This window comes from Odocoileus virginianus, chromosome 6 (genome assembly GCF_023699985.2).
Source record: "Odocoileus virginianus isolate 20LAN1187 ecotype Illinois chromosome 6, Ovbor_1.2, whole genome shotgun sequence".
NCBI classification, from domain to species: Eukaryota; Metazoa; Chordata; class Mammalia; order Artiodactyla; family Cervidae; genus Odocoileus; species Odocoileus virginianus.
Window position 1 is genome coordinate 47,903,079 of NC_069679.1, and position 60,948 is coordinate 47,964,026.

At 38.4% G+C, this 60,948-nt stretch overlaps 2 long non-coding RNA genes, 1 other non-coding gene and 2 pseudogenes across 3 annotated transcripts; 1 reads left to right on the forward strand and 4 right to left on the reverse strand.

Annotated features, from left to right (window-relative positions):
* Positions 1–21,775: 21,775 nt before the first annotated feature.
* Positions 21,776–21,882, forward strand: LOC139035832 (U6 spliceosomal RNA). Its single transcript, XR_011488536.1, has one exon. It is a non-coding gene; the product is annotated as a U6 spliceosomal RNA (small nuclear RNA).
* A 3,180-nt stretch (positions 21,883–25,062) lies between these two features.
* LOC139035507 (uncharacterized) lies at positions 25,063–45,580 on the reverse strand. Its single transcript, XR_011488084.1, has 3 exons — positions 45,392–45,580; positions 43,509–43,600; positions 25,063–25,703 (listed from the first exon to the last, which is right to left on the reverse strand). It is a non-coding gene; the product is annotated as an uncharacterized lncRNA (long non-coding RNA).
* LOC110133548 (large ribosomal subunit protein eL32-like) lies at positions 28,412–29,176 on the reverse strand (annotated as a pseudogene).
* On the reverse strand, positions 29,716–33,478 carry LOC139035505 (uncharacterized). Its single transcript, XR_011488083.1, has 2 exons — positions 33,261–33,478; positions 29,716–32,762 (listed from the first exon to the last, which is right to left on the reverse strand). It is a non-coding gene; the product is annotated as an uncharacterized lncRNA (long non-coding RNA).
* LOC110131281 (dnaJ homolog subfamily A member 1 pseudogene) lies at positions 38,195–39,613 on the reverse strand (annotated as a pseudogene).
* Positions 45,581–60,948: the final 15,368 nt, after the last annotated feature.

Below are 60,948 nucleotides of genomic sequence, written 5' to 3' on the forward strand. Positions count from 1 at the left end.
TGTTGGTGATGCCATCCAACTATGTCATCCTCTGTCGCCCCCCTCCTGCTCTTAATCTTTCCCAACATCAATATCTTTTCCAGTGAATAGACTCTTTGCATCAGGTGGCCAAAGTATTGGAGCTTCAGCTTCAGCATCAGTTCTTCCAGTGAATATTCAGGGTTGATTTCCTTTATGATTGACTGGTTTGATCTCCGTGCTCTCCAAGGGACTCTCGAGAGTCTTCTCCAGCACCACAGTGTGAAAGTATCAGTTCTTTGGCACTCAACCTTCCTTATGATCCAACTCTCATATCCGTACATGTCTACTAGAAAAACCATAGCTTTGACTGTACAGGCCTTTGTCAGCAAAGTGATATGTCTCTGCTTTTTAATATGCTGTCTAGATTGGCTCCCAGTTAAAAGATAAATATCCCCCTAAATGGGTACCATGTTTTCTAGGGACCATTCTCATTTTTGGCTATTCTATACTTGACCCCAGTGTCTAAGACCCCAGAACTATAAACAGGAACTGAAATGGATGCATCACTGCTTTAGCCCTGAAGGTGAACATGGGGTTAAATAGGACCTAGGGAGGCCCTGGGAATGACAAGTTCCCCCTTTCCTGGCAAGATTGCACAACAACCTTCCTGACTCTTCCTGATACTACTGGGTATTATCTACTCAAAAGATCAAGTCACAATACTTTATGAAATTTCCCTTAGGAAGAAAATCTTGATTTTCCACTCTATGATACTTCCTTTTCATTTTGTTTTATTTTTTTCCCTTTCCCCAGATAGAAGCTTTGTTTCCTGTCTCTTCTCTTTGCTGAGAACTAGACCTTCTACCTATCAGACCAGTTGATCAACCAAAATCTATGTATATGGTCCTCTGCTGGAGGAATGTAAAAATTCAAGGAGTTGGAAACCTTTAAAGGGCAAACTTGCAGGGAAGGAAGAAAAAGTTTCCTCCCAGAAGCTTAGTAAAGCTTAACTCACAATTCAGGCTGCCCTCCCACTCCATGGTTCTTGATTGCATATTTAGAATCGCCTGAGAAGATTTTCACTTCCAGACAAGGGAGTCAGACTACCTGGTGTTGATGAACCCAGGATGGTTATTTTTTAATCACTCTCCAAGTGATTCCAGTGTGCAGACAAGGTTAATAATCCCAGCCTTACATATAAGAATATAAATTCACATGCATACTATGATTGTCTCTTGAGTAAGCAGACGTCAGTGTTCAACTGAAGAAACAGTAATTCTCTTTGCTTCTCACCATATTAAAAAACTCCCCAAACCAACACTGCTCAGCGTGGCACCAGGGGACTGACAGCACACTCCTGACAGCCACATGTGAGGTCCCTGTGAGTCATGAACAGGTTTTTTTCGTCAGTCCTATTTTCTTCCCACAAGCGGGCACAGGAGCAGCTGTCTACGTTGTAATAAACGTAGTGGATTTAGGAAACAAAAGGTGTGGATTCTAACCTCACTCTGCCCCTAACTAGTTGTGATGCCTGAGGCAGGGCTTTTAACACTTCTAAGACTTTATTAAACGGCATCATTTAACTATCTGGCCTATCTACTTCACAGACTTGTATGAAGCTTAAATGAAATGTCAAAATGATGCATTTTTGCAGTGTTTACAAAGGAATACCATGTACTCATTGCAAAAATGAGATAACTCTATACAACAAACATGGGATGATGTTAATGATATATTGTTAGGTGAATAAACTAAATTGCAGCACAGTATGCAGGGTATGATCTCATCTAAAAAATACATAAGGAGATGTTTGTTAGTGCATAAATAATATCTAGAAGGATACATTCCAATTTGTTAACACCAGGATTGACTGGGGAGACTTTTATTTTTCATTTGTACAGTTTGGTAATATTTGAGTAGTTTAATGATAAACATATATCATTTCCATAATTTTAAAATACATACTAAAGTGCAAATCAAAGGGGAAAAGATGTGGTCAGGGTATTACATCCTAAAGTTAGTAAAGAGTCAGAGAAAATGTAATTGCCTTAAAGTCGTTCTGATGCCTGCACCCAGAAAAAGCAAGCACCGAAGTGAGGAATAGTCCAAATGTGTTTAGTTCTCACTGTCTATTATCAACAACCTTAAGAATTCACAAAAATAAGAGTTGGCAGAGTTGAAAACAGTCAAGGGCTCTGGCTTCCAGAAAGAAGGAAAGAATAGTTTCTGGAAATTGCAAACCACAAAGCTTCAGACTGATCAGTAAAAGTCTAGAATGGATTATTAAACCGTTGGTTTGTGAACATTTGAAAAGGGCATGTGGTGATTATCAGCAGCCTACATGGATTCACTAAGAACAAACCATGACAAAATAACTCATTTTCTTTTTGGTAGAGTAACTAGATTAGTAGAATATCACAGATTTCAGCAAAGTTTTCACATATATTTGGACATTGTATCCAACAGAGAACCAGATGCATGAAAGAGAATAGGTCATCTCAGGATGTCATAAAGCATGGAAGCAGGACTAACATGGCATTTTCAGAGTCAGAAACTGACTGGCTTGGCTAAGGCTTTGGTGAGTAAGATAAGCTAGGTGGAGGTGGGATCACAGAGGATACGAAACCAGGAAAGGAATTTATATGCTTCGTATGGTAGAGAAGGAATCAGTCTGCTTCTGCCTGAAAGCATCAGAAACCAGCTCTTGCAAACTTCAAGAGAGGGGTTTACTGGAAAGATACCAGGAGTGCCTAGAATCAATGCGATGGCTAGAAAACAGAATTTGGAAACATTAGAATGCAAGTGGCCTCCAAGGGCTAAAAAGCAGGAAATAGAAGAGTGGTCTTAAAGCAGACTAAAAGTAGGCTTCCCTTGTGGCTCAGCTGGTAAAGAATCTGCCTGCAATGCAGTAGATCTGCGTTCGATCCCTGGGTTGAGAAGATCCCTTGGAGAAGGGAAAGGCTACCCGCTCCACTATCCTGGCCTGGAGAATTCCATGGGCTTTTAGTCCGTGGGGTCGCAAAGAGTCAACACGACAGAGCGACTTTCACTTTCACTTTCTTAAAGTAAGCCAGAGCTACTTGCTAGTGTGAATGAATACACAGCCTTGTTTGATCTCTTTGTCACATTGCTATGGATTCAAACAGAGGGATAGACTGGTCTGAAGCCCCAGTATGTAACTTAGGTCACATACCCTTCTCATAGCTGAAGAAGGTGAGTTCTAGATTAACAGTTTTTCCAAATTATAGCTACTGGGAAGAGATAATTCCTCAAAGGGAGTTGAGGTGTGAAAGAGAAATAAATGCAGAGCAGCCAAAAGACAACATATTGGCACCACCGGGGGTTTTAAGCAAGGTAGCAATATGATGAAAACAGTGCTACAGAGAGATTTGGCAATTTGCAAATGGACTAGAGGGATGAAAACCTAAAGGTGATGGGTGGAGAGTGAATAGGTGAAGCACTGAGAATTTTTAAGGTAGTGAAATACTCTTGCATGATACCATAATAATGAATACATGTCATTATGTGCTCATCCAAACCTATAAAATGTACACCAACAAGAGTGAACCCTAATGTAAACTATGGACTTTCAGTGATTATGATGTGTCAATGTAGGTTCATTAATTGTAAAAAACATACCACTCTGGTAGGAGATGCTGATAATAGGGGAGGCTATGCATATGTTGGGCAGAGGGTATATGGGAAATCTCTTACCTTCCTCTCAACTTTGCTGTGAACCTAAAACTACTCTTTAAAAAAAAAATAGTCTTAAAAGAACCTAATGACAGATGGTGAGTTCTCCAGGTGTAGAGTGTCGCAATGAGAAAAAGACAGCACTGATAATCAAGGTAAAAGCAGCAAGTCTTGTTAACCGCTGAGACATTAAGGAAAAGGAGAGGAGAGAATCAAAGATGACTATAAATGTTCCTCCCAGAGACTGAAGGAATGATGGTGATAGAAGCAAGAAAACTTAGAAAGAGCAGTATCTAGGTTGGAGGTGAAGATTACGCTCATGGTGTTAAGTTTAGCTAATAGTAAAAATGTGCAGTGGGAGGTGAGAAGATTAAGTAGTACAAGAGAATCTTGTTGGAGATATAGATGTAGGAAGATTTGGCATAGAGAAGACTATTGAAGCAGATAAGGCTGTCTTAGGGAATAAAGTGGTGAGCAGGAATGGTGAAAACTCTCCTCCAAATTACATGAAAAAAAAAAGAGAATTTCCCAAAAAGAATCAGTAGAAGAGGTTTGGGGAATTTAGAATGAGGACTTTCATATTGTGAACTTTTTTTTTTAACCATTAGCCGTATTACATTTTTCCATTTTTATTCCTGATCCATTTTCTCCCCTCTACCCCAGACGTCCACTCTCATCATATGTCCTTAAATATGTATACATTCCTGTAAAATGTGTGGGGGTTTGTAGAATTGTGCGTCTGAATGTAAATAAATGGTATTGTGCTGTTGAACTCATGTTATTTTTTCTCTCACTACATCATGTTGCTGTAAGCACAAAAACTGACATGTAATGAAGTATAAAATATGCACCAAATATTAAAGACTCATGCAAAAGTAATGTAAAGCATCTCCTTGGTTATATGTTGAAATGAAAGTATTTTAGATAAAACTGTTTTAAACAAAATATATTGTCAAAATTAATTTTACCTGTTCATTTTTACTTTTCATAATATGGCTATTGGAAAAACTAAAATTTCGTAAGTGGCTCACATTTGTGGCTCATATTGCTACTGGGCATACTGTTATAAAGATAAATTCTTAGTTGGTTTCAAACATTGGAAATATTGTCTTTCACTTTGTGCTCCATCTTAAGTTTGTTTATGGTGTCTTTTAAGAAACCCATCCATTTTCCACCAGACTACTACACTCTACAACTCTGGGAGAAGCATTCACATGCTAGGTAAATGGTCCCCTGGAGTTGTGCAGTGAATAACATATACAGCCATACGCAGCCCTGATTTTTTTTTTTTTTTTGCCTTGTGGATTGCACTTTGTGTATCTTGTTTAAAAAGTCCTTCCCCACAACCAGATCATGCTGATATTTTCCTGGTAATATCTTTACAGTTAAAAAAGAAAAACAGGATGATTTGTACCATAAAGAAGCCATCAAGAGAGAGTGGATTTTGTGGCATCATAAAGATGACTATAGCAGAAATCACTTATATTAGATTTCATAATTTGACAGCAATGATATCTTTCTAATTCTGTTTTGGATAGGCAAATGTTAAAATTTGAATTTCAAAGAGCATGTTAACAGATGATGAGGAAGGAAAACCACAAGCATGCTGAATGACAGGCTGATTCCAGTTTTTAGTCTAAATATCCACTGAAGTTAATTCTCACGATAGGTAGATAACTTTGATATAGACCATTAAAAAAACTGGCAGTAACTGCGAATCCTAAGATAATGTTTGGATTTATACTTATGTCACTCTGAAACACCATTTTTGCGCATCACTTGATTCCCCTGGCAAGTCACAGGTCTCCATTCCCTATCAGATCAAATCCAATTGCTCAAATCTGTCAGTGGACACCTGTAAACTTACCTCATTCAGTTTCCCATTTCTCTTATCTCCCCAGCAGATTGTATATTCCACATAGATAGGTATCTTATCTTATACCTCCTCACCAATATCCTGGGAGATGTCATGATTAAAAAATGCAGCACCAGGCATTTAGGACACCCTATTTCCTGGTGGCTCAGAGGTTAAAGCGTCTGCCTGCAATGTGGGAGACCTGGGTTCGACCCCTAGGTCAGAAAGATCCCCTAGAGAAGGAAATGGCAACCCACTCCAATATTCTTGCTGGAGAATCTCATGGATGGAGGAGCCTGGTAGGCTACAGTCCACGGGGTCGCAAAGAGTCGGACACGACTGCGCGACCTCACTCACTCACTCATTTCTTAAGTCAGCTAAAATTTACTCAATTATTTGAGTGCTCTATGCTCTATGCTTTGCATGAAATGGCTAAAATTCACTTGAGCAACTATTTTCACCTTGAATTAACTCACCTGACCTCATACAAAGAAAAATACTAATGGCAGAAGCAAGTAGAAAATAACATGTTCAAAATGAGATAGCAAATGATAAGGTATTTAAAAGTTGAGGTCAACCTCAGAACTGCTAATATGCCCATTACAACCACAGAAATATAGGTTTACAGCAGTAAGTATTGTAGTTTTCTTCAAACCCTTTAATTCAAGAAAGAAGTTGAAAGTTTACAAAAAGTCAAACGTAATGAGGATAGGCTCACCTTGGATCAGGTTTAGGACATTTAGAGATTGACGTCATTTATTCTTGATTAATACTGGGAATTCTATCTCACTTTAGGTATTAACACTTACTAGAATTTAAAACAGTTAAGTCCAAATTAAAAGCTGACCCTTCTTTTTTTCTCAGCCTCTAGCTATATGCTTAATTATGACTGTGTAAATGTATAATTTTCATTTTTAAGAGTTTGTGATACTCATAGTACAAGTCTGGGCATTATGTTAAGAAAAAAAATGTTTTTGATCCATCTGATGACAGCTATAACTTCAGTGTTTACTGGAAAAATTTGCAGAAGCAAGAATTTGTCTTTCAACATTATATTTGACATTGAATAGAAATGCATTTCCCAAGGCAAAATGGAAAGTTACACACTTTTTAAAGTTCAGCTATGATTTTTCCCAAATTCAGTGCTTATATAGGTCCACTCTTCCTTCTGTATTCATTCTCCTTGCAAAGCACATTCTTCCGTAGTTCTTTCATCCAGTATCTATGGATATGGGACTTCCCTAATGGTCCAGTGATTAGGAGTCCATGCTTCCATTGCAAGAGGTGAGCATTTAATCCCTGGGGTTCAGGAAACTAAGGTCCCATATGCTGTGTGGTACAGCCAAAATTTTTTAAAGAAAGGATCTATGGATAACAAACTCTCTTAGTGTTTGTACATATGAAAAAGTCTTTTGTGCTTATTCTTCAGTGGCAGTCATGGTATAGACATTAAATTTGACAATTATAAAAAATGAAATTATACAGTCACACAATCATATTGAAATCTCAGCACATTGAAGGTATTATTCTACTGTTTTCTAGCATTTATTTGCTGATGAGCAATCTGATTGTTTTTCCTCTCTAGTCAATCTCCTTTCAGTTTTAGGTTACACACATTTTTATGTTTGTTTCTTGATTTGGGCCATCCAAATTTAGGGTAACTCTCACTCTGAGCAGTACTCCGGTCTCCATCGCTTGCATGTCATCTTGTTTCAATTCATGGCGAGTTGGATTACGTTTGCAAGAACTCTGGGCCCTTGGGCTTTCCCGGTCCTCCCTTGGGCAGTGTAGTAGTTTCACAGCTCCCTGCAGGTGCAGGACCAGCAGCCTCAGCTTCCATGCCTAGATATGCCCAACCCAAAGGCATAGGTCAGTCTGGTCCCTCCCCTGGGCAGCAAAGTGTCAACTCCTTCTCCTTGCTCTGTCTATAGATTTCTGGAGAATATTTTCCCCCAATTTTGAACTTGGGTATATATTTCTTCAATTATTATTTAACCCAGCATTCTGTGTGTGGAATAGGGTAAAATGTTTCTATTTCAGTTCACTATCTTGGCTGAATTCCTCCACATTACTTCTTTCACTTTGGTTCAGACAATCTTGAGAAACCAGAGAGTTGATCCAGAAGCAGATATTAACTGGTGCTTTCTATCTGTTTGCCCTTCCATGCTGGAAGTTCTTAGTTAACTATCAAAACCACTGAAACAAAATTGAGTTTTTTTTTTCAGAGTAGGCAACTTAAGGACCACAGTGAAATCTAAAGTGACAACTATATGATGGTAGAAGCATATGAAAGCGTTGGTTTGGCAGTTACACAGGAGTTCAAGTGGAAAATGGATCTGGGGACACAAAAATTTCTGAGCTCCATAAATTCATTTTAATAATTCCTGTTAGTTAAGCCCAAATCGGAAGGGAATAAAATCCAATCCTCACATTAAAATCAATGCAATGAATAGTCATTGCTTTTCTGAAGCACTGATGATAGTCTAGTCCAAGCAGAAGCCTGTCAATCTCATATTGTGGTCTATATTTAATAAAGTCTTTGTTTCCAAGTGCACAAATACTAGAATTCCGTCTAAGATTTACACATTACTGACTCAAATATCATGAACTTGTAGCTTTGAAGTTTTGTCTGCTAGTCCATAGGGCATGTGGACATGGGGGTCTACACAAAAGTTCACCAAAATTTTCTCAACAATATTTTGGATATAAACCAAAGAAACACAAACTAAGAAGGCTTTGAGATACCATTTTATATCTATAAAATTAACTTAAACACAAAATCAGTACTTAAGACTAGAGTAAATTCCATATTCAAATCTTACTGATAAAACCCTACAATACTTTTGGAAAGTAACATAGCAACATAGGAAGCAAAACCCATATGTTTACTTCTTGAAACCATTAAGACCACTTCTGGGAGTTTATACTATGGAAAATAATTTAACCAAAGATTAAAATTATAAGCATGATATACATGAAATTTAGAAAGATGGTAAAGATAACCCTATATGCAAAACAGAAAAAGAGACACAGATGTACAGAACAGACTTTTGGACTCTGTGGGAGAAGGCGAGGGTGGGATGTTTTGAGAGAACAGCATCGAAACATTTATATTATCAAGGGTGAAACAGATCACCAGCCCAGGTTGGATGCATGAGACAAGTGCTCGGGGCTGGTGCATTGGGAAGACCCAGAGGGATGGGGTGGGGAGGTGGGTGGGGAGGGAGGTGGTAGGGGGGATCGGGATGGGGAATACATGTAACTCCATGGCTGATTCATGTCAATGTATGGCAAAAACCAACTACAATATTGTAAAGTAATTAGCCCCCAATGAATAAAAATAAATGGTAAAAAACAAAAAATTACAAGCATGAAGCTGTGTATATAGAATAGTGAAAAACCAGAAACAAATGGTAAGTTATGCTCTTCTAAGTTTCAAGTCATGTTAAATAGTGGTAATTTATTGAAAGATAATAGCATGGCTTGTAACAACATCACAGTTCCAGAACTGCAAAGTCTTAAAGTATAAGACATTAAATTGTATTGTCATCAGAAAGCAATATTAACATTTCAATCCCAACTTTGGTACTCTGCTTTTAAGGAGATTTAGATACTCTTAACTTTGCTTCTACTATTTCTACTACTACCAAACTATTTCTCTTATGTCTCAAGCTCAAATGCCCTCAAAAAGAGTATCTGATAGGTTTGGCCATTCAGTATGTAATATTGAGGTGAGGGGGTCTTTGTTCAGCAGAGCTTGTATACAAGACTATATCAGAGATCTCTGACCAGGATCCAATGTCCATAGTCCTAGTCCAATTAATAGTAGCAAGGACAGCAAGTTTGTACCATATGCTTTTTTTCTTTAATCTTGAAGTTACATTATTTTTGCAACCTTAAAGACAAAATTAAAAGTTTTTTAATGAGTAGTATTTAGTTATGCACTTAATACAAGTTGCACTTAAGTGTTCATTTTTTAAATAAAACAAGACCATATTTGGTTTATCATGATTCTTATTTGCAGAGAGACTTATGAAATAAGAAAAGGTCATAGCCCAGCAGGGAGAGATTTCATTATGTAACAATTATTGTGATTTTATAGTAAGAAAAGATAATATATTTATTTCTCATTTCTTTTTTTTTTTATTTCTCATTTCATAGGTCTTAATCTGTTCCTAATAATAGGCTGCTGCAAAAGTAATTGTGGTTTTGCATTGCTGAACTTTGTTATTTGATATTGAAATACATTCTTAAATAAATGTGGTTATGTTATATACCAGGCTTCATTTTAATACACATTTCTCACTTTATGGGTTTTTTTTTGGCTAATGACTTATTATTTGCTGTTTATTTATGTATTTTAAACTATAGAAATTATATGAAACAAAAAGCAAATTTGAGCATTTTTTTTAATTCAAGTTCAAAATGGATAGTAAAACAGCAGAGACAATTCAAAACATCAACAAAGCATTTGGCCCTGCTAATGAATGTACAGTGCAGTGGTGGTTCAAGAAGTTTTGAAAAGGAGAGGAGAGCCTTGAGGAGCATAGTGGCCAGCCATCAGAAGTTGACAACAACCAATTGAGAGCCATCTGTGAAGCTGATCCTTTTACAACTACACAAGAAGTTGCTGAAGAACTCAGTGGTGACTATTCTATAGTGATTCAGCATTTGGAGCAAATTGGAAAGGTGAAATAGCTTGATAAGTGGGTGCTTCATGAGCTGACCACAAATCAAAAAAATCATTTTGAACTACTGTCTTCTCTTATTCCATGCAATAACAATGAGCCATTTCTCAATCAGATTGTGATGTGCGATAAAAAGTGGATTTTGTATGACAACCAGTGACAACTGGCTCAACAGTTGGACCAAAAAGAAAGCTCCAAAGCACTTCCCAAAGCCAAACTTGCATTGAAAAAAGGTTGGTCACTGGTGGTCTGCTGCCTGTCTCATCCACTATAGCCTTCCAAATCCTGGCAAAGCCATTGCATCTAGGGGTGGGGTGGGGAGGGAGACGGGAGGGAGTTTCGCAAGGGAGGGGATATATGTATACCTATGGCTGATTCATGTTGAGGTTTGACAGAAAACAGCAAAATTCTGTAAAGCAATTATCCTTCAATAAAAAAATAAATAAATTTTAAAAAATTACATCTGAGAAGTATGCAGAGCAAATCAATGAGATGCACCAAAAACTGCAATGCCTGCAGCCAGCATTGGTCAACAGAAAGGGCCCAATTCTTCTCCACAACAACGCCCCACTACAAGTTACACAACCAATGCTTCGAAAGTTGAACAAATTGGGCTACAAAGTTTTGTTTCATCCACCATTTCACCTGATCTCTGGCCAGTCAACTACCACTTCTTCAAGCATCTCAACAACTTTTTACAGGGAAAATGCTTCCACAACCAGCAGGAAGCAGAAAATGCTTTTCAAGAGTTCGACAAATCCCGAAGCACAGATTTTTACAGTACAGGAATAAATCAACTTACCTCATTGGCAAAAATGTGTTGATTGTAATGGTGTCTATTTTGATTAATAAAGATGTGATTGAGCCCAGTTATAATGATTTAAAATTCACAGTCCAAAAACACAATTGCTTTTTTATCAATCTAGTATAAATTCTCAAACTACAGCTACAGGAAAAGACAAACACTTGTCAGATAGGAAGAAAGACTGCCAAGAGAGAATTACCCAAACAGTATCAGAGCAAAACACGTCTAGAAAAGAGTTCCCATGTTATGCATGGGCAAGACGAAAGAAAACACATAACAGCTATGCAAGTATACTCATTAAAAAAAAAAGCTCCCTAAAGCAAACAAACAAAAAACCCCCAGTAACAAGGAAAGTAACATGGGAAACCAAATGCAATATGGAAAATGTAACTCAAAGTATAAGAAAAATGTAAGAGTTCTTTTTGCTGGCATGTTTATTACAAAATTAATACCTATCATAAAATGATAAAATAACAAAATGAGCTTTGTAAAAGAGAGATCATAGAATTTAGGAAATAAATTAACACAGTTTTAGTCAGGATCCAATCAGGAGCCAAAAACCATACCAGCTATTTTAACCATGATAATTAAAGAACTGTTGACTAAGTACTGAAGAACTGAAAAGGGAAAAAGAGAACACTAGGATTACAGATAGGTAAAGATAGATGTAGACATAGATATAGACATATTGCAAGACGGAGCTTCCACTCTTATGGCTGGGGAACAAAGGGAAGAGGTTAGGGTAATTAAAACTTGGAAGCTTTGAGGAAACCCAAGAAACTGAGCACCAGACTTGTGAGAAGGGAGCATTGTTTAGCTGATTCTAATGTCTCTTAGTTCAGAAGAGGAGTTCAACAAAACCATGACCCAAACATCTAAGGAAGGGATGTTGACCAGCTGGTGCTAAGGTCTTTGAGGAACTGCAATGAGGCTAGATCTGCAAGGTTAAACAATGACTGTAAGTGGGACTCCGTAACTATGCTTCTCCTGGATCTAAGCAACACTGCCCTAGTGAAGAAGTAAGGCCAGGGTGCCACTGAAAAGAGCAGGAAAACAACCAGAAAGGAGGAAATCCATTCTCCAGTCTTTAAGTCTCTTTCTGACACTCCCTATTATAAGCACCTAATAGAGGGAAATTGGCAAAGTAGAAATGTGGTTTGCATGTTCCCAGCTCCAGCATCACAAATCAGGAGTATTAAAGGGTGGTATGGAGGGGAGAGGGACTTCCCATATGGCCTAGTGGTAAAGAATTCACCTGCCAATGTAGGAGACTCAGGTTTAATCCCTGGGTCGGGAAGATCCCCCTGGAGAAGGAAATGGCAACCCATGCCAGTATTCTTGCCTGGGAAATCCTGTGGCCAGAGGAGTCCAGTGGGCTACAGTCCATGGGGTTGCAAAGAGTCAGATACAACTTAGTGACTGAGCACAGCATAGCATGGAGGTGAAAGATGATATTTATTAACTGGCACAAGAGCCAAAACAGTATCTTTATAGAATTAATAAATAAATTTGGAATGGCAAGAAATAGGTCTAAGGACAGGGTCAGTCAGGATCCAGTCAGGAGCCACAAACCACCCTAGCTATTTTAACCAAGAGAGTTAAAGAATTGTTAACTCTATATCCAGTGCTATACCACAGTGCTTGGCCCACAGCACACGTCCAATAAATGTGGAAAGAACGAATGAATGAATGCTCACTGCCACCAATGACCCAACTCACATAGGTTTTGTTAAGGTACAGTAAATCTAACACTGAATTGTTTGAATTGCTTTTCTACTGTTTTTTTTTTTTTTTTTTTTTTTGAGAATGGCTTCTCCAGTATCTTTACTTGTTTTTAGCAGTCATTCTTTACATTTTGCAGTGATTAACTTGGCAAGACTTCCTTCCGTGTTCATCCTGTAGCCCTGTGTAATAGGAACAGTCAAAAGAGAAAAAAACAAAAACAAATTTGGTGTCTTTTCAAAAAATTGAAAGGTGAAAATCCACTAAGACTTTACATATAAATGTTAGAACTCAGCAGTGTTGGCTTTTAGATGTTATACAGCATTGTTTTGGTTTTGAGTATATTCAATATGGTATTACAATATAGTTCCAACAGAGAGGAGTTAAATATACACATTATTAAAAGAATCTATAGCAATCAAAGATTTCATTGATTTAATGGCAGTGGACATTATGGGCAGCAGATAGCCATCAGTTTTAGCCTGATCCTGATTAGTCAAAACAGACCATATCTGAAACTTAGAACCATCATCCTCTGTGTTAAGGGAGACATGGAAAAAATGAAATGGACAGACTCTGACAATAACATGATGGGCTCACATTCTACATCATCAGTCATGACTCTTCTTGATCTTATAGAATGCATTTCAAAATTTCTTCTGTGGTATTCTTTACCCTAATTCTAATATAATTCAATCCTCTTTTGTTCTTTCCTACAGTGTGATCTACATCATTTATTACTACTATCAATGGTACCTCCTTCTTATTCTGTGTAACATTAGTGTGTCTCGCAAGACAAACAATAAGCAATCAGGGCTTCTTTTATGGATTTTTTTAATGTGTATTTTTAGTGTGGGTGCATTTTTTTTTATCATTTTGATGCATTCCTTCTGTTCAGGTTCAAGATCGGACTTCAATGGAGTGTATAAACTGTCACAGTTAAAGCAGAGATTCATTGTTTCACCATGGTAACTTCTCACAGTATAGACTCTATTGAGTGCTGGGATCTGTTTCTCAACATGTTCAGAAGGATACCAAATCAGAAGTTATAGTTTTCATACTGGCCATAATTTTATACTGGAATTCATATAATCCTATTGACTTTGCACATGGAACAAACAAATGTAAATCAATCTTACTAATATTCTTTTATTTTAAAGTTCTGTGGAAAATATGACCTGAACTCGGATATTTTGACATAGCAGAATATGTGCATCAAAAAGAGTCATCATGCTCAAATATGCAGTTGCACATTAGCAACTGATAACTGAGAGAGAGAGAGAAAGCTAGTAAGAGAAGAAGTGGGGGTGGGAGGAAGAAATACACGGCTACTTTTAACACCTCCTCCTCCTCCCACAATTACCAGATAAAAACATCATTTCTGCTGTGACCATCACTGCTACTTAGCCATGGAATTCCTTGAAGGATAGGATAGATGGACAGTCAGTTGAGCCTACTCTGTTCCCCAGCTTCCCAGATCTTGGAGGGGGAGGTGACAGCTTAGGTTCACCTAAGGACACCCAGGCTTAGAGCTTCAAGGTAAAGAGAGCATAAACGCATCTAGAACCACTGTCCACTCCCCTCTGACACGTTTTCTTTCCCTTATCCTCTCCTGTTCTTATGCTCTTTCTAGAAAAACTTCTAAAAATTTATCTGACCCTTGGAGATCTGGGTGTTGGCAAGCTGAGATATTTAGTATTTCGTGGTTATTTCTCTCTGAATTCTAGGTGGCAGGGATTCATGTTACTGGAACCACATCTCAAGGTTGCCCAGTGTTGCACCACTGGTGAAGGATACACACTATCATGATGATTTACTATTGATTTTTCTGACACTCCCAGACCACCTGATGGTACATCAATCACTTGCTGTCTGAGGGTCACTGTTCCAGAATGTTTGTGATCAACTACAGTTCACATTTGAGGTGAGGGCAAGAACTCCATCATGTTCACTGCTTGTATCCCAAATACCTAGAACTGAACCTGGAACTTATTCAGTGCCCAATAAATAGTATTTCTTCTCTCTTAGCTTTATTGTTTCACTAGTGGAATTTAATTGGTGTGTCCAAATCTGGGGACTCAGTGATAAAGAATCTGCCTGCAATGCAGGAGCAGCAGGAGACACAGGTTCAACCCCTGGATCAGGAAGATACCCTGGAAGAGGAAATGGCAACCCATTCCAATATTCTTGCCTGGATAATCCCATGAACAGAGGAGCCTGATGGGCTACAGTCCATGGGGTCGCAAACAATCGGACACGACTGAGTGATTGAGCATATGCAAATTTAGTTTGAGAGTTCCTTGAAAGCTAGGACTATGGAAAGCTATCTTCCAGAGAATTCATAACTTTTACATTTTATATAAAATCCATTGAATGCTAGTTATTGAACAAAATACAATGAGAATTTTTAAAATGTTTCTGTACTACAAATAATTTTTAATAGTTTTAGCAAGAAATATGTAGTGTTAAAAATATTGACATGAGACAACTAAATGGTGGCTCTTCAAAAAATTAAATATGAAACAACCATGCATGCATACTCAGTCACGTCCAATTCTTTGAGACCCCCTGGACTGTAGCTTTCCAGGCTCTTCTGTCCATGGGATTTCCCAGCCAAGAATACTGGAGTGGGTTGCCATTTCCTCCTCCAGGGGATCTCCCAAACTCACAGATTCAATCCACTTCTGCATCCCCTCCATTGGCAGGTGAATTCTTTACCACTGAGCCGTCTGGGAAGCATAAAAAAAGACCCGTATGATCCAGCAATTTCACTTCTGGATATATACCCAAAAGAACTGAAAGCAGAGGCATGAATAGATATTTGTATATCAACATTCATAGTCGCATTATCCACAACAGCCAAAAGGTGAAAATAACTCAAATGTCAATCAACAGATGAATGGATTTTTTAAAATGTGATAATACAGACAATGGAATATTATTCAACTTTAAAAAGAAATTAATTTCCAACACATATTTTAATGTGATCAACCTTGAAAACACTGTGCTAAGTGAAATAAGCCAGGTACAAAAAGATGAATAATGTATGATTTCACTTAAATGAGGTACCTAGAAATAGTCAAATTTAGAGAGACAGAAAGTAGAACCATGGTTGCCAGGGACTGAGGGAACAGAAATGTGAGGAGTTCTTATTTAATGAGTACCAAATTTCAGTTTGGGAAGATGAGAACATTTTGTTTATGGATGGTGGTAATTGTTCACAATAATGTAAATGTATTTAATACCATTGAACTACATACTTAAAAATAGATGTGTTATATAATATATATTTACCACAATAAAAAAATAAAAGCTTCTGACAAAAATTCTTAAAGAATATTGGTCATTTAAAGCATCTGATATTGTTTTAGCTCTTTATTTTGTAGCTTTGAACTATGAACAACCCATTTTTCCAGTTGAGGAGTTCTTAACATGTGATTTGGGGACACTTGGAGGTCTCCAATACCTTTCCAGGAAACTCATAAAGTCAAAATTATGTTCATAGTAATACATAGATGCTATTAGTGTTTTTTAACCTTCATTCTCTCATGAGTAAATATTGGAGTTCTGCAGAGGTCACATGACATATGTTATCACAAAAGATCGAATTCAGAAGTAGAAACATGAATTTAACTCTATCTTATTAAGTCAGACATTAGAGAGATTTTTTATACATGAAATAATGCCATTTTTCTCATGAAATTATTTTGTTTTGAAAAATATATTTATTTTCATAAAATAATTATATTAATATGTAATAAAATTATTAATTGTTTCATTTGCTAAGTCATTTCTGATTGTTTGCAACCTCGTGGACTGCAGCATGCCAGGCTTCCCTGTCCTTCACTCTCTCCTAGAGTTTGCTCAAACTCATGTCCATTGAGTCAGTGATGCCATCCAACCATCTCATCCTCTGTCACCCCCTTCTCCTCCTCCCTTCAGTCTTCCAAAGCATCAGGGTTTTTTCCAGTGAGTCACCTCTTTGCATCATGTGGCCAAAGTATTGGAGCTTCAGCTTCAGCAACAGTCCTTCCAATGAATATTCAGGGTTGATTTCCTTTAGGGTTGACTGGTTTGATCTCTATAAGTATTTTTAAATTTTCTCCACTTTAATTTCTTACACAGAAAATAGAGATTGATAAAATACACATGAACAAAAGTTCTTTAGGGTTCTCAATATTTTTAAGAGTGTAAGTGTCCCAAGATGCAAAAGTTTGAGAACTGCTGGTCTAGTCTATAGGGTGATCAGACTAAAGCCATTAAGATGCCAGCAAACTGACATTTGTCTCCTAAAATTTTATCCATTACCTCAAGTTAATTAGGCTAATCTCCAACTTCTTCTAAATTCAGATAATCCAAACTGTCCATGAACATAAATTGTTCTTTCAAATATAGGCTAAGTAATACTACTTTCCGGTAAATAATTCTGAATCTGCAAACTTCTGGGCCTGACCTCATTGCTAGTGGATCAAAATTCATGCCTGCACATAGAGGATGGCAATTGAATACTCTAACACAAATTAGGGGTTTGGAAGATGTGTACTCTTTAATTGTGCACCTTATCTATTTTGTGGTTACTTAAGTATAACCCACTAACTACAGAGCTCTTAGTCTACTTAGACATGCAATTTAAAATTCATTATCCAGCAGTATAATTCGCAAAGACTGGATAAAGACTAGTTATGCAACAGTGACATCAGAAATACAGTCGCCGTTTAGGAAAGGTCACTCAGTCTTCTCTTAGTCTGTATAACCATGTTTTGCTTTCCAAAAGATCCTCAAGAAAAGATGTTTCTGATAAATGCTGAGTGAAAATAAATCTCTTAATTCTTTTGCTTTGCAGGAAATCAGGTCTTATCAAATCACCTACAGGCATAGTGGTTAAAAACTTAAATTTGGGTGGTAGACAAATATGCATTCCAGTCTCAGCTCAGATACTTAACAGCTGTGTGACCTCAGGCAAATTGCTTATCATCTTTTAATCTTCCTTTACCTATCAGTAAAATAGAGATACTAATACCTTTACTCCAGAAATGGTATGGACCTAACAGAAGCAGAAGATATTAAGAAGAGGTGGCAAGAATACACAGAAGAACCATACAAAAAAGATCTTCACAACCCAGATAATCATGATGGTGTGATCACTCACCTAGAGCCAGATACCCTGGAATGTGAAGTCAAGTGGGTCTCAGGAATCATCACTATGAACAAAGCTAGTGGAGGTGATAGAATTCCAGTTGAGCTATTTCAAATCCTGAAAGATGATGCTATGAACGTGTTGCACTCAATATGCCAGCAAATTTGAAAAACTCAGCAGTGGCCACAGGACTGGAAAATGTCAGTTTTCATTCCAATCCCAAAGAAAGTCAATGCCAAAGAATGTTCAACTACCACACAGTTGTACTAATCTCACATGCTAGCAAATTAATGCTCAAAATTCTCCAAGCCAGGCTTCAACAGTACATGAACCATGAACTTCCAGATGTTCAAGCTGGATCTAGAAAAGGCAGAGGAACCAGAGATCAAATTGCCAATGTCTGCTGGATCATCAAAAAAGCAAGAGAATTCCAGAAAAACATCTACTTCTGCTTTATTGACTATGCCAAAGCCTTTGACTGTGTGTATCACAACAAACTGTGAAAAATTCTTCAAGAGATGGGAATACCAGACCACCTGACCTGCCTCTTGAGAAATCTGTATGAAGGTCAAGAAGCAACAGTTAGAACTACACATGGAACAACAGACTGGTTCCAAATCGGGAAAGGAGAACACTAAGGCTATATATTGTCACCCTGCTTATTTAACTTATACGTGGAGTACATCATGAGAAATGCTGGCCTGGATGAAGCACAAGCTGGGATCAAAATTGCTGGGAGAAATATTAATAACCTCAGATATGCCGATGACACCACCCTTATGGCAGAAAGTGAAGAACTAAAGAGCCTCTTGATGAAAGTGAAAGAGGAGAGTGAAAAAGTTGGCTTAAAGCTCAACATTCAGAAAACTAAGATCATGGCATCTGGTTCCATCACTTCATGGCAAATAGATGGGGAAACAGTGGAAAGAGTGACACACTTTATTTTGGGGTGCAAAGTTGACTATAGCCATGAAGTTAAAAGACTCTTGCTCCTTGGAAGAAAAGTTATGACCAACCTAGACAACTTATTAAAAAGCAGAGATGTTACTTTGCCAACAAAGGTCCATCTAGTCAAAGCTACGGTTTTTCCAGTAGTCACGTGTGGATGTGAGAGTTGGACTATAAAGAAAGCTGAATGCCGAATAACTGATGCTTTTGAACTGTAATGTTGGAGAAGACTCTTGAGAGTCCCTTGTACAGCAAGGAGATCCAACCAATCCATCCTAAAGGAAATCAGTCCTGGATGTTCATTGGAAGGACTGTTGTTAAAGCTAAAACTCCAATATTTTGGCCACCTGATGCAAAGAACTGACTCATTTGAAAAGACCCTGATGCTGGAAAAGATTGAAGGCGGGAGGAGAAGGGGATGACAGAGGATGAGATGGTTGGATAGCATCACCGACGTGATGGACATGAGTTTGAGTAGGTTCCGGGAGTTGGTGATGGACAGGGAAGACTGGTGTGCTGCAGTTCATAGGATCTCAAAGAGTAGGACAGGACTGGGAGACTGAACTGAACTGAACTGAATACGTTTATTCAATAGATTAAGCAAGAATTAAATTAAGTAATGGGTAAAAGGGCCTTTCCAGGTGGAACTAGTGGTAAAGAACTGGCCTGCCAATGCAGAAGACCTTAAGAGTCAAGGGTTCGATCCCTGGGTTGGGAAGATCCCCTGGAGAAGGGCATGGCAACCCTTTCCAGTATCCTTGCCTGGAGAATCCCATGGACAGAGAAGCCTGATGGGCCACAGTCCCTAGGGTCACAAAGAGTCGGACACTGAAACAACTCAGTGTGCGCACACACACAATGGGTAAAAAGCAATTAGCTCAGTGCTGGAAACATATTAAGCATCTGATCAATATTAGCTACTATTTAAAATACTATTATCGGCCTCCATCACATGACTGAGCTATTTCTCATTAGAAATAAGAGACAGAAAGACTAAAGGCCTTGTTGTTATAATTTTCCCTCTTTTCTTAGGAAATGCCGAGACTGACAACACTAAGAACTATTGAAAGGGAATAGCAGGCACTCTTCTGTCCATCCTCTGAAAGGATAGTCAGGCAAGAGGATTAAGCCAAGTCATGTCTCGTGTAGCCCCAGTTCATCGATTCTAAAATGAACATTTATTTCATATAATAACACCTCTGAAATAGGGGTATGTCTTACATTGTTTGATTGACGGGATGTTTTTTCTTAATGCTAAATAAAGCAATGGTAAATCTTACAATTCATGGCATCTTAAATCCAATGAAATTGAGTTATTGACCTTTCGACTCAAAAATACAAATAGCACCCAAATAATCTCCCAAAATACACACTTTATTACTGTACTTATCATGGTATCTTATGATTCCCTCTCCCCAGCCCTCACATGCCTACCATCTGGCACATGGACGTCACTTTGGGTGAGTCAGTGCTCGCATGGACTTGATCTGACCATAACCACTCCTCATATGAGTCTCTGAAAAAAATGTAGCCAAGGGAAGTCTATTTCCCTTTTCTCGGAATCCAACAGTAATTATAAAGTGTTGATGTTGCTTATACTTGTTTCATGCTTGTGAACTTCATCTACCCAACTACAGTGTAAGCATCTCAAGATAAGGACTGTCTGAGTCAGATAAGTGGTTTGCTTTCCCTACAGGGCTGGTGATAAGGCATATACTTAGTGATCAATTGCCTAAAGGGTTTTTGGGTTTGTTTTTTTTTTTAACACTATATAAGGATATATGCCTGAATTCCTGCGAATCTGACTTCCCTAGAATTTTGAGCAGGGGATTTTTTAAAATTCCTTTGGGAATTCCCTGGCAGCCCAGTGATGAGGACTCTGTACTCTCACTGCACAGGGCCAGGTTCAATCCATAGTTGGGAAGCTTAGTTCCCACAAGCCATGCAGTGTGGCCAAATAAAACAAAACATGTAAACTGTTGGATCTCTTAAAAATTCCCTTCACTGCTCTAACAATTCAAACTACTTAGAATTTCCTTCTCCACCACATACTGGTTGTTAATAGACATTTTGTCTATTGATCAAAAGAGACAAATCTATATTGAAAGAATCACAAACCGCAGAAAAGATGGTTAGTGGCATAGCTAATGTTGGTGTATCACTCACAGCCCCTCTCATCACTTTTGATCAGTTCTGGGGTGTGTTTCCTAACTTAATGTTTGCTTTGCTTCCAAAGAAGCTGCTTTGTCTGTATTTGCAGAAATGTTGCCCAGGGAGAACAGTAGTCATTGATTGATCGGTGCCCACCTCTTCTGCCTGAAGACTGGGTAAACCCTGGGGTATAATTTGTGCTTCAGAGTTCCTCACAAGATCAGGCTAAGCCCAGGACTTCATGAAACATGGGCACCGGCACCCCCACCTCATTACTTTCCCCTACCCCTATCCTACTTCCTCTACTCCTTTTAAAAAAGGCGTCTTTGAGACAGTTAGGACCTGAATTTCGTATTGTCTAAGTTTTTGCATAAAAATAAAGGGAAAAAAGTTCTGAGTTATGTGATTTAAAAGTTGACAGTACAGTTAATCCTTGTTCTTCATCCTATGTGCATATTCTTGAGACTCATAATGAGCAATAGTATAAAATTGATCCTTAGCTTTCTGTGCACCAATGCCAAACAGAAATATGCAGACAGACTTATGAAGAAAGAGTGACTTTATTTCTTTGCCAGGCAAAGAGGGAACACAGTATGCTAAAGCCTCAAGAACTGTGCCCTCTTACCTGGGGAATAGGGAGAGGTCTCACAGGCTTGCATTCTTCTGATGGGTTGGTGGTGAAGTAAGTAAGAGTTGCAAAGAATAGCAAGGAGAGATAAGAAAGCCTTCTTAAGTGAACAATGCAAAGAAATAGAGGAAAATAATAGAATGGGAAAGACTAGAAATCTCTTCGTAATCAGAGATACCAAAGGAGCGTGCTCGCTTCGGCAGCACATATACTAAAATTGGAACGATACAGAGAAGATTAGCATGGCCCCTGCGCAAGGATGACGCGCAAATTCGTGAAGCGTTCCATATTTTTATGGATTAAAGATCTAAATGTAAGACCAGAAACTATAAAACTCCTAGAGGAGAACATAGGCAAAACACTCTCCGACATAAATCACAGCAGGATCCTCTATGACCCACATCCCAGAATTTCAGAAATAAAAGCAAAAATAAACAAATGGAACCTAATGAAACTTAAAAGCTTTTGCACAACAAAGGAAACTATAAGCAAGGTGAAAAGACAGCCCTCAGATTGGGAAAAAATAATAATACCAAAGGAGCATTTCATGCAAAGATGGGCACAATAAAGGACAGAAATGATCAGGATCAAACAGAAGCAGAAGAAATTAAGAAGAGGTTACAGAAGAACTACACTAAAAAAAGGTCTTAATGACCCAGATAATCACAGTGGTATGGTCAGTCACCTAGAGCCAGACATCCTGGAGTGTGAAGTCAAGTGGGCCTTAGGAATCATTACTATGGACAAAGCTAGTGGAGGTGATGGAATTTCAGTTGAGCTATTTCAAATCCTAAAAGATGATGCTATTAAAGTGCTGCACACAATATGCCTGCAAATTTGAAAAACTCAGCAGTGGCCACAGCACTGGAAAGATCAGTTTTCATTTCAATCCCAGAGAAGGGCAATGCCTAATGATGTTCAAATTACTCACAACTGCACTCATTTCATGTGCTAGCAAGGTAATGCTCAAAATCCTTCAATCTAGGCTTCAGCAGTATGTGAACCAAGAACTTCCATACGTACAAGCTGTATTTAGAAAAGGCAGAGGAACCAGAGATCAAATTGCCAACATCCATTGAACATAAATAAAGCAAGGCAATTCCAGAAAAGCAGAAAGACTTCTGCTTCGTTGACTATGCTAAAGTCTTTAACTGTGTGGATCACAACAAACTGTGGAAAATTCTTAGAGATGGGAATGCCAGACCATCTGACCTGCCTCCTGAGAAACTTGTATGCCTGTCAAGAAGCAACAGTTAGAACCAGACATGGAACAATGGACTGGTTCCAAATTGGGAAAGGAGTATAACAAGGCTGTATATTGTCACCCTCCTTATTTAACTTATATACAGAGTACATCATGCTAAATGTCAGGCTGGATAAAGCTCAAGCTGGAATCAAGATCACTGGGAGAAATATCAATAACCTCAGATATGCAGATGACACCACCCTAATGGCAGAAAGCAAAGAGGAACTAAAGAGCCTCTTGATGAAGGTGAAAGAGGAGAGTGAAAAAGCTGGCTTAAAACTCAACAATCATAAAACAAAGATCATGGCATCCGGTTCCATCACTTCATGGCAAATAAATGGGAAACAATGGAAATGGTGACAGACTTTATTTTCTTGGGCTCCAAAATCACTGTGGATGGTAACTTCAGCCAGGAAATTAAAAGACACTTGCTCTTTGGAAGAAAGGCTGTGACAAACCTAGAGAACATGTTAAAAAGCAGAGACATCACATGGCTGACAAAGAAAGGTCCGTTAGTCAAAACTATGGTTTTTCCTGTAGTCATGTATGGATGTAAGAGTTGAACCATCCAGAAGACTGAGTGCCAAAGAATGGATGCTTTCGAACTGTGGTGCTGGAGAAGACTGTTGAGAATCCCTAGGACAGCAAGGAGATCAAACCAGTCAATTCTAAAGGAAATCACTCCTGATTATTCATTGGGAGGACTGGTGCTGAAGCTGAAGCTCCAAAACTTTGGTCACCTGATGTGAACAGCCAACTCCTTGGGAAAAGACCCTGATGCTGGGAAAGATTGAGGGCAAGAGAAGAAGTTGGCAACAGAGGATGAAATAGTTGTATGGCATCACTGACTCAACGGACATGAGTATGAACAAACTCCAGGAGACAGTGAGGGACAGGGAAGCTTAGCATGCTACCGTCCATGAGGTCACGAAGAGTCAGACACCACTGAGAGACTGAAGGACAACAAAAAACACAACCTGGGAGCCTGTGTGCCCTGCCCTTAGGAGGACACATTCTGCCGTGAGCAAGACAATAGGTATCAGGAAACAAGAGGACCTCAAACATTGAGAACTAACCAAATGGCATTTCACAATCAATTCTATTTTATTTATAAGTGATATTTTTCTAATTTTATTTTTTTATAATGTCTGGCTCTTTTGCTGAGCTTCTTATGGCTTTTGGGAATTAAAACAGTAGTGCAAAGTGAGTTGATCTGTTCGTGAGTTCAAGCTTGCTCTGCTCTCCACACAACAGGCCAATTAACTGAGAGAGGGAGTGTTGAGGCAAGGAATATGACTTTTCTCTACACTTGATCTTAGCCAAAAGGCCGAGAAGCAATGATGACTTTTTTCATAAAGCCAACTGACCAAGAAGATGGCAGACTAATTCTCAAAATAAACATTGTGTTGGGTCTGGATGCCAGGTTCTTTTATAGAACAGAGAGGGGAAGGAGTTGAGAAAGTAAAGTAAAAGGCCTATTATCTTGCAAATCTCTCCTGGACTGGCCAACTTTGGGAATGTTTTAATGTCTTTTTCTTGTAGCCATTCACAGGTGTACAGGGTTATCTCCCTGTGAGCTAAAAAAGGCACTTAAACCGCCATGTACAGGGGCAGGGTTCCCTGAGATAGGCCAACATGTATGACTATAATTACAAAAGCAATGACAAGCAAAGATTAAAGTCAGGGAAACAGATCCAGCCCAGCCAGAAATGACTCTTCTCTGCAACAGATCCACATTTTTATAAAATGCTACTAGATCACAAAACAGAAATGCATCCTCTAATAGGCTCCAATTCCTCTCTCGTTGTATCTCATAATATAATAGTCTTCCCTTAGCCATGGTTTACTTTACCTGTGGTTAACCAAGATCAGAAAATATTAAATGGAAAATTACAGAAATAACTCATAACTTTTTATTGGGCACGATTCTGAGTTGTGTGATGAAATCCTGTGCTATCCTGTTCCATCCACCAGCTCCATACACCTGGGAGGCAAACTATCCCTTTATCTAGTATATCTTTGGAGTATACACTACCCACTGGTTAGGAAAAAAAAATAGCATACATAAGGTTTGGTACTATCTGTGGTTTCAGGCACCCACTGTGGGCCTTGGAAGGTATCCCTGTGGAGAGAGAGAGGGAACCACTGTACTCTGGAGTGTCAAAAACAAACTTCAGGGTCATGATCCATACGTGCGTTGGAAAAGAATTTTCAGACATGAGACAGAATGAGAGGTAAATAAAGTTTATTAGAGTGGGAGGTGCTGTTAGAACAGCAGGCCAGCTCAAAGGAGAGCCAGCGTGGAACATGAGTCCTTAGTCCATTTTTGTAACCAGGGTATGAGGAGCGGGACAGGGGTCTTGCGGGTCATTTGCTGGTTGGATGAGGCGGGTATTCTGGGTGGGGAAGAGTAAGGCAAATACCTTCTCCCTGTGGGGTAGGAAAGGAGACAGGTTATACTGCTCAGGGGAACCTGAAATCCATTTTTAGTTACAACGTGGAGGAGGGAAGGACGATGAGGGTCTGGTTTTTTAGGTTCCTGCATTCCAACATCCTCCTTGTTTTTTTCTGTTCTTTCGTTCTTGGGACACCACATTCAGAATCTATTCTAGTGACTGGAATAGTTAAACAATATTGTACACTTGGCAGGCAGTTTCACAAATTTGTTTCTGAATTTCTTGAAAGCTCTTAGATGAGGTAGCTGGAAGCGTCTGTTCAGTTCAGTTCAGTCTCTCAGTCATATCCAACTTTGCTGCCCCATGGACTGCGAGTGTGGATGGTGACAACTCTGAGTCTGAATTCCTGTTGTTCTGCTTCTGCGGCAAGTTGTTTACTCTTCCTGAGCTTCAGTTTTATTTCCTTCATAAGACTGTTAAAAAGAAATGAATGAGATAATATGTATTTGGTTGGGCAACTGTGTGAGATGTTAATTTATATCTTGTTCAGGCTGCTATAGGTATTTCTGCCTCCCCAGTCCAAGGAAAGCAATCACTTCTGCCTCAGGGAGTAGTTATCGGCTTTAATGTTGCAGGATCAAAATTTAAAGTTTTCTGACACTCAGAACAGAACCTTTGGTCTAGTCTTGAAGGTGATATAGCTGGATTGCTCCAGGCGGCAGGAGACATCAAGGGTTAGGAGAAGAAGAAGTGGACCAACACGGGAGAGAAAGCTATTTGGGAAATATCTCTCACATTTAGAGGAGATTTCAAAAGAGTCAGGGACATGAGGTCTCCTCCCGTAGGGTAGCAGGATCCAGGGCCTCTGATGGTGGCCAGCTTGTTACAAAATTGTGTCAGGATAGAATGATAGAACCTATTTTCTTTAACAGATTCTCAGCTTGATTTATAATTTAAAGATATTTAACATATGATATACGAACCTCCTCCATTTGTATTCCATTTTTAATATTTTTATTTTTTTATTTTTGGCTGTGCTGGATCTTTGTTGCTTTGTGAAGGCTTTCGGTTGTGGCAAGAGGGGGCGACTCTTCCTTATAGCACAGGGGCTTCTTGTGGGGGCTGGTGGTTTCTCTTGTTCCAGAGCACAGGCTCAAAGGCCCTTGGGCTGCAGTATTTTGTGGCATACAGACTTAGTTGATCCAAAGCATGTGGAATCTTCCCAGACCAGGGATCAAACCTGTGTCCCATGCATTGGCAGATGGATTCACATCCAGGGAAGTCCTGGGTGGGGAAGTCCAGGTGAGGAAGTCCTACACCCCCAGGGAAGTCCCTCCATTTGTATTTTTGTCCTGTGTGTGTGCTAAGTCACTTCAGTTGTGTCTGACTCTGTGCAACACTATGGACTGTAGCCTGCCAAGCTTCTCTGTCCACGAGATTCTCTAGGCAAGAATATTGGAGTAGGTTGCCATTTCCTCCTCCAGGGGATCTTTGTGACCCAGGGATGGAACCAGTGTCTCTTATGTATCCTATATTGGCAGGCAGGTTTTTTACCACTAGTGCCACCTGGGAAGCATTCTTGTTCTAGGCCCTGTAAATATTAGGGGTGGCCTGGGCTAGGAACCATAAGGACTTGGATCATGAACATCCAACAGTGATAGCTAATGGGTCTGAAGACCAGAGGGCTCATCTCAGAATATTATGGAGTATGTACTGCATGGACTGCAGCCTGTCAGGCTGCTCGATCCATGGGGGTTCTCCAGGCAAGAATATTGGAATGGGTTGCCATACCCTCCTCCAGGGGATCTTCCCAACCCAGGGATCAAACCCAGGTCTCCCTTATTGCAGGCAGATTCTTTACCATCTGAACCATCAGGGAAGCCCTGGGATGGTATAGATATCCTTAATAAATTATCTTCCCCCCAAAACAAACATGACTTATCCTGAATTTCTCATCTCCCTATACCTAGATAGCTCAGAAGCAGATTTAACCTCACTTAAAACAAAATAGGGGCTGGATTTTTTTTTTTCTCTGCTTTATCCCTAGCACGTAGAACAGTGCCAATACACTGTGTTGAATGAGTGGATTCTTGCTTCCAGTGCCAAGGACCGGCCTCACACCTGTCACATTGTGTAAAGTTCCTGGTTTTGTGCTGTCATATATTCAGTGTCAGTGTTAGGTACTCATTTTTGCCAAATACCACGTGATACCTATTTGTATCTGATGTGTCAGATGAGCCTAGAACACCTTGTTTATTTATTAAATCATTTGAGCAACTTTAGCCCTGTCTGTTACGCCCAGAAAACTAAGTACTCTGCCTGCCAAGTTTCCTCACTCCTTTCCTATTGAAAGTCCTCATCCCACTTATTTGACAGAGCCTCTATCATAAACGGCAACCCACTCCAGTATTCTTGCCTAGAGAATCCCATGGACGGAGGAGCCTGGTGGGGTACAATCCACGGGGTTGCAAAGAGTCGGAGACGACTGAGCGACTTAACTAACTAACTTAAATATCCTAAATCCAGCATTTCTTGGGTCCTGTATGTGAAACCAATTCTGTCTCAGAGACCAGAGCCTTAGGGTTCTAGATCCTTCTCCATCTATATGCAATTTTTCTGCCCTTCAGAGAATTATTCTGTTCATTGGTTGTGCCTACTTTAACATAGTATCTCCTTCTCTCCCATCCTAGATGTAATCCCAGAGTTAGAAATTCCCTTACCAACATCATCAGATGACTGCACAAGAGATACTCTTTGATCTCTGGGCCAGAAAGTGATGCCTCTACTGACACTCTTCAGGACAATTTCTTTAGGGAAGAGTTATAGAATGAGCAAATCCGTCTAAAACCAACTTTCTTTCTTGGCAGCTGAGGACTGAAGGGTATTGTTTTAAAAGCCTTCTTTAAGGCTCCAGGTAACTCTATGTTTTTCAGCTTCTGCTATCTATAGAGAATACACTTTCTCTCAGAGGACTAAAATACCACATGGTCTCTACCCTGTTTGGGGGATACAGTTGTAACCACAGCTAGAATTTTATTAGTCTGAGTTTGATCTTTTCCTGTGTGTGTTCACTAGTTTAGGGATTTAACTATTCTGAAATTACCAGAACCAAGCTCAGTAAGCTCCTGATTTGTACACTCGGAAGCTCCTTACAGGCAAGAACTGTGCTTTTTAGTTCTGCATCACTAGCACTTTAGTACCCTGCCTGGAATGTAGTATTGTTCCATGAAATCACTCCTAGAGATAGATTCTGTCAAGAACTGTAAAGGGTCTGAGTTTTACCCTACTTGCAAGTTAACAAGTTAGCCTGTCACAGTCTCATGGATGCTAGTAGAAGACATAAGACTCCTGAGTCAGAAAGTAGCTAGTAATATCTGCCTCTTTAAGTTGGTTCCCCAAGACCTAGTTTTCAGAGGGTGATGGGAATAGGGCCAGTTAGCATCTGTACATGAAGAACTCTGAGCTTAGGGATTCATAACCTTTGTTTTCCTTTGTAGAATTGTTATGGCTTTATATAACCAAATAAAACTCACACACGAGCTCTCTATTCATTTCTTCACTGTGCCTCCTGGCATTGGGATTGGTGACTCACAGCCAGCTGGGCTGCTCTTTCCATGATGGCTTTGAGGTTCTTGAAGGAAATGTGAGTCATCTCAGCACAGTAAAATTTGTTGCACATCAGTAGCACTTGCAGCTTTGTGATGTTACAGACCAGAAACTTCTAGAAGCCACTAAGCAGCATGTGCTTCATTTTCTTGTTGCTACCATGACCAATCTTGGGCATCAAGATCTGGCACTTGAATCTTCTCTGTACCCTGTGGTCAATGTCTCTGGGTTTTTGCCAGTTACGCTTAATTTTGATATATCAGGCTGGCTGGTGCTGGATGAAACTCTTGGTCTTCTTTTGGATGATATGGGGCTTCATAAAGTGTTTGAGAGCAGTCATGATGCTGAGTTGGAGATGGATGCTACCTCCTCAGAACCTTTTATAATGGGTAGTTAACATGCCTGCCCTTTACTCCAGAAGGACACATTATTGCCATCAAACATTCTTGAAAAGATAGTCTGGGACAAAGTGCAGTCAGTGCCTCATTTCCAAGACATGCAGAGATGGGAGTGGCCCTTGGAGAAATGTCTCAAGAGATGGTTGAAGTGAGACAGAGGTAGCAGCAGTCTGAAGTTCACTTGCTCTTGTCCACCCCAATCTCAGAAGCCTCCAAGAGCAAGCAGTTTTGTCAGTGTTTCTGAAAAAAGAAGCACTCTGCTTCTTCTGCCTTCTACTTCTTTGGTGGGCCAATACTCTCTGCCTTGAATGCCTTTTTCTTACTTCTCTACTATGTAAATATCCTTCCAGATCAGATTCAAACCCCAGGTCTCCTGTAAAGCCCAACTCACAGTGATTTCTTCTCCATTATTATAGAGTGATTATCATTATCTATATCAACCATATTGACACTTAGGAAGTAATAATAATATCAACAACTCTAACATTTGTGTATCATTTTATGTTTTACAAAGTATTTTTACACAAAGTATTCCCTTTGACTCTCATAGCAATTTAAGAGACATACATTGAAATATGTACATTATCATATGTGAAACAGATCACCAGTCCAGGTTCAATGCATGAGACAGGGTGCTTGGGGCTGGTGCACTGGGATGACCCAGAGGGATGGGATGGGGAGGGAGATGGGAGGGGGGTTCAGGATGGGGAACATATGTACACCGGTGGTGGATTCATGTCAATATATGGCAAAACCACTACAATATTGTAAAGTAATTAGCCTCCAATTAAAATAAATAAATCTATATTTTTAAAAAGAGACATGTAAAGGAAAATACTGTATTTTCAATTTACAGATAAGGAAAGGCAGAAATTCAGAAATGTGCCCAAGATTACCAGTTAATAAACAGGTCATCAGATTTAGCATTAGTTTCCAGGTTCACAGTGGCTGCACCATGTCATTTCTTGTTGCTCTTTAAACCCCCAAATGGATTTATTTCACACAACATTAAGTCTCAGAGAGACTTGATAGTTTCCCTCCAGTCAAAGAGTAGAGGAGATTAGGGTTACAGCGGAGTCTAGTGGCTAAGAATCCTGAGTCAGACAAAACTGCTGTGGCAGTTTCTTGGGGTCAGCAGGTTTCCCTGCCTTCCAGAACACAGAGCTAAACCACATTTCCCAGGTTCCCTTGCATCCCAGATATTTATCTGACTGGGTTCTAGCACATGGGATGTTGGCAGAAGTAATGTCACTACTTCTAGGTCTGACCTTGAAACGTCCTATTCAATCTTCTATGCTCTCTTTCCATCCCTCCAGGCTGATTGATGGTGAAGAGATCTTGAAGCTACAACATGCTTAAGTCACAGGATGGAAGGGGCCTGTGTATATGAGTCACTGGTTAGAGGCGAGCTGCTTAAGAGAGCCATCTGCTGCTGCTGCTGCTGCTAAGTCGCTTCAGTCGTGTCCGACTCTGTGCGACCCCGTAGACGGCAGCCCACCAGGCTCCCCCGTCTATGGGATTTTCCAGGCAAGAACACTGGAGTGGGGTGCCATTGCCTTCTCCGAAGAGAGCCATCTAATGAGGACCATATACACTGCACTTTGCCCCAAACAAGAAACATTTATTGTGTTACATTGCTTATGATTTGGGGATTGCTAATACACTTGGGATTAAAATCCAGTACTGTAATCTACCAGTCTGGTGTGACCTTCTGTGTGGTACTTAGCCTTTATTTACCCATTTTTAAGATAGAAGTAATAATAATACATATCTTATAGAATGCTTCTGAGAATCAAATGAGATAATACATGCAAAGGACTAAACACAGGGTCTGGCATAGTATAAATACTATTTAATCAATAAGTATGAACTTTTCATGTTATTATTTCTAACACATTTTCTGCTGGTTCCAAGCAAATTTTTGAATTTCTGTCTTTCCAACTTGTCTTAGAAAAGACAGTCCTTCCTCTCACGCTGATTACTTTATGATAATGAGAATGAGGATGGCTCAGAGTTAGTCAGGGTTAGTTAATTAGTTAGTGTTAGCGTTAGTTGCTCAGTCGTGCCCGACGCTTTGTGACCCCATGGACTGCAGCCCACCAGGCTCCTCTGTCCATAAGATTTTCCAGGCAAGGATACTGGAGTGGGTTGCCATTTCCTTCTCCAGGGGATCTTCCCAACCCAGGGATCAAACCCAGGTCTCCTGCACTGCAGGCAGATTCTTTACCGACTGAGCTACAAGGGAAGCCCTAGTTAGGGTGAGAGTGTCATTTTCTAGGTGTCCTGCCAATCTATTCTTTCCTGTCCCTATGGATTTAAAAGCAGGAGAAGGGAAGTCACCTGGTTGCCTAGTGGTTAGAATTCCAGGCTTTCACTACTATGACCTGGGTTCAATCCCTGGTTGGGGAACTGAGATTCCACAGGCCACATGACAAAAATTATAAAACTATTTCCATTTGAAAAAATCAAAATCTTCTGAAACTTTCTGAAGATCATACTAGAAATACATATTTCTAACTAAAGGTGAAATTTGATCGTTCTTACTCAATATTCACAATGAATTCATCAGTTGTGTGGTTGGGTCATTTAAAATGATACAACTAAATCTTTCAAGTCAAAAAATTCTATTCTTTGGGTGATAAGGATGTGTCAGTGTAACTTCATCAATTGTAATAAATGTATGACTCTGATGGGAATTCCATGGTGGTTCAATGGTTTGGACTCCGTGCTTTCACCAGGCAGGCCCAGGTTCCATCCCTGGCCGTCGTCTTGCAAGCTGTGCAATGTAGCCAAAGTGGAAAAAAAAAAAGTATGACTCTGATGAGGGATGCTCATAACAGGAGAGGCCAATCATGTGTGGAGGCACAGGTTATATGGGAACTCTATACTTTCCGCTCAATTTTGCTGTGAACACAAAATTACTCTAAAAAATAATGTCTATTAAAAATTCTATTCATCATTACTGAATTGAACTTATCATTGTAAATACTTTCTCTAATGGGATAATTATGTTATTAAAAAGAAATTACCAGAGTTTTGTCTTGAGGTGGTTGGCACAGAGTATTCCCAGTACATTTTTTTTTCTCTAGTCAGTGACAACATAAACTGAAGTACAGATTGAGCCACCTCTCTGACACTTTGGAAGCTGATGACAGGACAGATGAAGGCCTGTCATGGATGATTTCATTTTATGACTTGTAAATGTGTCCAGCCCACCCACAGCAGTTCAGGGAATTAAAAAAGGATCCCGAGGGTAGGCAGCAAGAACATTTCTTGCATGGTCAGATTGGGAAGTTAAAGAACACTTTGAAGATTATGCTTAATGGCCCAGAGTTAAATATAGGCCATAGCATAAAGAGCACTTTTCATTCACCTTCTTGTCAATTATCCTGTTGCTTGCTCTCGCCTCGTCTACTGAACAAGGAAACATGGGAAAAGTTATAGGCTCTGAAATCAGTCAGCCTGGATTCAAATTCCAGCTTGACACTTTGGCCAGATTTGAACTTTTCAGACATTTGCTTTACTCATCTGTAAAATAAGAATACAATAACATTAACCAATGGTGAGTACCTAGGAATTTTTTTATGCTTTGCTGTTGAAAGGCTAAGAACCAGATTTTGATATAAATTTGGAATAAGGAAAGTATACTAATCCAAAAAATCCTGAGGGACTAATCACAAGACTGGTAACAGGAGATTTGAGTACAAATAATCAATTCCTCAATTTCCCCAACCTCTCCTTAACCCCTTCACCCTTCTAATACTAAAAGTTATACACACAGTTTTGGAATATGAAATATTTTATCAAAATATACTCGTTTTCCATGTTTTTAAGGAACTATCATCTTGGGATTGCTGGTGGGTTTTTTTTTCCAGTTTTTACCATTAAACAGAAAGCCTATTGAGAGGTTTATAAACCCATTAAATTTGAAAAATCATTTCTATTTTCTTTTTTTCCTAGCTATTTTCATTTTAAAATTGATTTACCACACAGTCTTATTCTAAGAAAAACTTTCAATGTACTTACGTAAAATATCCTGAAGTTATAATTTAATACACTTTTATCTGGTCCAAGTGCCAAGAGATTTAGTCCAGTCCAGGTTAATCTGTGTTCCACAAAGCATAGTGGTTCAGTTCTGGACCTAAGGAAGATTTGATCTAAAACTTTGGCTTTCTCTACCAGCTCAGAGAGATTCAAAGTCTTGGTTTGGCCTAGAATTGAACTAGTCCTTCTGGAAATCTCCAATGAGAATTAACCTGAAAGAAGATAACATCAGACCAAGGTCTAAGTCAGGAATGAGAATTTTTCACTTTGATGCGTTCTACCTTCATTATTTAATTTATTTATTTGGCTGCATAGCTTGAGGGATCTTAGTTTCCCGACTTGGGATAGAATCCAAGCCCCTTGTGTTGGAAGCTTGGAGTCTCAACCACTGGACTGCCAGGGAAGTCCGTACCTTCCTTATTTAAAAATAAATATTTTCTAAAGTAAATGTCAGATGCATTAGACAGTAATACTCACACAGTACTCATTTTCTCCCATCTCGATCCAACTTATAGCAGGTAGTTGGCGCCATGTGACTAGTTCTGGTCAGTGGGCTTTGAGGGGAAATGACATGTGTCACTTCCAGGCCAAGGCAGATTCTCTAGATTTCCTTGTTTTTCCACTCTGACTCAAGTGGTGTCATGGATCCTTGAATGACCATGTGGAAGAAAGCCCACTGCCTATCTTCTTGGAACAGAAACAAATTTTTGTTGTTTTAAACCACTGAGACTTTGGGGGTTGTTTTTCACAAGAATTTAATTTGTTTGTCCCAATTCACAACATTTCCTTAAATGCAACCCGTTCTTAACACTCATCATGTTTTGGCACACAGTGTTCTAATAACTGGAAGGTCCTAGCACCTCAACCATCAATCCAGTTCCAACCGCAATATCTTCTTAAACCTAATTAAAGGCAACACGGCACATCGAGGAAAGGGTGGGTTTCAGAATTTGCTAGGTTCAGGTTTTAATTTCTTAAAAGCTAGGTAACATAGGAAAGCTTAGTTAACTTTTTTCCTGCTCTGGTTTCCTCATCTACAAAGTGACAAAAATAACTTCACTGGGTATTTGTAAGATTAAATCACATTGGGGATATAAATTGCTTAGTGCAATGTTTGGCAGGTAGGAAAACTACTTACTGTATTATTATTTCCAGGTCTCTACCACCCTAAATTCAGGTGTGTTTTCCCCTCAGTTCACAGAGCACTTCCATTACAACATTTACTGTCTTCCACTGTATTTTTTGCACCCATGTCTATATCCCCCATTAACCTATGAATAACTAGAAGTTAGCAACATTGTCTGATTTTGTTTGCAGCTCTATTCCCAGCACCTAGAACACTGCCTTGAGGTCCTCCCTCACCATTTTATTTGTCCCTTCTATTGAATGCAGAGGAACCAGAGGTTACCAAGACCTGAAAAGGTGCTGGAGCCACTGGATGGAAAGGACGTGAAGCTTGAGTGCCTGAAAGTCTGTGTGGGGTAAATTTCTACTTACTTTATTTACCTCAGGCCAACCAATCAAATTGGACTGTGAGATTAATAAGAAATAATTACTGTGTTTGGCATTGGGATTTTGGATTGTTAATCACCTTCAGGGCCTTTTATTCATCCATTCGGGGCTGGGATAAAAAGCATTTGCGCAGCTTTGTTACACCCTAGTCATCACTCCCAATCTGTATGTGCTTGAAAGAAGTAGATCCTCTTGTAGTGTTGAATCCTGGCTCCTGTTTTTTCCTCCGCTTGCTCCCTGACTGAGATCTAGCATGGGACTTTGTCAGTCTGCCACTGGAGAACTAGGAAATTGCAGTTGTTTATGCCCACAAGGTGCCCTGTTCTGGTAATGAGCATTGCTTCCTGAGCCTGAGTTCCAATACTGTGTATAAAACTTAGTCCAGCTTTGGAGGTTTTTAGCTTAATATCCCAGAAGCGCCTAAGAATGAAACCTTGGTTCACTTTTGCTGTGACTTGCACCAGAGTTATACCCCCTAATCTAGAGGCCATTACCTGTTAATTAACCATGGTGAGCATCAAAAGTCGGCTTTCTGTCTGATTGCAGTCATGAGATGGGTGGGTCTGGACGAAGTTTCTTGATGGCCCTTTCCAGCCTAAAAGTAACAGTGGAGCCTCACATGGGCATTCTGAGATTAGCACAGTTCAGGTGCCGTCAGGTCTGTTTTTCCACTGGCATTTAGTATTTCAGTCAATGCTTTTTATCATGACAAATGTAAACTGTAGAGTGTAGCAAATAGGCTAATGGTTTTAGGGCCTTATTTTTTTTTTACGAGATATGGACATACTACATTTAGGGCATGCTTGGCAGGCACGCACATTATTTTATTGTGCTAAATCAAGTCTATTGGGACCTCAGCTTAACATCTGATGACTTAGTATGCAAGTTTGCTAAGGTCCGAGCAGTTGTCCTATTACACAGTCACAATGTACACAAGCATTTAAAATACCTTCCTTCTTTAATCTCATTTTTGTCCTGTCATCTCTCCTAATGTGCCTTGCTTCCATTTGCTGGCTTATATCTTTACTGTCTAGCCAAATAGACCAAGTCATTTCTAAAGAATGACTTTTAATATTGAGTTTAAAGAAGTTACAAAATAAAATCAAACCTGTTGCAAGTAGGTACAAGTTGCCAATAGTCAATTCTCAGGAAAGCAGCCACTAGAATTAGTCTATCCTATACTCCTGGGCTTCCCTCATAGCTCAGTTGGTAAAGAATCCACCTGCAATGCTGGAGACCCCAGTTCGATTCCTGGATTGGGAAGATCCGCTGGAGAAGGGATAGGCTACCCACTCCAGTATTCTCTGTCCTTCCAGGATGGAAACTGGGTGTTTCCAGGACACGACTGAGCAACTTTCGCTTTCACATACTCCCGGCAGCAACAATGACAATAAAAGTCTGGCCCCACAGATGTCCTGGAAACACCCAGTTTCCATCCTGGAAGGACAGAGAATTGCATTTTCACTCAAATTTTATTATCTATACCAAGGATGTTTGCAGATTCCAGTGAGATAGCTAACAGTGAGTGTGAACTATATGTCAGACATTGTGCAGCACATTTTTTACATACTCCTTTACACATTGCAGCATTTTTACAAGGTAGCATTTCACAGCATTTTCATAGCATTTTCACAACTATTATTATTATCTCCCCTATTTTACAGATAAAGAAACTGAGGTTTGGGTAACTTGGTCAATGTCACAGTGTTTCAATTAGGGTGAATTTGGCTGCAAGAAATAAACACATATGAGGAGTGGTTAATACCAGTGCCTCTCATATTTCAATGTACATAAGAATTATCTAGGATCTTGTTAAACTGCAGGTTCTACTTTAGTATACTGGGAATTGGGGGTGAAATTCTACCTTTCCAATAAGCAACCATGCGAATGCTGGTCTGCAGACCATACAGTACTGACCAGTAAGTGTTTAACTGCAAGAACATTCATTGTTTACTTATTAGTGAGAGACTTGGAGTTAGGCAGATCCTGGACTGATTAAGCAGCTCTACAGTGTCTTTCAGGACACAGACTTTTTCCATTTATTTGATGTGCCATCTTAAATAAGTTCTTTTATCCTAGGCCATTTCCTCAAGATGACCATCCCTGCTCCAAAGATGTCACATTTGTATCTGGCTAGAAATGCAGTTCATTCCCCCTGAGACTGGGCACATTGCCAGCTCAAAAAAAAAAAACCTAGCAAGGAAGATATGGAAGTGGGTGAGAATGGAGGTGGTGAAAATGGAGGGTAGGCATTAAACTTGTATGGCATAACTAAGAAATAGTATAGCCAGAATTCAACCCATCTGTGTCCAAAGTTAACTACCTTACATCTCTTGAATTAACTGTAGCAGTTGTTGTTCAGTCACTAAGTTGTATCCAGCTCTTTGTGATCCCATGGACCGCAGCACGCCAAGCTTCCCTGTCCTTTGGTATCTCTAGGAGTTTGCTCAAATTCATGTCCATTGAGTCAGCGATGCTGTCTAACCATCTCATCCTCTGTTGCCCCTTCCTCATTTTGTCTTCAATCTTTCCCACCATCAAGTGACTTTTACAGTGAATCAGACTTTTCCAATGAGTCAGTTCTTCTTATCAGGTGGCCAAAGTATTGGAGTTTCAGCTTCAACATCAGTCCTTCCAAAGAATATTCAGGATTGATTTCCCTTAGGATTGACTGGTTTGATCTCCTTGCTGTCCAAGGGACTCTAAAGAGTCTTCTCCAGCACCACAATTTGAAAGCATCAATTCTTCAGTATTCAGCCTTCTTTATAAGGTCCAGCTCTCACATCTATTCATGATGACTAGAAAAACCATAGCTTTGACTATATGGACTTCACTGAAATGGTTCAAAATCATCTCAAAAGGCAAAACTGGAACGGCGTTGTTTTAAACATGCTCGACTCTGATTACTTGTATCATGACAGCCTGAAGAATGAATGTACTTCATATATAAATTTTTAAAAAGGAAATGGATCTGTTTGGAACCTAGAGGTGAAGAGCCAAATAAGCACAAGTCACAAAGATTCGTCTCAGTAGAAACCTGTTCTTCTGTGGAGCAGAGATTGTTCAACTGGATTAGATATACACATAAAAATATCCCTTAAAATAGTGTCTCTTGACTCCATGCTCACCAGGATATTTTCTGGCTCTTCATTTGATCTGCCAAGTAATCAGAAACCAGGAAGGAAGAGGAGCTCCCCTGAAGTCTACAAGAGTTATTGTTTCTCTGAGAATACAAAGTTCCCACTGGAAATAAATACTTGCACTTGGACAAAGAGAAGAGCTCAGAGACATACCCATTTCCAAGTTGAAACTTACTATGCAATAAATGTGGAGCCACTGATCATTGTAAAAGGAATATGTTGCTTAGGAGACATTGGGAAAACTGGCTCCCCATTTTGGAGAAATTTTTTTTTTTTTAATTCGAGTTTATTCTTCATTTAACTTTTAAACACTACTATAGTTGAATATTAAAACAAAAGCAAGTAGTGAGCATATTATGATTATAGTCCTTCACTCAATCACTACTGCAATAAAACCCCAGCAGTGAGTGTTATTCACAGGCCTACTAAGAGGTCTGACACTGAACACCACCCCGAGGATGATGTTCATCATCCTCATATGCTTCTCCATTGTAATGACGCCGTCTTTCCTGATTTGGATCAAAGTCCACTAATTCTACCTGGTCCATTTCATCAGTCTCTTCTACTTCCTTCCTCTCAGGCAGAAGTTTTTCCAGCAAAAAGAGTTTATCAGAAGAGAGAAAGCCATTCTCAGGAAAGTTTACCTTAAATTCAATGATTAGGCGACCCTTTTCATATGGCCTACGATAAATTGGCATGCCTTCATTTAGCACACACTTGATATCTCCATGCTTGACGATCTGACCTGGATGAGAAGTGATGACTATGGTTCGGTTGTCAAGAGTAGATATTGGCTTCTGGAAGCCACACAATGCCTCAACCACCTGTATGTCCATACACATGAAAAGATCTTCTCCTCGTCGAGTAAAAACAGCATGGTCCTTCTGATCTAAAACAATGATAATATCTCCTGGCTCCAGTCCTGGTTCTTGGTCTCCTTCACCATGGAATGTTATCTTCTGGCCATCTTTCATGCCTTTGTCAATATGAACTTCTAGAATTTTCTTTTCTCGAACTATCTTCCTTCCATTGCAGCTTTTGCATCTATCTTTAGGACTGATCCACTCCCCATGGCCCTGGCACTCCATGCAGACAGACTGAATTTGCTGAACCATTCCAGGTCCTATCTGATGAATTCTTATTTGCATTCCAGTACCCCGGCAATTGGGACAGCATTCTACCACTCCTTTCTTACCACCTCGGCCTTCACATTTGTCACAAATCACATTCTTTTGCAGAGCTAGTTTTCTTGTTGCACCATTATATAAATCTTCTAAAGTTACTGTAAGTTGATGCACAACGTTTTTACCTCTCCTCTCTCTCTGCATCCTGCCTCCTCCTGCGAAAAACATATCAAAGATGTCCATTGGGGAGCCAAAACCACCACCTGCTCCACCTTCTTTAATTGCCTGTTCTCCTCCTTTGTCATATAATTCCCTTTTCTTTGCATCAGAAAGCACTTCATAAGCTTGAGAAATCTGTTTAAACTTCTCGCCTTAATTTGGATTCTTATCAGGGTGGTACTTCAAGGCCAGTTTCCTGTAAGCCTTTTTCAATTCTTCTTGGGTGGCATTGGGTTTGACCCCCAAAACATCATAGTAAGTGGTTTCTTTCACCATTTTCTACAGCCGGTGAGCGGGCCGATGCCGGTGTGGGGGAGTGGGAAGGAGCGCGTTGCTGTGCGCAGCTCGGGCAGCCGCCGCTCCTCTGCCTTTCACCGAGCGTTCTGGAAAGTTCCCTGGAGAAATTTTTTAAACAAAATTTCACAAAGACAATGTGATATGAAGTTTGCATCAATCAGACTGGTCTCTTAGGGAACACATAGGAAAGTATTCACTAGAGCATTGTTTATGGTGCTGAGGAGTTGGAGGTAACCTGAGCAACCATCACTGAGAGAGTGGATAGGTTGAATGTAATGGATTAGAGGTACCATATAATAAGAAATCACCTTCCCTGGTGGCTCAGAATCCACCTGCCAATGCAGGAGATGCAAGAGACACAGGTTCGATCCCTGAGTCAGGAAGATTCCCCTGGAGTAGGAAATGGCAACCTGTTCCAGTATTCTTGCCTGGAAAATCCCATGGACAGAGGAGCCTGGCAGGCTACAGTCTATGGGGTCACAAAGAATCAGACACAACTGAGCGACTGAGCACACATAAGGAGAACAGATCTTTAAAATATAGTACTTAATAGCAGAAGATACAGAACGCAATACAATTCATGAAAACTAAAAACATAGCTGCACATAAAAATTATGAAGCTTGTATAACATTCAAATAAAAGATATACATTAAATTACCTACAGGATGGGGAATAGGAATAGAGGAATATTTATAAATAGGACAGAGGAGTCTTAGCAGTACCAATAATGATAACAACCTATAACTGAATAATGTCATTAACTGAACCTTCTGCACTTGAGATCCAAGTAAATACATTAGCACATGCAGGCAAGCACATACACAGACATAGTTATCTATATATACATATATAGATATAAATTATTAAAAGTTAAAAATGAACACATGATTCTTGTGTGTTCACCACCTTTCTTGTGATTTTTTATAGATGTTACCTTCAAAAATGAGTCTCAGGGTCTGCAGTGAGTCAGAACCCAGGTGTGAAGACCTAGCAAAGTCAGCCCCCTAAGTAATCCACCTTCCTAGTCCACAATCAACACATCTCTCTAACTGTAAGTTTGGAGATGCTAATCAGCTAATTATTAAAGCTGGATATCACCTTTCTGTCTAATTAGAATGTATCGTCCCTTTACTTCAGATAGAAAATTCATTTTTATTTCTACTCAGTTTCTGTTTCTTTGTCTAATTAAATTCTTCATTTAATGGAATGAGTTAGACTGTTAACATCTTCTCATTTGCACTGTGTTCAAATTGCCACTGCTATTACTACCATAGGGCTTCCTTGGTGGATCAGACAGTAAGAATCCACCTGCAATGTGGGAGACCTGGGTTTGATCCCTGGGTTGGGAAGATCCCCTGGAGTAGGGCATGGCAACCCACTCCAGTATTTTTGCCTGGAGAATCCCCATGGACAGACGAGCCTAGCAGGGGCTACAGTCCACGGGGTCGCAAAGAGTCGGACTCAACTAAGTGACTAAGCACATCACTACCACAGATAATTTTCCTGGCCAAGGTAGATTTTGGGGGGTTTGTGATGACAGATATACCTTTTTTGTGTTTTAGAAATAACTTTTGATACTATTTGAGGGAACTGCATTTAAGGTGAGGAGACTATAAATAGAAAAGTGGCTCACTGAATTGTAAACTGGCATTTGGAATGGAAAAAAAGGGAGAGGGGAGTGTGTCCTTGAGTGGAAGTGACTGTTTGCATAAGAGGTCAACTGTTGTTTTAAATTAACCTGGATGCTATGATTTAACCCTTTGCTTCCAAGGACATTAAATAGGTTAATTTCTAACTAATGGGAATCCAAGGGTTTCAGGGAAAAAATTATGAAAATTCTTATGTCTTGCTTGCATTTGAAAATTCTATAATCTAAAGTGCTAAACAAAGTATCCAGAGAAATCCTTCTTTGGCCTGACTTTTTATAAAGATAACTTGTAAGATATATAATGAATTTTTTAAGATAAACAGCTGTACAAGAAAAGAGAACTGTCAGACTATCTCCTTGATATAAAAATCCAAATGAATACACACATGCTTTCATAAAAACCAACAGAGAACCTAGAACAGCTAAAAATGTAAGTGCCTACATGGTATGCTTTTTATAGCTACAGTCCAGATGTAAATTAACATTATGACTTTGTGGCTTTATACTTTCGTCTTCTTAAAATGCCATTTATATGCATGCAGGTATAGCTCATGCTAGTGACTGATGTTCCAGTTTGCCTCTAGGCTAGTCTAGCTGGGAATGAATTTTGCAAATGCCATATACTCCAGGCTTTTATCTCAGATAGGATATGGGGCCTAAATGCAAGGTTATAACAAATTCTAACTGTCAACCCTCCATACAAAAATCTGTAAATAAACTCACTGCAGTTCTAGAAATAGAAAATAGAATCAATCCAATCAAAATGCCAATGTGAGGAAATCATTCAATAAAGTGAGTTCTTAGAGGAAGCATGATTTCCTAGATAAACAGAAAGGAGAATATTTGAAATCAGGATTACTAAATCAATAGGATGAAAAGATGTGCCCCTTTAAGATTTTATTCAAGGATTAAGACTTATTACATTATCTAACCTTTTGGTGAAAAAAAAAATTAACACTTTACATGCTGTCATTTGTTTCCTGTCACTTTCCTACTTGAGAATGAAATTTGAAAATGGAGGGGAAAGGCTTAGAGATTATTAGGGGCAGTCAACTCATGAAAATTACTTTGAAAAGATTCTACCTTGCACCTATCCTCCAGGCTTTAGGTAGAGAAAGGGTTATAAATAAGTTAACTAATTTATCACCCAGACATTTTTGAGTGAAAGGGAACACTATTCATAAATATATGAGTAACAGATATAAATCAAGACTGTTCCAATCAAATTGGATGCGTATAGTTTCTCTATTAGTCACCATGATGTTATTTCTGAGGGAGTAGATAGATGTCTACTAGCTGATGTCTAGTACATGATGTCTGAAATTCCACAAATTCTTAGCTGATGTCTGAAATTCCACAATCAAAGCTTTATTTCTTTGCCTTAAACCAACAAGGGATTGATTCAGTTTCCATAAAATTACTCCTAGGAAAAGTAACTTATATTTTAACATGAATAAACCTTTCAGATTCTTCCCAGAGGGAACGTTTGGAAGGAGAGGAAAGGCCAGTCTAGAATTCTGGACTGTGTTGGGCTGAGGGAAAAGAGAAAATACATGATGTGAGGGAAGCTGGAGAAGTCTGAGAATGATCCTGACCTTAAGACCTAGCCTCAACTCAGAGAGTCACCCACAAGGAACCATAGTGGCCAACCAAGCTTCAATGGCCCAAAGGATCCATGCTCACCTATCCCTACGGGACATATCTCTAGCAGAATATAAAGAATGAACTCCCACCTGCTGATGAATCACCTTGCTCCAAGTAAGCTAACTTAGAAGCTCACAGGATAACTGCCATTTTTATGAAGTTTAGAGACTCCTTTACCTTCATCATACAGAATCAGCTAAAGAAAAGACCCTGGTCAGACCACCAAATTTTGATGGTTCCACACCCAATTCAGGAAGCACTAAAAAGTAGGGGGTGAAGAATTCCTGAGTTAACCCTACAAAGCATCCTTTCTTTTAAGGAATTGTTTTGTATTTCTTGACTCCGAGCAATTTACATCTTAGATTTAATCACTATTTAATGTGAATCCTTAGTGTTGAAAACAACCACAAAATAAATAAATGAATAAATTAAAGTCTCTAGGCTGTAATTTGGACCATTTTTGACCAATAATTTGCATCTACCTCATCCTTGCTTTTCACAACCACAGGTTATACAAGCCAGGTAATAGCCAGTGACCACTCACTTTTTATGAATATATAAATGAACTGGAGGATGTCTCTGGAGAAGATTATAGGTTTCATGTAAAGCTGCTTTCAGAAATAAGGTCCTGAAATAGAAACTTACAATCTGAGCAGAAATCAAACGGCTCCAGGAAGCTTGTGCCAAGTTGTCCTTGCCAAAATGTCTGCTAGCGCAAGTACACCATCCATAAGTCACTGGGGAAATCAAAGAGTAAATAGAAAATACCTGAATAAAAATGAAAATAGAAACACAACAATCCAAAACTATGAGGTGCAGCAAAAGCAGTTCCAAAAGGGAAGTTTATAGCAATACAAGCCTATATGATGAAACAAAAAGAGTTTTTAATAAAAATTCTAATGTCACATATCTAAAGGAGTAGATAAAGAAAAACAACAAAACCCAAAGACATAATAAAGATCAGAGCACATAAATAAAATAAAGGCTAGAAAAATAGAAAAGATCAATGAAACAACGAGGTAGTTCTTTGAAGAGATAAACAAAATTGATAAGCTTTTAGCCAGACTCATTAAGGAAAACAGAGAATGGCCCAAACCAATGAAATCAGAAATGAAAGAAGAGAAGTTACAACTTATACCACAGAAATACAACAGATTGTAAGAGATTGCCATGAACAATTACAGGTCAATTAAATGGACAGCCTAAAAGAACTGGGTAAATTCCTTAAAACGTACAATCTCCCAAGACATAATCAGAAGGAAATAGAAAATATAAAGAGATGGATTACCAGTAATGAAATTGACTCAGCAATTTAAAAACTTCCAACAAACAAAAGTCAAGCACCAGATAGTTTTGCAAATGAATTCTACAAAATATTTAAAAAGGCGTTGACACCTGTCTTTACCAAACTATTCCAAAAAACTGAAGAGGAAGGGACACTTTTGAACTCATGGCCTCTATGAGGCCAACATCACCCTGATACCAAAACTAGGTAAAGACACCATAAAAAAGAATTATAGGCCAATTCCATTGATGAACACAGATGCAAAAATCCTCAACAAAATATTAGCAAATCAAATTCAACAGCACATGAAAGGATCACACACCACGATCAAGTGGAATCTATTCCAGGGAATTAAGAATGGTTCACAATTTGAAATTAAATCAGTGTGACACACGATATTAACAAACCAAAGAATAAAAATCATATGATTATTTCAATAGATGCAGGAAAAGCTTTTGATAAAATTCAACATCCATTTATGATTAGAAAATTCTCAACAAAGTGGGTATAGATGCAACATATTTCAACATAAAGAAGGCCATATATGACAAACCCACAGCCAACATCATTCTCAGTGGTAAAAAGCTAAAAGAATTTCTCTAAGATCAGGAACAAGACAAGGATGTCCAATCTTGCCAACTTTATTTAATATAGTATCAGAAGTCCTAGCCACAGCAATCAGACAATAAAAAGGGATCCAAACTGGAAAGGATGAAGTAAAACTGTCATTGTTTCAGATGACATGACACTATATGTAGAAAATCCTAAAGATGCTGCCAAAAATTATTAGAAACAATAAATGAATTCAGCAAAGTTGAAGGATGAAAAATTAATATACAAAAATCTGCTACTTTTCTATACAATAATAACAAACTATCAAAAAGAGAAATTAAGAAAACAACCACATCTACAATTGCATCAAAAAGGATAAAATACCTGAGAGTAAAGTTAACCAAGAAGATATAAGACATGTACTTGGGAAACTACAAGACATTGAGGAAAGAAACTGAAGACAGTACAAACAAATGGGAAAATATGCTATGCTCATGGGTTAGAAGAGTTAATATTTTTAAAATAACTAAACCAACTAAGGCAATATACAGATTCAATGCAATTCCTATCAAAATGCCACTGGCATTTTTTGCAGAACTAAAACAAATAATTGTAAAATTTGTAACACAAAAGACTGTTAACAGTCAAAACAATCTTGAGAAAGAAGAACAAAGCAGAAAGTATCATGCACCCTGATTTCAAACTGCAGTGCAAAGCTGTGTGTGCTCATGCGTGCTCAGTCGTGTCTGACTCTTTGCAACCCTTTGGACTGTAGACCACCAGGCTCCTCTGTCCATGGGATTTTTCAGGCAAGAATACTGGAGTGGGTTGCATTTCCTCCTCCAGGGGATCTTCTCGACCCAGGGATCAAACTCACATCTCCAGCATTGGCAGGCAGATTCTTTATCGCTGAGCCATCAGGAAAGCCCATAGTACAAAGCTACAGTAATCAATACAGTCTGACACTGACACAAAAACAAACACATTGATCAGTGAAACAGAAGAGTTGGGAAATAAACCCACACACATATGGTAAATTAATCTACAACAAAGGAGGAGAACATAGGCAGTATGCTCTGACATCAGTCATAGCAATACGTTTTTGGATATGTCTTCTCAGTCAAGGGAAACAAAAGTTAAAATAAATAAGTGGAACTACATAGAACTAAAAAAAGCTATTGCACAATGAAGGAAACTTTCAATAAAACAGATAGGCAGCCTACTGAATGGGAAAAGATAGTTAAAAATAATATATCTGATGAGCAGTTAATATCCAAAATACACAAAGAGCTCATACAATTCAACGTCAAAACAACAAACAACTCAGAAACTGAGCAGAGGGGATTCCCTGATGGTCCAGTGGTTAGGACTCTGTATTTTCACTGCCAAGGGACTGGCTTCTACCCCTGGCTAGGGAGCGAAGATTTCACAAGCCATGCATCAAGGCCCAAAAAATTAATAATTAAAAAATTAAAAATGGGCAGAGGACATTAATAAATGTTTTCCAAAGAAGACTTAAGAGATGGCCAACAGACATAGGAAGAATGCTTGACACCACTAATCATCAGGGAAACACAAATCAAAACCACAATGTGATATCACCTCATACCTGTTAGAATGACTATCATCAAAAAGACAAGAAATAACAAGTGTTTGTGAGAATGTAGACAAAAGAGAACCTTCTGCTGGTAGGATTATAAATTGGTACAATTGGAAAACAGTTGGGAGCTTCCTCAAAAATTTAAAATAGAACTGCCATATTCAGACCTTTCATTTCTGAGTATTTACCCAGAAACACTAATTCAAAAGAGACACATGCATTCTAGTGTTCACTGCAGTATTATTTACAGTAGCCAGAATACAGAAACAACCTAAGTGTCTATCAACAGATGAATGGACAAAGAAATTGTGGTATGTATGTATGTACATACATACACACACACACATAGAAATACTACTCAGTCATAAGAAAGAAGAAATTCTGTTATTTACAACAACATGGATGGATCTAGAGGATAGCAAACAAATAAAATGAAAACAGATTTGTAGATACAGAGAACAAATGGGTGATTTCCAGCAGAAGCAGGTGAATACTGGGCAAAATAGGTGAGAGATTAAGAAATACAAACCTCCAGTTGTATAACAAATAAGTCATAGGGATGTAATATACAACATAAGGGATATGGCCAATAATATTATAATAACTTTATATGGGGACAGAGAGTTACTAGATTACATGGTAATCATTTCCTAATATATACAAATGTCAAATCATTTGTAGTACACCTGAAACTAACATAACATTGTATGTCAATGATATTTCTAGTTTTAAAAAATGCACCATCCATGAAAAGGCTAAGAACCAGGACCCAGCCTATAGCTAACCCCACCTTGGTTACTTCCTAGAGCAGCTCCATCCAACAGAAACTCCGGCAATGATGGTCATCTTCTACCTCTATGTTGTCCTACAGGATAACTGCTAACCATTTGTGCCTGTGGCACGCTTGAAATTTGGCCACGGCAACTAAGGAAGTAAATTATCAGTTTATTTTATTTTAAATAATTTAAATTAATTTTATTTAACTTAATAGATTTAAATTCATGATTTATGTTTAAATTAATTTAAATAGCCATCTGTAACTATCTGCTACCAAGGCAAGTCTAGAGGTTAAAGCAGTTGAGTGAAAGCAATTTGGAAGTCACCTTTGAATTCAGCAGGGAATCTAACAAGTTAACATTTGATAAACCATATTTTAACCCTGTAAAAAACTGAAGTTGCTTCTATTAGCTTCTCTCAAGTCTTCACGTGGCCTGCTAGACCCTTCAAGGTCTGGCCTTCTCCCCTCCCCTGCTTCTTCACCCATGCCTCTAGGATCTCAGCTCCTAGGATGCTACTCCTTCCTTACTTAACTCCAGCCCGAGTGCTCCTTGCAGCACTGCTGTCTCAGGCCCTTTTCACTAATACTGCTTTCTGTCTAGACCACTCTTTTCTTAGCTGTATGCGTGGCTTACTCCCTCCTATCCTTTAAATTAATGCTAAAATATTATGTTCTCGGTGAGGACCTTCTTGACCACTTTATGCAGAATTGCAATGCCCACCACCACCTGGACTCCTTATCTCTTTCTGAAACTTTGTCTCTTAAGCACCTGTCTGTAATGTGGGAGACCCAGGTTCCATCCCTGGGTGGGGAAGATCTCCTGGAGAAGGAAATGTCAACCCAGTCCACTATTCTTGCCCGGAAAATCCCATGGATTGAGGATCCTGGTGGGCTGCAGTCCATGGGGTCGCAAAGAGTCAGACATGACTGAGCAACTTCACTTCACTTCACAATATACTTGTAACATAATTCACTTACTTATTTTGCCTGTCTCCCCAATTAGAATATGAGTTCCATGAGGGCAAGGATTTTCATTTTTTTTCTTCACTTCTGTAGTCCATGGTGTGCTCATAAATATTTGCAACTGGCTCTTTGAAGGGGGAAATGCCCTGATTTGTAGCATTTGCCAATTTCTGTAGTATAAATACACCTACCATGACCAATTTCAATTTACCAAGAAGAGTTGGTTACCCAACATGGATCTAGGAAGAGATATGGACAATCAGTCTACAATTCAAGCCAGCTCCAGCGCATCACTAAATTATATCCCTGTTTTAAAACACTTAGAATTTCTCAAACAGTATTTCCTACACTTTGCTCTTGATCACCTGGGGCTCTTAAAACCAGACTAAAACCTAGGCAATCCCCTCCCCTGGAGATTTTGATTAAGAGGCTCTGGATGGGGACCGGGAATTTAATTTTTTTTAAATTGAAGCATAGTTATGTTAGTTTCAGATGTATGGCATAGTGATTCAGTATTTTTGCAGATTACACCCCACTATAGTTAAACTGTTTAATATCCTCATGGTTCTAAATTTAATAAAGAACTCCAATTTTTCTGTCACATTTCTTTAAGTTTTATGTGTTACATTTCTCTTTAAGTTTATTTTTAATTGGAAGGTAATTGCTTTACATTGTTGTATTAGGGCTTCCCTGGTGGCTCAGATGGTAAAGAATCTGCCTGCAGTGCAGGAAACCTGGGTTCGATCCCTGGGTTAAGATTCCATGGCGAAAGGAAAGGTTACCCACTCTACTATTCTTGCTTGGAGAATTCCATGGACAGAAAAGCTTGGCGGGCCACAGTCTGTGGGGTTGCAAAGAATCAGACACAACTAACTGACTAACACTTTCACTTTTCTTTAGAGTTAGGACAAATTAAGAGAGAAACACAGAAACATGTATATTACCATATGTAAAATAGATAGCTAATAGGAAGTTGCTGATAACACAGGGAGTTCAACCTGGTGCTCTGTGACACCCTAGAGCGGAGAAGGCAGTGGCACCCCACTCCAGTACTCTTGCCTGGAAAATCCCATGGATGGAGGAGCCTGGTGGGCTGCAGTCCATGGGGTCATTAGGAGTCGGACACGACTGAGCGACTTCACTTTCACTTTTCACTTTCATGCACTGGAGAAGGAAATGGCAACCCACTCCAGTGTTCTTGCCTGGAGAATCCCAGGGACGGCGGAGCCTGGTGGGCTGCCGTCTATGGGGTCGCACAGAGTCGGACACGACTGAAGCAACTTAGCAGCAGCATAGTTTACTATAAGATAATGGGTTTAATTCCCTGTGCTATAATAACATATCTTTGTTGTTTATTTTATATGTATTGTTTGTATCTGTTCATCCTACACTCCTAATTTGTCTCTTCCCCCTCTCCCCTCTCCTCTCTCCCCTTTGATAATTACATGTTTTTTTCCTGTGTCTGTGAATCTGTTTCTGTTTTGTATATGCATTCATTTGTTTTTATTTTAAGATTCCACATGTGAATGATATCATATAGTATTTGTCTTTCTCTGACTTATTTCATTAAGCATAATATTCCTTTTTTTTTTTTTTCACTCAATTGTGTCCGACTCTTTGTGACCCCATGGACTGTAGCCTACTAGGCTCCTCCGTCCATGGGATTTTCCAGGCAAGATTACTGGAGTGGGCTGCCATTGCATATTCCATTATAGATAGATAAATAATGTGTATGTTTTAATCCAATCATCTATTGATGAGCATTTGCATTGCTTCCATATCTTAGCTATCGTAAACTGTGTTGCCATGAACACTGGGGTACATGTATCTTTTCAAAACAGTGTTTTCATTTTTTCCTGAATATGAATATGAGCCATGAGTGGATCATATAGTAGCTCTATTTTTATTTTTTTAAGGAAACCTCATACTGTTTTCCATAGTGATTTCACCAATTTACATTGTGAATTTATATTTTTAACAAATACCCTAAGTGCTTCTTATCATGAAGGAAGCCCAATTCACATCCACCTTCCACTCGGGTTATTCCCTCCAAAGCTGAAGACCAGCCCTGTGCCAGAGGATTTGGAGAAACCAGCCCTCACCCAAAAAAAAAGTAGAGAGACTCAGGTGGGAAAACTGACAACCCTTCAACATACCTCTTTTACCGCAGGACAGGGAGGCACGAGAATACTGCAGACATGTTTTGAATCTAGACTCACAATAGTTCCAGTTCTCTAACCAGCAAGTATAAAATACCACTGTAACAGCAGGGCTTATAGAATTTTGTGTTTTAAGAGTGATGTTTGAAAAGAAACATATTTTCCTTTTGAAAATGTACATATTCAATTTCTGTATTCAGTACAACTGAGGAGAAGTCACAAAATAACCAGATCATATCCTATTTTTATGAAAGTTTACTAGGTCTTAAAATGGCTAGTGTCTATTACTGGATTAAATTACCTATTAGATTATAAAAAACAATGTATTCAGTCAAACCTGTGCCCACTCTGCAGTAAGCACCAGAGATAGAATTCACAGAGGATAAGACAGCCTCTGTCTGGCAGTCTCCTGAGGACACATTTGAGTAAACTGGAAATACAGAAGAATAAACTAATTAGTAGTTTAGAGGGAGGTGGTTGTTTTCTAGAGGAGGAATCTTCCAAACTGAGACAAACAGAGGAGTGGGTGTTTTCCAGCTTAAGGCATAGATGGTTGAAAACAGGTATTCCTGGAAAAGAGAACAGAATGTTCAAAGGCCAAGAGATAAGGAAAAGAAAGTTCAGTATGATCAAGGATATGATAAGACCTAAGGCTAGAGGAATGAGTTCAGGACAGGTCACCAAGGCCTTGTAAAATCAAGTTTAAGTTTTTTCATTGTTTAATATATGTTCTTTTCCTTTTTGTATTAACCAAATGTAGAAAACTACCCAAATACTCATGAGCAAAGAATGGATAAAAAATTGTAGTACATTTACAACATGGAATACTATATAGCAGTAACGATGACTGAACTACAACCGTATGCAATAATGTGGATGAATTTCACAAGTATAAAGTTGAGAGAAAAGCAGAACACAAAAGAGCACAGATTGTATGATGTTGATTATCTGAAGTTTAAGAAGAGACAAAACTAATATGTGGAGATAGACGTCAGAATGCAATTCCAACAAGCACATGAAAATGTGTACAACGTCACTAATCATCAAGGAAATGAAAATCAAAATCACAGTGAAATGTCACCTCACACTTGTTAGCATGGTTAAGATAAAAAAAAAACCACAACTGTTGACAAGAATTTAGAAAAAAGAGAGGACTGCTGGTGGGAATGCCATTATAGAAAATAATATGGAGGGTCATCAAAAAATCAAAAATTGAACTACTATATGACCTAGCAATCCCACTTATGAGTATATATCTGAAGGAAATGAAATCAGGATCTTGAAGAGATATCTGCACTCCTTTGCCCATTATTTACAGCACTACTCACAATTGCCAAGACATGGAAACAACCTCAGCGTCCTTCAACAGATGAATGAAGGAAATATGGCACATATTTACAGTGGAATATTATCCAACCATAAAAAATGAAGGAAATCTTGCCATTTGTGATAACATGGATGAATCTTGAGGACATTATGTTAAGTGAAATCATTTAAGTAGAGAAAGGCAAATACCGTAAGACCTAACTTACATGTGAAATCTAAGAAAGTTGAACTCATAGAACCGGTAGATTGGTGGTTGCCAGAGGCTGTAGGGTGGCAGAAATGGGAAGATATTGGTCAAAGGGTTCAAAACTTTCCAGTTACAAAATAAATTAATTCTGTGGTTCTGATACTCAGCATAGTAACTATAGTCAACAATATTGTATGGCACACTCGAAAGTTGCTAAGACAGACTATCTTAAATGTTCTCACCACCAAAACAACAAAAAGCAAAAAACCCCATTAAACTTACTGTGGTAATTATTTCACAGTATGTACAAATATCAAGCCATTGTATTTTTCACCTTAAAGGTAAACAATGCTATGTCAGTTGTTATCTCAATAACACTGTGGAAATAAAGAAGTCAAAAAGCAGTTACTCTTAGGAGTGAATACTAGAGAGAAGCAAATATAACAGGGATTTCTGAGGAGTTAGTAATGCTCGGTTTCTTGATTAGGTGCTAGATACACAGATGTGTAGGACCGAGATGCATGCTTGCAATATGTACACTTTCCTGTTTGTATATTATACTTGAAGAAAAAGTTAATTTGTAGGTGTAGAGAGCTCTTTGTCTTCATAAGTTGTAAAATGCTTCTCTCACTCTTTCCTATTTCCTGTGTTCCACCTTTTCATTATTGAATTTTAAACTCCTGACCTTAAGTCTGTGTCTCATGACAATGGGTCACCACCCTAAATACACTTTCATTTAAATTGGTGTTCTCATCTCAGCTGCTCCAAGTGGCTGGAAATGACCGGCTGCAATTGCTGACGGGGTTGCACAGTAAAGCCTATACTAGGCTGTGGATATCACATGGCCTTATCATCACAATCTCTGGCACGCACACCTGACACAGAATGCCAGGTATAGGTTAATGAAAAACAAGAAAAGGTGGGGGGAAAGCTCAATACTGTCAAGGCTTGTTAATGAGAAAATATAATTATATACCTTGCATTTTAAGCATATAACTTATGGAGGTCAGCCTACACATTGGGATGAATGTAATGTGTTTCCTGCTAGTTTCCTGCTAACTCAGACAAATGATAAAACATTGATTTAAGGTGTTAATTTCTTTGTGTGAATTTGTATCATCTTTTATCTGGCAGTGAGGAGGACACTGGTTTATGACCAAAAGTATCCCTTATTCATCTTGCACATAATAGAGGCTCAATATAGTTTTGTTGTTGAATTGCACTATTAGCCCAAAAGTCCTGAGTCTGGTTTCTTCTAAGCAGTTAATAGTTCATAGAATCCCAGCAAAATGGAGCTGGGAAGGTCATGTGGAAAGTACTCTGTTGTATAATGTATGATACTTAGAGGCTTGATAGTATCCTTGTGCATCAAAGAGCATCTGAGGGTGATAGGTTCTTAATCTGGAGGCTCCTGTAAATAAAAATCTTTGGTTTTAAAAGCCCAGAGTAGTCTCAACATGTCAACAGATAATACTGTAGTTTCCAAGTAAGAATACCACATCAATTAATTCATGTGGAGCCAGCGGGGGATTTAGCAACATGTGAGTCAATCTGCTCTGCCTGGGAAGCTTAGAAATGAGCTGGGCTTTACCTTTCACAGAAACATCTAAAATCAATCACTACTCCTCTCAGTTGCACTGATTTATACAGACAATAGCACACCTTGTTACACCTCAACACCAAGAACAATAAAACCCTAGTTTACAAAACAATTCTTTTATATGAATAAATTATATATAATAATATATACAAGCTACTATCAGGGACTCATTTGTAAATTTAAACTGTTCAGAAAGTTGTACAATTGAAAAGATATTTCTGAGATTTAATAAGTCTTAATGGCCAAAATGATTTGTCTTAATATTAAATCTGTAATTTAAGTTCTTCCTCCTTGGTCCCAGCAGTGAGGAGACATTCAGATTTTCCCAGGCAATTCAGAATCCAAAGAACTGATTTTGTTTGAAAAATTAGATCCAGCTATTTCTTAAAAGACTAGATTTCTTTAAGATTTAGATGATGCTTAGGAAGTGATTTAGTTGAACCAAAAAATATTCAAAACCAAGATATAGGCTCTTAATTATTCTCAAATTTTATTAATTTAGGAAACATTTATTGAGAACCTATGATAATATACATGGGAATTCAACTGGCAGATTCCTGGTGCTTCCTATTCTGCCCTCTTTCCAGAATCCCATCTGATTGGATTTAAATTTTTGCTCCATATCTTGCTGGAAGATCTCATATACATAATTTGATGTCTAAATTTCCTCATCTTCAAAATGGAAACAATAATTTACCTCATAAAGTTGCTTCATATGAATTAAATGAGATAATATATACAAAGTACCTAACACAGAAGTAAATATGAGCTTTAAAAAGATAATTAAAAATAGTTTTTATAAGAGATTATTATTAAACTTTGCATGATTTTACATTCAAGAAGTTCCCTTGCTGGGACTTCTTGAGCAGTGCAGTGGTTAAGACTATGCACTTCCACTGCAGCGGTGCGGGTTCCATCCCTGGTCAGAGAACTAAGATCCCACATGCTACGTGGTGTGGCAGAAAAAAAAAACAAAGTTCCCTTGCTGACAGATTTCCTAAGAGAAGGTGACCAGAACCTGAATTTTAGTTTCTCACCTTGTTCACATGGTCCCCCAAAATTGTGAGCTTCATGAATTCTTTCTTAGAATATTTCCATCTATTAAATACTTCTTATGCCCCAAGATTCAAAGTAATATGTAAATTTACCTCGCAGTAGGAAGTGTCTACTATGTTTCACTTACTGGCAAAATTCCAACTGGGAGGCAGCTCTGTCAAGAACAGTAATAAGTACATGTTGAACAGGTAAACAGAAGATCTAGTGATGAAACCATAGCTAGCTGACAGCTTGCGTCTCTGCTCCTAGTCACCTCCTGTGACCCAGGAAGCATTCAAATCACAAGTTCTGCTCAAGGATAAATACCTCATAAACAGGATTAGAAGAGGAAACTGTTTAACCAAAGCCATGTACAAAGTCAGTACAGAAAAACAATACCAGGAAACTGAGCAGTTTTTAAATCTATGGATGAGATAATTATTGAGCTGAAGTGGTAACTTGACACTCCTATCAAAAGATTGATAAGCACAAAAATAAATTCAAAATGGGTTAAAGACAAGCATAAGAGCTGAAACTAAAACTCTTCAAAGAAAACATAATGGGGGAAAGCTTCACAAGAGTGGGCCTGGTAATTATTTTATAGATATGACATCAAAGGCACAAGCAACAAAAACAAAGTGGGACTACATCAAACTAAAAAATGTCTGCACAGCAAAGGAAGCAAACAACAAGGTGAAAAGAAACTTATGGGATGGGAGAAAATATTTGCAAACTATGTATCTGATAAAGCATTAATCTCCCAAATGTATAAAGGACTTTTAAAACTCTATGTAGTTAAAATGGGCAAAGAACTTGAACAGACATTTCTTTAAAGAGGACATACAAGTGCCCAACCAGTGTATGATAAAATGCTCAATGTCACTGACCATCAGGGAGATACAAATCAAAACCACAATGATGTATCATATTTTATATCTGTTAGGATGGTCATTATCAAAAAACCCCAAAAGCTAACCAGTGTAGAGAAATTGGAAGAGTTGCACACTGTTAGTGAGAATGTAAAATGATGAAGCCACTATGAAAAATAGTACTTGGAAGTACTTGGAAAAAATTAAAAATAAAAATTAAAATTAAAAATAAAACTACTATGTGAGCCAGCAATCCCACTTCCGGGTATATATCCAAAAGAATTGAAATCAGGCTATCAAAGAGATATCTGCATTCCCACATTCGTTGCAGCAATATTCACAATAGCTGAGACATGGCAGTAACTCAGATGTCCTTCAGTGAATGAATGGATTTTAAAATGTCACATACACACACACACACATGCACACACATATCTGTATTGGAATATTATTTAACCTTTAAATGGAAGGAAATCCTGCCATTTGCAAAAATATGGATGAACTTAGAAGACATTATACTAAGTGAAATAAGTCAAATTCAAAAAGACAAATGCTGCATGATTTCACTTATATATGAATTCAAATAGTCAAACTCATAGAAGTGAAAAATAGAATGGTGTTTGCCAGGGACTGGGGAAGGAAGGAAACGGGGTCAAAGTTTCAATTATGCAAGATGAGTAAATTCTTGAGATTTAACACACAATATGGTAACAACAGTTAACAACACTATTGTATACTTGAAATATGCTAAGAGGTTAGATCTTAAATGAAGTTTTCATCACATACACACACAAATGGTAACTATGCAGAGGTGATGGATATATTAATTAACTTGATTGTAGAGATCATTTCCAGTGTATACATGTCAAAGCACTAAGTTGTACACTTTAAACATATAAAATGCTTATATGTTTATTATACCTCAAGAGAGCTGTTTAAAAAAATTGTCTCCTAAGTTGTGTTCAGAGGTAGATACCAACACAAGTACCCAACCCCAACAACAGAAACATTAAATGAAAACTCGTGGGATCCTTTTTTCCACTCTTAGAGAAGAAAGAATGAAATCTGGCCCATAGCCTTCTTGATTGGAAATGCCTAGAAATTATGATTTTACTAGTAATAAGCAGTTGATTTCTCTATACCAGTAAATTCCCAGCTCTGGCTGCACAGTAGAATCACCTAGGGAACTTTTAAAATATACCGATGTCTGGCCTTACACCAGAACAAATAAATCAGAATTTCTAGGTGATAAGTTTTGGGCGGAGGATCTTTTTTGGTATCATTTATTAGTTGTGCCTGTTTTTTGTGTTGTTGTTTTTTTACAGATTTTTTTAAGTATACATGGCCAAAATAAACTGTATATATTGAAAGTATGACGAGTTTTGATGTAAATATACATTTGTGAATCTATCACAACAACCAAGATAATAAATATTTCTATCACCTCCCCAAATTTCTTTATGCACTCTTGTATCCCACAGTTCCATCCACACCCTCTCCAGGAAACAATGAATCTGCTTTTGGAGACTATTCCTAAGATTATATTTTTCAGAATTTTATATAAATGGGATCATACATTATATACTTTTTTTTTTGGTCTGGCTTTTTTACTCAGATTAATGATTTTGAGATTCATTTACACCGTGCATAAGTAATTCATTATTCTTTGTTGCTAAGTAGCATTCCTCATGGGCTTCCCTCATAGGTCAGCTGGTAAAGAATCCACCTGCAATGCATTCAATCCCTAGGTTGGGAAGATTCCCCTGGAGGAGGGCATGGCAATCCACTCCAGTTTTTTTGCCTGGAGAATCCCCATAGACTGAGGAGCCTGGTGGGCTGCAATTCATGTCATCGCAGAGTTGGACACGACTTAGTGACTAAGCACACAGCAGAGCATTCCTCATATATACTTATCACATCTTGTGTACTAATTCACCTATTGGTGAATATTTAGATTGTTTACTGTTTTGGACTATCCCAAGTAGAAAAGCTTTAGGCAATCATGTATTAATACAATGTTTTACATGGATATATGCTTTCTTGGGTAAACATCTAGGAATGAAATGGCTGGATCATACAGTAGGTATATGTTTAACTTTGTAAGAAACTGTCAGCTTTCCAAAGTCACTGTACCATATTACATTCCCATCAGCAGTGTATGAGGGTTCTGTTTTCTCCCTATCATTGCCAATACCTTGTATAGTCAGTTTTTAAATTTTTGCCATTCTAGTAGGTATTTACTTTTTAAAATTTGTATTTCTCTAATAACTAATGATGTGGAGCATCTTTTCATATTTTTATGAAATATGTGTTATGAAATATGAAATATGTTTTATACAAACATATTTTTCTCTCTTTTGGTAAACTGTTCAAATATTTTCTTCATTTTTCAGTTGGGCTTTCTGAGTTCTAATTATTGAGATATGAGAGCTCCTTATATATCCTGGATATGTCCTTTGTTGGATATGTTTTACAAATATTTTCCCCTAGTCTGTGGCTAACCTTAACTTCTCTTAACATTATCTTTCAAAGAGAAGAAAATTTTCATTCTGATAAATTATCAATTTTTTTATCTTTTATAGTTTCTAGGTTTTGTGTTTTATTTAAAAAATCTTTGCCTAACAAAAAGTACCAGAGAAAAAGATTTTCTCTTGGAAATTTTTTGGTTTTAGTCTTTTGTGTTTAGGTCTATGATGTATTTCAAGCTAAATTTAGAGTATGTCATGAGTTAAAAACTGAGCTTCATTTTGGGAGGAGTTTTGTTTTAGGAGGCATGGATACTAAATTTTTCTAACACCAGTTATTTGTTGAAAAGATTATCCTTACCCCCACGGAAGTGCCTTAGCACCTTTGTAAAAAATCAATTGGCCATATGTGTGCCGATCTAATTACGGACTCTCTGTTCCCTTTCATTGATGCATGTGCTGTGTTCAGCCGTGGCCAACTCTTCGCAGCCCAGTGAACTGTGGTCCACCAGGCTCCTCTGTCCATGGGATTCTCCAGGCAAGAAAACTGGAGTGGGTTGCCATTTCCTCCTCCAGGGGATCTTCCCAACCCAGAGATCAAAGCTGAGTCTCTTGCATCTCCTGCATTAGAAGGTGGATTCTTTACCACTAGTGCCAACTTCTAAGCCCCCTTCATTGATGTGTATATCTATATATATAATACATATAATATTATATATGTGCATATATAATTTATATATTACCACTATCACACTCAGTTACTGTCTAGCTTTACAAAAAGAGTCTTGAAATTAGGTATTTAAGTCCTCAACTTGGTTTCTTTTTTCCTCAAAATTAATTTGGGTACTCTAGCTCTTCTTTATTTCCATATAAATTTGTAATTGATATCTTATTTCAACAACAACAACCACAACCACCTAGCTGTGATTTTGACTAGAACTGCATTATTTCTAAAGATGTTTTGTGATAAAATATTTCTTTTATCCCTCCCTTATCTAAAGATACCCCTTTATACCTATTTAGAAAGAACTGACATCTTAACAGTATTTTTATGTTTCCAATCTACCAGCATAGCATAGCTCCCTATTTAACATTTCACAGTGACGTTTTGTAGTTTCTGATGTTTCAGTCTTGCACATCTTTGCCAATTTATCCCTAAGTATTTGATATTTTTTTGATGCTTTATCAATGGTATTTTCTATTTCAATTTCTAAATATTTTTTTCTAGCATAGAGAAATATACAGTTGAGTTTTTTATTATTGATATTATAGTATTGATATGGTGAAATACATTGGTTAATTTACAAAGAATGATTAGGTACATTGAATTAATCTTGCATTGTTTGCTTTTTTTTTTGCATGTGTCTTAATTAGAATTAAAGTATCAGTCTTATTTATTTCTGGACTCAATTTGCTAAAATTGTGTTAACGTATTTTGCACCTATGTTCATAAAGCATATTGGTCTATTGCCAGGGTCTAGCCCCAGCAGGATCCAGGGGAACCCTCAGGATGAACGGTGTCGGCGAGAGGGAGAGACACAGTGAGACAAAGCTCGGGAGCTGAGTCTGGAGTTTATTTCTGCACGGCCCCTTTATACCCTTAACAACATCTTTTGGGGGGGAGTGCATATTGCTTACACACAGGTCATCTCAAAACATTACAGCAACTTGACCTTCAATAGAAACAGGATGTCACCCACATACTTTTCGTTCACAAGAGTCTTTCTTATCATTTGGCCTTCAGGCCTGCTAACATTTTATGGCTTGCACCTGGTGTGACTTAAGCAACTTCAGTAGCCGACCCTGTTTTTTTTTGATTAATCTATTTTCTTTCTAATAGGCATCATCTCTATGGGAACTAGACAGGATTACATTTTTACAGAACAGAAATGCGAAGGACTGCAAAAACAGCAGATATGGCACAAAACAGGCTCTTAGTCTAAAAGTTACCTACCCGCAAGAAGTCACAAGCTAATCTCTATCTAAAGTATTTTCTATTAGGTACATTTGTGGCTATTATATTTGTGGAGCTTTTCTCACCCCGCCAACAGGCCTATGCTTAATAGTTTCTTTTGTTAGCGTACTGTGCTTAGGATGTTTAGAACAATCATGAGCATTTTTTGCAATGGGAGCACACATTTATCAAACAAGCCAGAATACCAGCAAAAGGGTTTGAATTGAAGCATTTCTTTCATCCCTGGCCCCTTCATAGGGTACCAGCGTCCAGGAGATTTATTAATTAGGGTTTCAAGTTGGTCTTTATTCAGTGAAAGAGGAGCAGGAGAACTCTTGGCAGGCAACACAAGAATCTGCAGCAGGGCAAACAAGAACAACAGCAGAAAAGGGGGGAGGATACAGGGTGGGGTAGAGGCCGAGGCCAACCTGGAGGGTCCCTTATATCCTGAACGGCCTCGCATGTCAGGTTTCTTCCTCATGACCTCATCATGGATGGGGTCCCGGACGGCCTTGCCTTCAGGTATTTTCTTCATGACCTCGTCATGGGTGGGATCTCCCATAATGGCTCCTGGCAGTCTATAGCTTTCTTTTAACATCTGTTTCATTTGGGTATTAGTGTATGCTGAATTCAAAATATGAATTAGGAAGTATTATCCCCTCTTCAAGTTTTTTTTAGTGTTTGCATAGAATCGATACTATTTCTTCCTCAAATGTTTGGTAAAGTTCACTCTTGAAGCCACATGAGCCTGAAGTATGTTTTTGTGGGAGGGCTTTTGATGACAAATTCAAATTTTTAAAAAATCGATTTCTTTTTGAGTAGTTTGTATTTCAAAGAGTTTCTCCATTTCACTTAGGTGGTCAAACTTATTGGTATGAAGTTGTTCATAATATTAACATGTTATCCTTTTAATGTCTTTAGGATCCTTAGTAATATTCCTTTTATCATTCCTGATAATTTGGATCTTCCATATTTTAGTTTTTTCAACTCATCAGTTTTCTCAAAAAGTCAGTCTTTTGACTTCACTAATTCTCCCATTTTTTGTTTGTCTGTTTCTTTGTTTACTATTTTGTTGATTTCTGTTCAGATATTTTAATTTCCTTTCTTCTGCTCACCTTGGATTTAATTTGCTCTTCTTTTCTAGTTTATTAAAATAGAAGTTTAGTTCATTGATTTTAAATGTTTATACCATTCTATTATAAGTGCTACAAATTTGAGCGCCCCACGACTTTTGGCATGTCATGTTTACATTTTCCTTTAGTTCAAAATATTTTCTTAATTCCTTATGATTTCTTCTTTGGCTCATGGGTAA